Source organism: Pterocles gutturalis, unplaced genomic scaffold (genome assembly GCF_000699245.1).
Source record: "Pterocles gutturalis isolate BGI_N339 unplaced genomic scaffold, ASM69924v1 scaffold691, whole genome shotgun sequence".
NCBI classification, from domain to species: Eukaryota; Metazoa; Chordata; class Aves; order Pterocliformes; family Pteroclidae; genus Pterocles; species Pterocles gutturalis.
In genome coordinates this window covers 2,010-67,961 of record NW_010097445.1, presented here as the reverse complement: position 1 = coordinate 67,961, position 65,952 = coordinate 2,010, and the positions used below count along the sequence as shown (strand labels likewise).

Genomic DNA, 65,952 nt, shown 5'->3' with positions numbered 1-65,952 from the left:
TCTCTAACATTCTGTGATTCTGTGCCTTACTAGGTCACCCTTGTTGCCTGCTTTTCATCTTGTCCTGGGCAGAGCTTTCTCATCTGTTCTTGCATTGCATTCCTCTCATCCCAAAACAGGGAAAGATTGTCCACCGTATGACAGCAAATCCCACAGCTGTTGAATTCTGTAAACACAGCATAAGCTGGTTGGACAATTATAAAGTGACAAACAGCATATAGGGCTAAAAGAATCATAGAATCATAGAATGGTTTAGGTTGGAAAGGACCTTAAAGATCATCAAGTTCCAACCCCCCTACCATGGGCAGGGACACCTCCCACTAGCCCAGGTTGCTCAAAGCCTCATCCAGCCTGGCCTTGAACACCTCCAGGGATGGGGCATCCACAGCTTCCCTGGGCAACCTGTTCCAGTGCCTCAAAGGTGTGAATCTACTTTGTGGGCCCCCAGCAGTCTGTCTGGGAGATATTTCTGTTTGGATATCTGATGTGTTGGGAGATAACCTACATTCTGATCAGTCACACTCACTCCTGGTGCGCATCAAACAGCTGAGCTGAACCAAAGCAACCACTTTGTGTGAGGGCCCTGGTGACAGCCAGCTGCACATATAGTGGGGGAAAAGCCCTTGTGAAATGCAGTTCTTCGCACTGAATTTCTAGTAACCTAAACCATATTTAGAGAGATATTCTAAATTCCCAGGGGCTTTCACTGTTGAGCTGAATCTTTTAACAGTTCTCCTTTGCTTGGAGTAAATGACCTATTTATGTTTTGGTTTGCATTTTATAAAACCTGAAATATGTGTTTCAGTTTTAAACAACTTTCAAAAATATCTTGAATAGTGTTCCCTGTTCATTCAAAGCTGTAAAACCTATTGATTCCATATTTTCTGTCATCATCATTCATTCTAGTGAAATTCTTCCAAAGAACTTAACCCCATGTGTTTGATCTGGTTCAGTTCATATGAAGCAAGATTCACCCTCATCTGACTTAACTTATATGTACTGAGACCACTGCTGCTGACATCCAAAACGGACATACGAAGTATTTTCAAACAGTGGCATTACTCACCTTTGATCTCTTATGATCTTTAGAGGAACAATTGCAGAGAAACAGATGTTGTAGTAGTTCCCAGTGGTCATGTTTCTGTGTATACTGAAGTTTCTGGCTAGCTATTGGCAAAAGTTTTAGGAGTCAGGATTGGGGAAAATGGCTGCATGCTGTAAACTAGGAGAAGAGAGCACCACCACCTCAACAGAGGGAAACTATAGAAGCCGCCCATTCTTGAGAGTATGAAGGTGCCTGCATCTTAGACTGTCCAGTTCCCCATTTGGGCTTATGCCAGCTCACTCTTCGTTGCCAAGCACTGATATAGTGCTGTGTGTGGGTACCAGCTCTTCAACTCAGCAGAATTTTGGTATTCTTTTTAAAGCTACATCTCTGACAGTGACTAGCTATTAAGATCACTGGTTTGTTTTTTCTTTTAATCACTAGATGCTAGCAGTGACCAGACAACTTTTTGTCATGTATAACTTTGTTACATTCCTACTGGATATGTTCCCCTATAATGAACTCATCGGTTTTTAAAGAGAGAACCTAGTAGTTCGGATTATAAATTGAACACAGTTCTAAAGATGTGAATATAGCAATGCTGTGTAAGGAAAACAAGATATTTATTATTCAGAGTGACTGGAAGCATCCATTTGTTTAGCTGGGTGAGATGAGTGGTGGGATATTTCAGCTGTCTGGAAGAATTGCCCAACATAAACTAAAACGAGGTCACTGCTTAATGTTCTTCTTTGGGTTTCTCTTTCAGCTAGAGAGACTTAAGAGAGAATGCACGTCCAAAAAGACTTCTGCTAAACAAATAAAAGACAGCAGGGTCCCTGTTAATGAGGTTAAAGTAACAACTACGGTAACCACAAAAGGAAGGAATACTGGTCCCATCAAAGTGAAACCTGGAGAGAAGAGTCGGAAAAATCTTCAGCTGTTGAGAGACATGCAGACCATCCAGACTTCACTACAGAAAGATGATATCAGCTGGGACTACTGACTGTTCTGCAGGAGATCTTCTTGAACCATCCCAGATAAACTTCCTCACATTCTGGATATAAAGCAGATGCCTTTCTTGCTATGTGAAAGAGACTACTGTATGCTAAGTGCACTTTTGAAATATGGGCCCTTAATTCTCCATCCCTGGGTTTGACTGTATGTGTTATTATCTAGCTTAAAACACATTCCATTTTTAAGGTACCCAGCCACTGAATCTAACCATAGGCCTCCATCGGTTCCTTTCGTGTTATGGTCCCAGCAGTACCTCCATTTTCTTTCAGCACACCAAGCACCGCAGATTTATGTGGGTTGGGTTGTGTGAAATGCCAGTGTGATTTCAGGCTATTGTTGAACTGTGCATTGGGAGGCTTCTCAAGATGCATCTTGTTGAAAATGATGCTGCAGCCCTGACTGTTTAAGGGCTTTTGCCACTTCTGTGTGCAGCTGCCATTACTCAAACTCTTCAGTGTCTAAGGGAGAACAGGTAAACCCCTTTAAAGGTGGTTGTGTGGCTCTCCTCAAAAAGCTTTCCTAGTTCTTGTTCTGCTACATTGCATCAGTCAGCATTAATGGCAGTGGATATTCTGAGTGCTCAAAAAAAGGAGCAAAATAACTTTATCAAATTATTTGTCTTAATGATTGATTGAATTATTTTTGAGTCTGAAGAGTGGAATTTTTCTACAGAATTCTGCTTTATGAAAAAGCTATAGGATCAGGGATAATATGCTGTCTCCTAGTCCACAGCTTTGGGTGGTAATGGAGCGAGATAAACCACGAGTGTTTTAAACTGCAAGTGCCTCAATCATGCCGTTCGGTCCTGGCGTCTTGCTTTTAACTTGAATATGCGCTTTGATGAGCTATCTGCTTTGGTAGTGGGTGCAGTTCATTTTGCACTGTGACTTGTACAGCTGAGTAAATGTTATTTATTATGTTAATAATGTAAATAATTTCCTATTAATGGAATGTATAGAACACCCAGATTACCCATTTATACAGTTGAAAAATAATAAAGCCAGCTTGCCTGTGAATGAATGGTGGGAAAGCTGCACTTCCTCTAAACTACCTGGGTGTTTGCAGCACTGTGCCCCACCCAGTGTGCTTTCTGCGGTGATGCGATATCTCCCTGGTCAGGGAGATGAACATGAGCTGCCAGAAAACTGTAGGTAAGGTGAGGCTCAGAGTTGTCCACCCTTGCCTGCAGCTTGACAGGCAGGGAGCTCTGTAGGGTCAACTCAGGCAGGAGGGATTTGAGTTTTAATTATCTGTAGGTGATCCATCCTGCTTGCCTCCTTGCATCCAAGGAACAGAAGGTTTTAGCTGTGAGGGGAGAAGTTAGAAGCTGTTAACCATTCCTGAAGCTATCCCCCTTAACATAATTTTTCTTGGAGACATGGGCTCCAGGTTGCTGGAGTAACTGCTTGGAGATCAGTTCATCCTGGCGGTTCTGAAAAATCAGTAGCTAAAACGACACTCAAGTGATTTTGCTTGGGAAGGACCTCGTGATCAGCTCGCTCAAAGATGGGTTAACTTCAGCAGCACCTCAGGCTGTCCTCGTGCAGCTCCTTACTGATGGAGGGCTCAGGAGTATTTTGGGCTCCATATGCACTGCATACAGTGCACGAGGTACCCAGGTTGGAATTAGGCCTACTAGGGGTGAGAGCATCAAGGAGCAGGCATGGAGTTGATCCCAAATCATCCCAGTGAATTTGGGCTTCACATGACTTACATAGAAAAAATGTGAATCTTCCTTTTACACAGAAGTTACTGTGCTAATGCACTGCAAAGTGCAGAAATTGTGGGGTTTTTTTTAATTGTGAAAATATTTTTGTAATACTGAGCACTGTATCAGTATTAGTACTGGTCTGTATAGGATAAGAGAAACTTGTCCAAAGATGAATTTCGTTCTCCTGTCATTCTAAATTTCAGCATTTGAACATAAGCATCTTGCAAGACCGTCTGCAGAAGAATGAGAGAGATTTGGATTCAACATAATAAAACAGCACTGAAAATTTAGTAACACTTACATGTCCTACCCGTCCTTTGGAGAACCACATAGTTGAAAATAAGAGCACAGGAACTTCACCCATTTATCAACTTTTATTAGTGTTGAGGAAACCAAACAGCTTTCATCAAAAAACAAACAAAATATACACACATAGTCAATCTGCTAATAGAGAATAATACTATGAACCATCTTATACAGTGATTGTACGTAAGAGCAGATCCACCCTTTGACCTTAAAGCAAATCCAAGTCCTTCAGAAGGTCCTTTGTGTGGATTCTTTGCACTATTGACCCATAACAGCTCAGGCTGCCCTATAACAAGTGCAGTGATGCTATATGGGCTGTTCCTCATTCCAGCAGAAGGTGGCTGTGGATTTCTCTGTAAGTACTGAGACAATGATTGCAGCAGAGCAGGCAGAAATGGAGACTGCAGGGGAAATTATTGTTACTGCCTGGGAAGGAATGTGGCTTTTGAAAGGCAGTTTCTTCTGTGTAAATGGGTCTACTCTTGTACCAGCACAGAAAATACTTCTCTGTTATGGATGAGAGGCAGAGTGAAGAAGCATGCTGATGGGTGCATCAAACAGGTGACCACAGTATGGGATTCTGTCATAAAAGATCAACACTGGAACACAGACCACGCAGTGCTGCTCTTCCTTAGCACGGTGATGAGAAGCAGCCTGGAGTTAAGATCCTTGTACATACATAACTTGCTCTAAGCCCTATCTATCTTGTATAATCCCATACTTACCTATTTGGAAGAGATGCAGTCATGGTTTCACGAACTGTGGTTTTTTATCTCCACTTCTACAGTAAATCTTTGTATTAAAACTGAATTTGGTGTTAAGTTTAGTCAGGTGACACTAATTCATGAAGTATCTTATGAGGAGAAAGACCTAAACACAGGGCTCAGAAACTGGCGAAGCTGTTTAGTCTACCAGAATAACCTGAAGTAGCAGTTGCAATGCAGGCAGAAAGGCTTCTTTGGTTGATATACAGTTGCTTCCATTAGTTAATAGAAACTGAAATACCTTAAGTACTCCACTATGATCCTGCACAGAAGCATTAAAATCACTACACATACCCAAGCAAAATGAAATGACAGATCCCCGCAGTTCACACATGCCCCTTGGTATTCCACTACCTTTCCCCTGATGAGTACGAGGCACTGGAGGACAGAGGAGCCGCAGAAAGCCCAGGGGAGCCATGTTCTGCTTCCCCCCTCGGAAATAAAGGTGCTTAAATTGCATCCTGGCACACCCAATGTAAACCATAAGCCAGACTCTAAAGTTGCAGAGATGGGAGTAAACTTCGTCTTATGAAGGTAAGTCACATCACTGTAGGTTGCTCCTCTACCACTGTGTTTTATGGGTAGAAGCTGCCCTTTCTTTAAATAAGGCATTATTTACATGGCTTCCTATGACCTAGATCAAAGTGAAGGGAAAAGCCAGAACAGTGATATGTTTCAGATTTTATCGCTGCTTGGCTCTAAGTATGTTGGCAAATGCTCTCATTAACAGTGCTCTGCAGACAGTAGTAGTGGAGGGTTCAGGACTTCACAGCTGTATTCTAGGCTCCAATACAATGTCAGATTCGGTTCTCTTTTAGCAACACGGAGATTTTTCAAACTTCCAAGTAGACTTTTTCCTCCACATCACTCTAGTGCACAGTCTCTCTTTAAAGCCAAGTGATTTCCAGCACATAAGTGAAAAAAGAAAGAGATCTAGGTTTCTTTTAGGTGGCAAGTGCAATTAGCTTGTGTTATAATTAGCCACCAAGGTGGTTAATTGCATAGGGGGCCTTGTTTGTTTGTTTGTTTTTGCTTAAGCTTCCTCTAGTGCTACAGTACTAATAAATTACCCTGGAGAGAAATAAATAAATAGGTTGGCATCTCCCAGACACCATGCTGGAAATCCAGAGGGTTTCAGAAAAGCTGCCCCCATGGTCCTGGGAAGGTACTCAGCAAAAAAAGTCCATATTATACAACTGTCTGTACAGGAGCGACGCACTGTGCGGGAGAGCCAGCTCTCTCAGAGGATGAAGTGGAACGGTTGGTGATTTCTCTTTGCAATTCCTCCACTTTCTTCTGCAGCTCGGCCCGCTTGGCAAGAAGCTCCTTGTAGCGATTGTGGACAGGTTCCTGCAAGAAAACATGCAGCTGAGTGCTGGGAGGTGAGCATGGAAGCAGAAGCCTGAACCACAAAACGCTGTCACTGAGCCGGCACACAGCTGTGAGGGAAGGAGCGGTGGCAGGTGGGTTGTGTCATTGTCTCCAGCCCAGGAGTAAGGAAGTAATTGCTCTGGCTTTGGGATACTTGTTTTTATCCAACATGCATAGTGCAATGGTAGCTAAACAAAACTTTGTGCATATTTTGAAAAATGATGATTACAAAACTAATCTGACATTTCTGGGGGACACTAGCCTTGGCATCTCAGCCTGACCCTAATTTCAGGGCTTTGGGAAAAAAAAAGTACAGATTTATCTAAATATTTTCACATAGTTTTGACTGTTAAACAGTTAGTACTGGAAGGCATTTGTTGCCTTCCTGTATCCAACGCCCCAGATTTGCAACACTCTTAACTGCAGTGGGACACTGAAGCAAGCTCGGAATTTTTGTTCCTTCCTACTAAGAAGTGATTTCAGCGTTTAGAGCTGTGTTCAGACCACTTGTCTCGGGTGCCTGCCCTGCACATGCCAGTTTCCCTGCTGTCAGGGTTCAAGAGTCACAGGGCTGCAGTCAGACCCCTGTGCCTCAGGCAGCTGAAGCAAGCAGCAGGTTCCTCTTGCCAGTAATCTAAAAACAGCCCCAAAACTCAGATCTGGAATCTCACATTCAAAGTAGTCTTAGGTTTTTAGGCTCTTTAAGCAGAGTGGATTCAGATTATTTTGCCCATATTCTAAGAAAGAAATTTTCCCAACTGCTGAGTATTGTCAGCTCCTGCAGATTTCACGAGTCAGTGACCTCCAGCTGAGCACCCGCAGCAGCCAGCTGTGGGTGCTGCTCTTCCATTTGCTTGCATTTGAATGTAGGCTTTTGTTTTTAGATTTAAGCAGTGACAGTGTAAGTTTATACATTATCTCTTCTGCTTCAAAGGTCTTGAACTCCAAAATGACAGTATGGTACTAGCAGAGAGGGAAATAAAAGCAGGATCCTTGGAAGAGCCGTACCTGCGGTTTCATCCTGGGGTTCCAGCGGATGTAGTAGCCAACCCACAGCTCGAGGTGGCGCATGCTGGCCACGGGATACAGGACGTGGTTGGAGTAGCTCACGTACAAGGGGTTAGTAAAGTCTTCCAGTTGGCTATTGATGTAAGACCAAAGCGACACCGTCTTTTTTGGAAGGCTCTGTAAGGGAAGGGGGTGGAAGAGGCTTTATTTCCCATACAAATCCCAGCATTTATCTACAAAGTATTTATAACAGCATGTACATATGCCTGTCATTAATACAGAGCTGGTTGACTTTTTGTAGCTTAAAAAAAAAAAGTTCTTTTGATGTGGTTATTGTAATCAAAGCACATGGACGCAGGCAGGCACCACACACCCTGGCACAGAAACATCCCCTCTCACCCACCCAGCTGCCAGCACAGACCAGGAATCGCCAGCGGCACAGCAAGGGGACACTGGCACGGGAACTCTCAATGCTTTGGTTAAACTTCACCTCTTTAAAGTGCTCCTGGAGGACTTGCTGGAGTATTTAATTGCAAAGAAAAAAAGAAAACATTTGACTTAAGCCCTGATCTAGTGCAATAATTAGGCCTGTGAATAGTCCCAGTGAAACCAAGGTTGAAGTGTTTTCCAGATTAAGTACTTTGCTAAGCTGAGGTCTTTAAAAAAAACCCCAAACCCACATGCAAACAGCATGCAGGTTTTCTTTTCTGGAAATTACAATTATTCAGTCAGTGTGGACTCTAGAGAAACAGAGGCCCTGATTTCCTTACAGTACAATGCTATCACTTCTGTACTACAGTAATTTTTAAAATTATTATTATTTTTATTTTTAAACTGATGTGCTGTCAAATACAATCACAGCGGGTCCACACAGCACTGTCCTCAATGTATCTCTGTGATGTTAGGCTGCAACCTTTTGGTGAAAAAATGCTTCATCTTCAGGTAGGTGAGACAGAATGAGTGTCACTGCTTTTCCTTCTGATTCCAGACTGGGTCTGAATAGGGCAGTGTTCGAATGGTCTGAATGTACCCGTCTATACACTCCTCCCTTGGCAAACAAACCTCGACCAGACTGCTGGGCAGAGCTGGCTGATGGCAGGACCTAGAGGCATGTCCTTCCTAATACCAGCAGCCCTGTCCTCTCCCAGGAAACACAAGCACAGCAAGAACACACACTGAGACCAGTTACTTGCTGTAACCTGTGTGTGCAGAATGACAATGCACACCTGGTAGTTAAAATCAAAGTAACAGGACTGCTGCAAGGAAAAGGGAGGGCAAAAAGGTACCAGGTTCCACAGAGAAGGTTATATTAAACTAGAGTTAAAAGTAAAATTGCATTTCCAACTACTCGGGAGACACCAGGAGCTATTCAGCCACCAGTGAGTAGCTGAAAGCCACGCTGAAAGCAGTGGGACTGTCCAGAGGGAAACTGGCATTGCTCTGAAATGTAAAGCCTCCAACAGACAGCAGTTCCAAGCTGTTAAGAAGGGGGCCTGGCATTAACCAGAGCTGCACCTACCACTGTCTGAGTGCTGAAACAATGTCTCTAGCAATACCTGGCCAGCTAAAGCAATTGCACTACCTTGGAGAGAAGCTGTCTTACCTCCTTCACTCTCTGCTGCTCGCTGCTGCATAGGAAGGTCCCAAACAAGCAGCTGTACAGGTGATCCAGGATGGTTATCAGGAAGTACTCATTGAACTCAAATGCTGTAGGAAACTTCAGAGAGAACAAGAAAATTAGGCTGGGATTTAAGAACAGGAATCGCAAATAAACTTTCTCCCACTTTGTGGTCTTGGTAAGGAGCTGGCCTCTTCTTTATTTCTAAACCAGGATTTGTCTCTGTTCTTTACCTGGCAGAATATTCAGGATCATATTTGCTCCTTCGAGGAGCAAGATTTTCTCTCCTGGAAAACTGCTTTATGTGTGCAGAGAGGAATTTTGAGCAAAAGCCAGAGAGAGGTCTGAAGGGTTTGACTGCTGTGTTTATACACACTCAGTGCCGCTTCAAGCGGAAGCTTGCCCTGCTCTGCCTGCCCCTAATGACAGACCATGCAACGAGACTGGGAACAAAAGGCTGAAGCATATGTGAAATAATGCATAAAAAAATGGAAATTTCCCAAAGCCAAATGAAAATAACCTGTGTGCTCCTGACGTACGGTGCAGAAACAACCAGACCCAAGACAGGGAGAACTGAAGCTCCACAAAGGCTCAGTAAAAACACATGCGATAAACTGCAAAGACATGCTGGGGTGATGGAGAAGAGAGCAGGAGGCCTTCCTCCCTTGCAAACCACCCTTCTCTTCCCAGGCTGCCCTGGCTGCAACATCCTGACCTCACCAGCTGCAGGTCAGGACGCCTCCTTGTAGGAGCAATCCAAGCAAAGCATGATGAAAGTTGCTTTTCATTATGGTAAAGCCTCCCTCTTTTTCTGCTTGGAAGGAATAGTGGCATCCTTCTCTTCCATTTCACCTGTTTTAATCCATGATGAGCCCAATTTTTTCAATGAACTGCCTGACCATGGCTGATATTTGCCACATGACACGTTTTGTGCCACAGCAGACACAAAAAACCTTCCAGGTGACACATACCTGGGGGATCCCCAAGCACAGGAGTTCTCTCCTGAACTGTGCCTCTGCCATGCCTGGTCTGAAATGAGGAACTGAGCTACTGGCTCTGTACATCACCTGTGAATCCTTCTCTGGAGACATTCAAGGCCCGCCTGGATGCGTTCCTGTGTGACCTGAGATAGGTGTTCCTGCTCCTGCAGGGGGATTGGACTAGATGATCTTTCGGGGTCAGTTCCAATCTCTAACATTCTGTGATTCTGTGATCAGGAGCAATATGTTTGCCTTCAGAAGTTAAAATGGAGCAAACGCATGTCTCTCTGCAGGTTTGGTTATGGGATTAGCTTGCGCAGAGGCAATCGTGATCTGTGTGCACCCACCACACTCAACTGAGCTTAGCAGCTCCAGTCATTTCTGCTTCTGCAGACACAGTGGGCTACTGAGGATGCTGGTTCCTGCCCGTGATAAATGTGAGGCAGCCATCTCCTATTTCAGGGTGAGACAAGCTGCTTCACACAAGCTCACGTTTATTACAGCAGCACGTAGGTAAGCAGCACCCACTAACTAGGGAGTCTGATGCAAGGTGACATTGTGGCCTTCCTGTGCACTTGTGCATTCAGGCTCTTTGCTAAACAGACTCCCAAGAAACTTGTGGCCAGAGTCAAAACAAGAGTAGAAGCCCAGGAAGGTGAGCCTGTGCAGGTCCAGGCTCCAGTGGCCAGACACTGCGCCATGTCTCAGTACAGTGGCTTCATGGACACCTGTGCCACCCAGCAACTTACCTGTCTTGTCATTTGCCAGACACAGTCAATGAACTGGAGGAAGACAGGAGAGCGATCCGCGTCTGCATGATTCTTATCTCCATGGCCAACTCTCTGAAACAGAGCAGGACAAAGAACATGAGTCACATGGGGCTTCTTGGGGAAGCTGCTGGGGTCTCCTCAGTCACTCAAGCCTTTACCAAGAGCTATAAGATGGTTCATATGAATCCTGATTTTGCTTTGTCCACATCAGTGGGTAAAGGAGTAAAGGACAGCTACTCCCTTTGTCTTTGAAGTGAAATTTTTTTATGGGGATATTTTCACATTAAATTAAAACAAGAGCTGTTTGAGTAGAAGCTCCAGATGCTATGCTGGCACTGATTTCAGTTAACAGCTAAAGTTCATAAGGAAAAAAATGAGAATGCTTTTTGCTTAAGTTGCAGCTGTTGTCCTGGCTACTTCAGTAGTACAGCGTGCTAGATCTAAACACTACCTACAGGCACGGCATGTGGTGATAACCGTCACACAACACCTCGCAGCTTCCAAGCGCTGTACAAACACTAACCCAGCCCATCTCCTGCCACCTCAAGAGAGGCGGTGATGAAAGTATTCCCAGAAGGAGGCCTCTAACCCTGACCGTGCTGTGTGGCCAAGACTTGTGAGGCCTGATTCCTTATAACTAGTATAGTACGTTAGTGGTTATATATTACCCAGGAGCCCTAAGTACGGTACAAAGACAGAAAAAGAACATGTAAGTAACAGAGATCCCTACTTCTGTAATACTGTTCTCCCCTCACCAAAGGAAATCAATATCCCTGTCTTCTTTGGATAGACAGGGAAGCTAAAAACACTCACTGTTCAAACACCAGATAACAGTTTTGCTGCAGCAGAACCTCACTTGCTTACTGCCTCAGTTTCCCCACCTTCCTCAGAGCATTTGACTTTGCAACCCACCATCGCATGTGCTGTAAATAGACCTTGTTCTAGCTCTTGCCAAAACTAAACAACCACAAGAGAACAGCTACGAGCAAAACACAATGGGAGCAAAGACTGAAAGGATACTACTGAAAGGTGCTCTCAGTTCCCATCAGTGCAAACCGTAACAAACTGCTGTACTACAGAAGTCCACAAAGCTGCCTCTCTGCCAGCTCTAGGGACACAACCACAAGCTACTCTTGTCTAGTCTCAAACTGCTGATCTTTTACGTAAACAATTAAAAGCCTCCCCAAAAATAAAATGTGCCTGAAGAAAATGTGGGGTCAAGGCCATAACCAAATTCCCCAGCCTCTTCAATACGAAGGTACTTTTTAGGTGTCAGTGTCCAAGCAGCCTCAGAAAATGGACTGAACTGGAAAGAAAGACAAAACATACCCCAGTGGTCTCTATCAATTCGCAGCAGAAATGCCTATCCTGAACCCAAAGCACACTGTTAGTTTAAGCCTAAGCATGGGAATGCATCAGTCAGACACCCGAGAGACTTAATACCACCTGTTCCTCGTATCTAACCAATACTGTCTCCAAGGAGGTTAACAGATGACTGGAGTTATATGCAGAAAACAATAGCAGCAGCATTCACCTTTCTTCTGTGAGTTCAGCTGGGAGACTTCTCAGAGCAAAGGCTAAACTCCTTTGAAATCCTTCAAGGTGGACAATAACTTTCTGTCCAGTGCCTTCCAAGGGCTAGTGACTCACCAGCTGAAATCTGTGGCCGAAGCTCAGCCACTCCTTCTCCACTAGCACTTCAAAGCCCCTGATAGTTCGGTAGTAGCCGTCTAACATGAGCAGAGAGAGAGAGGTGAGCTGGGCTGTTCGGTCCCAGCCATCACTGCAGTGTACAACCACAGACGTCTTCCCCGATTCCACCTTGTCGGCGATCCGAAGGGCTCCAGCAAGAATGAGCTGGGACAAGGAAAAAAAAAAAAAAAAAGTTACAAATTCTCTTTGGAACAGAAACTACAAATGAAAAATGGCTAGTGACAGCACAGGACAAACCAAGGGCTCCCTCTGCCTCAGGGAGAATGGTTGATCAGTTTCAACTACTTTGTAACTAGGACAGCAAATTGGCGGACACATTTTTTGTTCCAGCAAGATGACAGCACATCTAAACTGTAGCAGAGGCACAACTCTAGAAGAGGTCCTGCATTAAGCTCAGTCCTTGGACAGACCAGGATGTAAACGCAGGAGCATTCTGTGTCTGAACATCAACAGAAAATGGCCATCACCTTGCAACTGCCCCTCTCTGCATTAACAACCAGAGAACATAAATTGGACATTTTCATGAAAGAGTGAGCTTAATTTAAAAACCAACACTGGTAGAAGCTGAAGCATTTTGCCTCATTACAATTCTGCTTGGATTCCTGAAAAGCTGCTGGGGCATGAACTCCCAACATCTACTGGTCTGGACCAGGCAGTAATACCAGGATGTCAAGGATCCCTGAGTCAAAAGCTTCAAAATTCTGGGACTCCTATGCTCTAACCAGGTCTTTCACAGTTATACATTACCCAGGAACACACTTCACCTCCAAAACACTATTTTTTTAAAGTGTTTAAACCCCCTCTCTTGTCCCTCTTCCCATCTCCTCAAAATTCCCCATTCCAACTGTGGTTTTAGTTGTTTTTAAAATGAAAACTAATTGTAAGTCCTTTAATTTCTTATGAACTGGAAATCCAGCACTGGACTTAGCTCTGGATACATTTCCCAGTGAACAGACTGGTACAGACTTGTGGTTACTCAGCAACATACAGTGGGTGCAGACATGCATACCTTGATATGCTCTAGCCAGTGAGTTGACTCTAAATTAGACAGCCAGTGAGTCTCCTCGATATTGGGATACACAATTTCTTTTAGTTTTCTCAGTGATTCTCTCATAACATGAATATTGTGAATGTCCAGAAACACTAATTCTGCGTTCTGATAGGCATCCTCACTCTCATAGCCTCCTCCTTTAGCCTGAAGAACAAATTCCACATAAAAATCATTAAGCAAAAACATATTTTATATTTTATCCCAATTGTTTGTCCTGAGCAAATATCAGCTGACAAAATACCACAGTGATTGTGCTATCTATAGCAGGCAGAAAACATTGGATTTATCTTACAATCGGGAACAAATATGTACACGAACACACTTTGTGCTCTTTCCTGCTATAGTAATGAATGCTATAATTTTTACCAAAGAATACCACATTACAAGCCTTCTTTTTCTCTGTAATTATCATTTATCCCCTATTCAAGCTGCTAGCTCATTAGATTCACTATTCTGTCATTTACAAATTTACCATACTATTATAGAGGAGTATATCCCACACACTAATTGCCTTTCCTAAGAAGTGGGAAAGACAGATTAAAAAAATAAAGAAAAAGAAACCAGCTTTAGTGGAACAAAGCAGTTTTACCATTCAAACAGGGCTTAGAGTGATGGCAAGAGACACAATAGCAGGAAGAACACAGCAACATTCCTAGACATTAAAGATCCACAGCTTATATTTTGAAATTAAAGATCATGATGCCTGATTTTCAGAAGTGCTGAGTAACCTCTGCTCCCATCAGGGGTTAAGAGGGACAGAGTTCTGGTGCTGTTAAAGGAAGCAGTCTTTCAACCATGTGAAGTAAAAAATGGTCATACACAAGATCCAGAGTGCTAAGAGTTTGACCTCAGCACTACCTTGATTTTTTCTCTTCCAATCTCATTTCAAGTTGTGGATTAATCCAAATGGACCTTTTGTAGTCACACTGATACCTACTGATATCAGTGCAGGTGTAAAAGTCTGTCTAGGGAATCAGATCATTGCATATGAATCTCTTAATGGTAGAAAAGGAAAAATTTGAAATGGTGGTGGGAAATGTGCTCTAAATGACTATGTTCCCAGCTCTTGACACAGGAAAAAGCACCTGACCTTATTGGCTACAGCATTCACACTAGGCCTTGCATCAAAGATGAAGATTTTATGAGACTGAGCGTTAGAATCCATGATGGCTTGAAGGTACTTTTCATCTTCCTTGCTTCGTTTGCCACTCACTCCCACCATTGGCTGGCTACAGCGGGTGATCGTTGCTTGGCTTTCTGGGTGAATCCATGACAATACCTTTGGAAACAAATGAGAAAGAATTGAATGAAAGATGGGACTCATTAAACCAATGAAGTGTTTTACCTGTAATGGCTTGTGCTGGGATCCTGCCATGTATTAGCTGGTTCCAGAAGGCTGGATTCTATTAAATCATGACTGAATGAAAGAAATATCTCTTCTGTCATTACTCATTCCTTCTCGTAGCATTCCCAAAGTTTGAACAAACAAGAGGTGACTGAATAGGTTTAAGCCTGACTTTTAAACATGATGCAAACTGTTTTCTCACTATTGTGTGAGTCACAAACACACTTTCTTGCTCTGCAGTCATTGGGCTATGTCTTACTCTATGTTACACCATGTAGAAATTCAGCACTTTAGGAACAGATTTGATTTTCTATAGGCTTGACAGTAAAACAGTCAGTTAGTACGGAAATTATCATAACAATGTGGTTTTTTTCTTAACTTCATTTCAAGAGTATCACTAACTATTCATCCATCCTGAAAGTCAGAGTAAGCGAGACAATTGTAAACAAGCAAATAGGGCTGATTTGCGTTGCCCAGGAACTGAACTGAGATTTGGTCTGGGTTGCGCTAAATTATCTTATCTTCTCATTTTTGGTTTAGTCTACATCTCTTTCACAACAGTAGTTCCAGCAGATAATGTTGCTTTCTAACTCCTCAAACATGTCGCTGTCACTTTTATTATCCATTGACCATTTACTTGCTCCCTGGAATCCACTCAGCATGATCTTGGTATTATTTATGGCCCAAAGGTATGTAACAACACCACATCAAAGTGGCTTCTTTTGTCACACTCACTGGTATGCGTCCTCTTGATCTGAAAGATGCTACTCTCTTTAATTCTTCATCGGGAATGTTTACGGGCACAGCTAGAATGGCAGGGTATGTATCACACAGCTCATAGCGCTCATTAATCTTGGTCAACCTCCAGCTTTCATTGGGAATTCCCTGAAGAGGAAACAACAGCAGGTTAGCAAATGAGTTGCTCTGAGACCTCAGCACAGTCAAATCCCCAGACCTGAAATTCAAGGCAACTTCTCTTAATGAAGGACATTTAGGGCTGGAGCCTGGGACTGCATGATCTTGGTAACTTACATTTCATGCCTCTTCCCAGAGAGGCAGATGTTTTTCTCATATCACTTGAAGGACAGGAAAACTAGAAGACTGAAGGCAGGCTCACCTACGGCAAAGGAACTGTGGAGGTTACAGATCTGCCAACACGGGTGGTTCTCCTGAGAACCTCCAGGTCCCATCATGGTGCTTACAGGAGAGCCAGGAGCAGGACAGAACAGATGAACAACAGTCCTCACTCCTCTCAGCACTTAGCTCAAAGGTGGTGAGTAGAAACCAGGGACAGAAAGTGGAGTTGCCAGACAGGATGAAGGGGAAGACAGAGAGAAGAACAGGCAGTAAAACACCTTAAAAAAAAACAAGGTTTTGGGCCTTGTTCAGTATCTGTGGCACAGCTGTGCAATCCCCTAAAAACACCAGAAACCTAATAATTGTATGTCTCTGGCTGTGTGACTGCATGTGACTTGGGCAGTGATGTGTAACTCCCATGTTCCTCTCAGACGAAGCTCTCTGGTTGCACTAGCCGGACTTGGCCTGGGAGAGCAGGGAATCCACGCACGCACATCACCGAGCTCAGCATGCCCTGATGGGGAAGCAACTCAAAAGAAGCACAATGGGGACGATCCTGACAACCTGCAGACTTAATTTGGCTAACACTGGGAATTAACAGATCAAAACGGTGTGGCTGCTACTGCGTGTCTGCAAGGAGAGATTTAGACAGACACATGCTACAGGGGTGAGCACTGACACAAAGCATCTCTGGGGAGAAGACAGATCTACCGCAGTTCCTCTATGCAGTGAACGTGGCTAGACTTAAGCACAGGGTTTGATGTAGAGGAACATCAGTTCTTAAAACAATACACGCTTTTATTCTAATAAACAGTACTTCATTTTAAGGGGGGTGGTAGGACACTGATTACCACTGTCACTGCTCCCCCAGGAAATAAATGAAAATCTAACACAAGTCAGGTGAGCTGCAGTAATTATGGTTGATCCACACAGACTGCAGCCAGTTCCCCCTCAGAGTGGTAACACTGTCAAAACAGGTCATGGTTAGAAATCTGAGGAGAAAACAGACCTTCTGTCTAATACCAGTCACACCCTGCTTCTGAACCACCCCTTGGCCAGGGCCCTCCCTGGGAAGGAAACATTACTACAAGGAAGCAGCAGAGCTACCAGGACCACAAATACCCCAAAATCCTAAAGGAAAGTTATTTTTGATACTGCCTGAAGCCAAAGAAGTGTCAGAAACAGGCATCAAACAGTGTGTATGCAGAGTCCAAGCTTACTGATGAGTAAAACATGCTCAAAGGTCTGCCTGCTGTAGACAGCAAGGACAGAATCTCCTGGGTCCACCAGCTCTGCTGTCAACCAGGGAACAGCAAGACTTGCTCTTAGCTGTCCATCAGCTGTGATCAAACTGGTTACTATCTGGGAGTGAGCTAACGGCAAATTACTAAATTGTTCTCAGTCCTGTCCCAGTACCTGACTGTATGGCAGTGCATCCATCAGCACCGCTTGGAGAATTTCACCTCCCCCAAACCTGAACTAAAACTACACTGTTGGCACACTCTTGGCAAGGAAAATGGGATTTGATAAGCAGTTACGTAGAAGAAAAGCTCCTTTTTGTTCTACCCTGCAACTGTACCAGTGTTCACTGAGAAGATCAAGCAGTCGCTGGCACTATGAAGCACCCTCTTCACCGTGCCGGGCAGAACTGCTCCAGCACACACCGCTCGATCCAGAATCAACAGCTCCAAAGCTCTAAGTCTTTCAGCTGTCACCGTGACAAATTTCAATTAAATCTTTCCTCTGCAATAGCCCAGACCAGGAAAATCCATGACAATCCCTCAAAGAAAGAAAAGATACTGCACATCAGTGCTCAAAATTACTTTGAATCACAAGGAACGGCTGTGTTCCCCTGGCACAGGAGCCTTGAATCACAGCACCACCCAAGGGGGCTTTGGATTCAGATCATGACTTTCTGTAGCAGAAATACACAAAGCAGGCTAGAAGAGGAGCTGAATATGTATCTTCCCAGGACATTTGCCATAATGCAGTGGAGCTTGTGCACTTACTCATGCTGCTTCGGATCTGCACTTTCTCCAGCTGGAATCAATAGGAAAAGCTAAACACAATATAAAGCACGTTGGTATTTCCTCATATAAGATGCATTTCACTGCTTCCTGGAAAGTTGTAAGCACCCAAAAGCCTACTACTAAACCAACTCAAAGCGTTACAGACGTAACTCAAGAAGCCTCTGCAGGCTCAGGACCAGCTGTGGGAGCCGCCTGCCCGTGCACCTGCGGGAGGAACCCAGGGACACCTCGCTAACAGCGGGTGCGATGGTCCAGGAGCTGCTAGGGAACGTGCCTGCTGGGTGTCCCTGTTAGTGACCAGAGCCTGCTGCCCTGACTGCTGCACAAGGTCTGTCTTCTCCAGGTGAACTAACACTGCTAGGAGACCCTGATTTCTGGGGAACTCATGTTCAGTTGCTGCCAGAGGGCAAAGTGAGGAGGGCAACACGGCCACATCTACAGTTGTAAATTAAATGTGCCCATGACTATTCTCATCAAAACCAGCTAGCACAGTACACCTCACATCCATACTATTAAACTCGTTTATCCTCTAAACAGAGCAGTTTGTCCAATTACCTACTGGTGATCCCCGGCTTGTGCCAACCTCTGAACTGTGCCCAGGTTTGGCAGCAGGCAAGCTGGCCTTGCAGCCCTCCCTCCGCTCTGCCCCACAGGGGCCCAACTGCCTCCTCAGGTCCCAGCTCTGATGTGGCCCAGCTGCACATCAACAGCTTTGTCTGCCAAGGACACTGCAAAATCATGCGAAAGAGCTGTGTGAAAATCTATAAAAAGTCAAGAAATGTAAAATTGCAGATAGAGGAAGAAGGGGGTTAGAACTCAATGATCTTTAAGGTCCTTTCCAACCCTAACCATTCTATGATTCTATGACTGTTGAGATGGGGATTGCTGGTAGCTCAAGGTTTCAAGGTAAAATATTATGAAATGGTAAAAATACAAAAGTAAAAACTGTGAGTCTAGTACGCAGTCACTGGGTGAGGGCTAACAGCTAGGTCACCTGTGTGCTGATGTTGACATTACCGGTGGCAGATGTTGATCATTCTCCTCTCACCATCCTGGCCAGGAAAAGCTCTTCAGATGCCTTCCCTGAGGTGGTGAGTACTAATGCTCAGCCTAGTAGCTGGTTAGGTCCCTGCTTTTTTTGTGTGTTAGCCAGTAATTACCTGTTTTGTACTTTCAACCTGCATACACCCTGCTGGCAGAGTGTCTTCGTGCGTGGCTAAAGATGCTCAAACACGCTCACTCAAAAGAGGGACAGTAACAGCCTGGACTGAAGCTATGCCTGGAACTTGTGATGAAGGTGCCCCAGTGCTTGGGAACACTCCTTACAACTGTATAATAAAGACACATCCTTTGTGTCATCTCCATACACAAACCAGATTTGGTTTCCCTCTGGATTCACGCCTTACTTAATAACTTGGGCTCAGTTATCACTTAACCTACACATGTTGTAGAACATGGAGTTTCTTCGTCTGCAGGGAAAAACTGTGGAAGACACACCAGCGTGGCACTGAAACCATCACCTTGCAAAGCATGTGTTTAAGCTTAAGCACACAAGGATCTTTCATTGACAGGAAAAAATAAATTTCCCTGCTGGAATTACACACAGTGACATCTCTCTACAGGATCCAGTACACTGATTCTGAGCTTAGCCAGGCAGCTACACCCTGAGCTGCAATGGGAAAGGCAGGCAGGGTCCTGTGGTACCCACCAGCAGTGCTTCTCTCAAACTTGTTTTGAGCCAGGAGATACCAAGAGGCTGAGCACATAAGCTCAGGCACATCCCTACACCCACACACGATACAGCTGCCAGAGCCACACTGGTCCCTCTGCCGTGTACTCAGCCCAGGTTGTGTCCACTTAGCACAAGAGAGCTGTGATCAGTTCTGCAGTAGTGTCCACTTAGCACAAGAGAGCTGTGATTGGTTCTGCAGCAGAGACATAAGCAGGACCTCAGTTAAACCACGGGACATTTAACAGTTCAATTCTCATTCTACTACCCTAAATTACACCAAACAATCCTCTGTAGGATGCTGTTCTCATGCTCTACCTTTCCCACTCTGTTTGCGTACTAACACTGGGCACTTCTTTTATACTCAAAACAGATCAGCTCCTCTTCAGAATTATTAATTTCTGCATGTTTTCTCCGAAAGCAGCAACCACAGCCCTATATTGTGGTTCCCTGGTACATACGATGAGAGCACAGGATTAGACAAGTATGACTTCTGTTTAAACATCACACATTTCCAGCTTCACAACCCCTTGTAATATTTTCCAAATGCTCCCCACCTTGTTAAGGAAAATGAAAGCTTTAAGTTACTCCAAAGGCATCTCAAGGCCTTTTGGTTTCAACTGACTCTTACTCACTTTGTAATTCTGTTTTATACTCTGCCAGCCTGTGTGTAATAAAAATCAGGGAGCAATTTCAGTTTTAAGTTTCATTTGCCACATGTGATTCCATTTACCGACTAAATCCCAAACCTCTCTAAGTTCCTTTTGTTCTCTACAGGTTGTTTATTACTCCCCGTAGTTTTACACAATCACAGATTTTTAATAAGTTACATATTTCCATCTTTCCCAAGAACACTTCCAGAGAAGTCAGGGGTTTACTGAATCTCTTTCCTAATTGCTACAATCTCTTCTTATATCAACACAGTTATATTAATCTGAAAAAAAATATAATAAATAAGTCATACCACAGGGCAATCTTGCCATGCCTACCAGTCTAGACATGTATCCTACTCTAAATGTCTTTTCTGGATGCCTGGTAGTTGGCTTCTACTTTTGCTCTGCTCCCCTCTCTCTGTGTCCCTGCTCCCACATGGAAACGACTGAGCTGGCCCAAGACACACCAAGTTAACACCCGGCCGTACCGCTGGGCTGCTTATGCCCTAGGCCAGCTCTTCTCTAATAGTTTTTAAACCAATTCCAAAAAGTCCTGCAGGTAGTGCATATGTCCTGCTTTTCTATTTCTGATCACAATTCATACAGTCAGAGCCAGGCAATGCCATTATCTGAGTTGATGATGCCAGTTTTGTTTCACTGGTAACAAAACCCTGCTGCCATTTCAGGACATAATCCTGATTTACTGTAGTTTTGTTATTGCTTAACAGAACTTGGTTGGATTAAGAAAAAAGGCTAAGACATGCACATGGATAAATTGAGCATCCACAGTTATAAATGCTGAAATTAAATAAACAGACTGAAATGCCTGAAAGTTTTGGAGGGGACATAACGCTTCACACTGCAGGACTTAAATCAACTCTAACAAAAGGGATGAAATCCTTCTCCTGGCCAGATCACATCATAAACATCTTCTGTAGTACGGTTTGCCTCTTCTTCAGCAGCTGGTGTTGGTCACTTCTGGAGATAAGCTACTGGACTAGATGGATTGTGTGATCTGGGATGGGAATGATTGTGGCCCATCATGGGTAACATTCAAATGTCTGCAAAAAGTCCTGGTTTGGATTCCTTTTTGCAGTTACCAATGTAAACAAATGACTGAGAGCTTCAGCATATGGACATCAGTTTGATTTCTTGACATAAAAGCAGTCAGGCTAAGTCTTTCCTGTCTGCTCAAAAATGATACAAAAGCAGGTCATTAACAAAAGAAGTACATGCTGCAGCAATGTCTCAATCATGACATGCTTTACACACAACAGTGTTACCTTGTGCAACCAGAAACAAAGACACTACAGCCCAGAGTGCTGTTTAATTTACAGAAAGGCCTTGAGCTGCAAATCACATGCATGTAAATATATGTATCCGTTCACTGTGTAACCAAGCTCCTGCCAAATTTAAGGTACAGACAATCACAATATAAGAACTAATATGGATGGGAAAACTCGTATTCTGAAAACAGACATGCCAGGATTAAGAAATTGGAATAATTTGCCTTGAAATTCTCAAGGGTCACCCCTCCTTCTTTCCAGGTATTGTAAGAATGCCTTTTGTATTTCATCTGTTTTAACTGAAGCTTGGCTAAGTGAATGCTGTGCTTTCAATGGAGATTATTTTGATAGCACAGGTATTCTTTAGTTTTTACTCCAAAGTTCTCAGTCCTGTAAAGAAGCATCTTTCCCACACACCTTGGGCTGCAGATCCTTCTTTACAAACAGATCTTTCCTAAAATAACTACCAAGAAAGAGGTAAATTTTAAACAAAGCAATAATCACTGCATTATCTAGTCTTATTAGTCAAAGTCAACCCTAGATACAATGTGTGCCGTTGATTACAAATGATTGGAGTTTGCCTCTACTAGGATTTTAGATTGTGGTATCTCATCGCAAAACATACACTTTTTTGCAATGAAGACAGTGGAGGTAAGATACATCTCACTTTCAATTAGCAGCCTAGAAGCCAGCGATCTATCTTAGGCAGCTATTTTAGGAGGGAACAAATCACCCCCAGCAGTGAAGCGCTCTCTCCCCATCTGTTAATGACAGGCCTAGACAACCAATTTAGAAGACATGCCCAGCTTTTAGAAGACTAAAGCCAGGAGAATGAATCCCCCTTCCTTAGGTTTTGGATGTCAGGAATCAGATGAACAACTAGGCTAGGACAGACATGTTGTTTTGGTTTGCTTTACACGAAAGACTCAAATAAACCCTTAAATTACATGTCTGTAAATTTCTCAATTTTACAAAGGAAAATTGGTTTTATCCTGGCAGATCTGAATGAGACCAAAGTTTACTGTGTCCAGTGCAAAGCTGTCACCAAATTGTGCTCTTTCCTCAACTTGAGTATTTCATGACAAGAGTGATTTCATTACAAAAACCAAAATTCCTCCATCTTTTCCACCAGGGAGGACCACTAGGATTTTTATCGCAGTATTCCTAACTGGCAGCCTACCACTTCATGACCTACCTAACACCTTTGACCAGTCTACTCTGGACACAGTACAACTGTCTGTTCCAAGCTATGGTTAATCACAACAATCTCTAGGTTTATCCCTACACTGATTCCCCAATAAAACAAAGGCATTCTACATTTAAGTTTTTCCTTCCAAGTTCCTGTTTGAGAAATCTTACAGAAAACTGGAAAGAATTAAAACTGATACAAGCAAGAGCGGAGGTGTTAAACTCAACAATGGGATGTCTGTGCCTGCAAAACACATCCTCCATTCCTCACTGCCAGCAGGGGCTGATGACTAAGCCAGAGCAATAGTTTTTGTCTACCAAAGCCTAAAGTCAGCTCTCTGCAGCCTGAGTAATCTCCATCAGCGGATAGATCTCTAAAGATGTACTACTGTCATCAGTCTCTGCAGTGTGGAGAACAATGTCCTAACCCAGCCCGCACGACATTTGTCAGCAGGATCATTCTCTGCTCCACGCAACCTGTAATTGTATTACTGCACAGAGCCTCACTTCTGAAAAGTAGAGAGGATGAGGAAGAACATAGCACAATACCCACCTGCCTTCTGTACTCCCAAGTGGGGTCATACACCTTCCATCCGTTTTCTGGGAAAACCTCTTTGTACTCAAATGCAAAAAGTGGCTGAAAGAAAGAAGATTTACCATTAAGAGCAGCCTCAGAGCTCATTTCCAGGATGTTTGATATCTCAAATAATGACTCATGACTGGTCCTTTTTTTCCCATTGCACCACTTTGCTTTTAGGCCTTTGTGAGAAAGATCAACATGCTCACTGTAGCAGGTAATTAGTACAACAATGTACCTTCCTCTATACCCCTGATCTTGCTTGACTATTACCTAGTATTTCATGGACAAAAGGAGTCTATTATTAAAGAGAAAGAAAAGACTAGTTGGGCAAGAACGTTTTTACATATTAAGAACTAGATCCTTCCAACCTCTATTTGAAGCAACAATTGCAGTGTTATAACACAACAGAACAGACGAACTGCATTCCAGAACTGGGAGCAGTGCAGTCACCATTAGCTGTAAGCGTCCGATGGAAGTCACTGTGCTTTGAATATCTTCCCTCTGTTATGAGGATGGGAGTATCCATAAATTATTTTCCATGCATGAAGGAATCCAGCCTCACAGTAGTAGACTCTTCCTGTTTCTATACAATCTAAAATCCTACAGAATTAATTCTAAGACAGATTTAAAAAAAACAGCATTTCTCCTCCTTCAGCAAAATGCACCCCATGTCAATATTACACCAGATAGACAGGACTGAACAAAACAGCTAACAGCCACTCTGTGTCTTTTGGTAACAACCGAAAAGAAAATACTTACCAGATTGTTTGAAACTGGGAAAGCATATTTCATTAGGTTCTCAAATATGGATCGTCTAGTTCTCCCTTCAGGCTTATGAGCAAATCGCAAGTTTCGAATATCCTAGGGAAAAAAGAAGGAAATCAAATTGCAGATTTCCAAACCACTTCAACATCCAAAGAAACTCCAAAAGCCACCACTCAAAATAGGGTCACATCCCGATGCTCTTTCTAGTACTTATTTAGTATCGTACTTTGATCACTGTTGTATTGCAAGTCTGGGCTTGGTTCAGAAGTTGTCTGCAGACTTCAACAGTCTGCCACAACTGCAGAGCCTGATCGCAGCATCTTGCCTTCACATGAAGCCCTCTACCTGCTGAAAGTCTCTGGGAGGGCCTCACTCAGGGACAAGCTATTGCTGATCAGCACGACTTTGTGAAACAGACCTCCCAGTCTTGCTGGGCTCTCGGGCTGAGCTGTGCCAGAAGACAGATGGAAGGGACAGCCTCACAAAGTACCTCCATAGAGCTACTGCACGTAGGGAGACCAAGTCCAGCCAGTTTGATACAAAGCAACTAATGTCATCTCCCTTTAAAGCTTCCATCTCTCAGAGCACTCAAGAGGATGTCTCGAACCGGAGAACTCCTCCACTTCGCACAGCAGCACCACTTCCACAGAGTAGTAACCCAGGACCTCCTTTCCATACCCATCTACAAAATCAAATTCAGAAACTAAATAAAGCATCTCTAAGATGTCAAGATTTTCCAGCCAAGCCTACAACTCAAGCACTTGTAGTAAACATTTTGAAAGCCACCAGCAGGAAATGAGCTATCAAGTTCAAGCATATGAAGATGGTACAGCAAGTCAGAATGAGATAAACAGCTGAAGACTGAGCTGTCTCACAAGACTGAGATTAGGTAATTGGTCTCAGAGAACATTTCAGGATGTATAAGCTGTATCTGTACTACTCCGTTATCGCCTTAAACTGCTCCGCATATCCTGGGCCAAGTAGACTGGCATATATATATATACATGCTGTATAGGGCCAAGACACTTATCGTATAGTTTGTGCCTGGGTTTCCCACCCAAGGAAACAATGTAGTTCACTCCAAACTTGTCCATGTGCGCAAATTTGCACGTAGGCAAAATAGCCGAGGTCTAGGAATCAAGATCAAAACAGGGAACAAATTAGCTTGCCAGCACGAGCACCGCTATGCTAGCCAGGGAGGATCATGACTGCCATAGGACGAGGGAGCAGCTGAATGACATGGTTTAGGTTATATCAACTGCTCTTGACTCAGCATGCCCACCATTTGAGAGTCTGCTTAGCTTCCTGGTGCCTCAAAATCACATTTCCAATGATTCCAAGGGCTCTTGAGAGGCACATGTGAAATATCTACTGTCTTGAAATAAATGAAAGAACAGCCTTCAGGAGGACTGAAGGCTATTTGCCAGTCCCTCACCACAAAGCACAGCCGCAGGTAGACCAAAGCTAACAATTTAGGGGGAAACACGTTGCTTTCTTGCTCTTGAAATGCAAGTGAGTGAAAGGCATCCTGCACTCCACAATGACTGAAGTATTCCTGGGATAGCCTGGTGGGCAACCTTGAGAACTGCATTAGTGGGATGCAGGACTAGGTTTCCCCTGTGAAGAAAAGACATTACCTAGCACAAGGCCTGAATAGAGGTTTGGATCACGTGTCGAGTGAGTGGAGCTGGAGAATCCTGAAAATTACTTTAAAAATCAGGTGGGTTTTGAAGTGTGTGAAGTCATACTGATTAAAACGTTTTGCAGAACTTCCAACAGTACTACCAAGAAAACCTTTTAAAATATATGTTCCCCTTCCCCTATTGTAAAACACAGATAAGTTTACCTTGCATACAATCTCCAGACCATATGAATTCTCACCGCGACTGGAAGCACCTCCAATTTTCTCCACTCTGTTGATTACACCTAAAGATGCATCTAGGACAAAAGGAGGGTCCTGTAGACAGTTGAAATTTGTGAGTTTAAAAAGGGGAGGGGGAAAATCCCCAGCTCCTGCTCCCTTATGCCTATATTCCCAAACACATAGTTATGATTCACACAGAATTACTCTCAAAGAACACCTAGGTCTAAAGACTGAGTAGCCAACAAAAGCAGATGGTTTCAAAAGCTTACCCGTTCCATGCTTTTAAAATACAGTCTATAATTGGTAACAGTAAGAGTTCCTCTGATTGCTCCAGTGAAGGGACAGATGTAAGTAACATCCTTCGCTTAAAAAAAGAAAAAAAAAAAAGTTAAACTCATGGTTAATTTATGGAAGTAAAATGACAACAACAATATTTGGGGGTTCTACTTTTCAGATAACAAAATGAAAACAAGCTTAATCTGGGGCTTTAGTCTAGAGCTAACATGCAAGTCTCAGTTCTGTGGAGCAGGTAAAAGTTTGGGTATAAATTGAACTCCAGGCAAGTACCATCACTTAGAATCTTACATTTGCACAAAACTACTAGTCTTGTAAAAAAAGCAGTATTCGGCTGCAAACTGCTTACTCTTACTGAACAATGCCTTGTCAGTATCTGAGAACACCATGCACAAAAAAAAAAAAAAAAAAAAAAAAAAGATGATTCCTGCTTGGATGCGTGTAGCTGACAGCAATCTGCATAAAAGCTAAGGATCGCCACTAAGCTGGTTTGTGGCACCAAGGACAGGAGAAGGCAGTTCTCCTGCATGTGGCTTTTAGGATGCTTGGGTCCTTCTGCACACCCTTGCATGCAGAGTCAGCCCTGGGATGAAGGCCCTCCTGCTAAAAGCCAGCAGAGCTACAGAGATTTCCAGCAGCCAGGAATCTGTATACCACCCAACTGCTGGTGATTTTAAGTCTGAAGTCAGTGATCAAGTTACTCTGCAACAATTCAATTATTTTTGAGCCTGAGTGACGGTGACTCAAAACAGTCCCCTTCTTAAAAGGCCTCAAACGTTTCTCACTTGCTCCAGCAAAAGGCAAGAGGTGCTGCTGGTTTTCCACAGCAAACGCCTACCCTAACTGCCCTTCTGTTTTACATCAATTAAAAATGCCAACATTTAAGTTATTCCCTCCCCGCCGTCCAGCAGTGACCCATCACATCTGCTGCCCCTGAAGCAGCTGGCTGGCTGTGCCGTTGGCAATGGTTTAAATCATCACCAACAATTAATGACACCCCTCAAACACAGAGATCCCTTCCGAAGGGGACCCACCAACTAGAGCTGTCAGATCCATGAAAGAGCCCCCTGGACCATCTTAATAATCTCAAACCTCCAAACTGTATGGGATCCACTTTGCAAGGGCTGTGTGAAACCAGGACACCTCGCCTCCCAGACAGGTGACAGTCACCACACACAGGAGGTGTGACGCTACTGGGGTGTCAGGATGGGGACCAGAATTTTTTCTACTTTTATTCCATGAGATTTAGCCTGGAGGGAGGGAGGAAGAGATTGACTTACTCCAGGACACTGGCAACTGACATAACTAAATCACCCTGATGTCAGCTCTGCTTATGCATTGTCTTCATTGACTCTCAACGTCTGGATATGGAGAAGGATCCTTAAAAAATGAGGAGTGACTAATTCAGAACAAAACATGTAGCACAGAATTTTTGGGCAAAAATAAATAAAATTTTTTAAAAATATGTACACTAGCAATCTCATTATTTATCTATTTATTTTAGTTTCCATGCATTTGTTGAAAGAACAATTAAACACAAAATGCTTCTAGCCAGTTCTAATTAAACCAAGTGTTTCATTATTGGCCAATTATTAATCACTTCTTTTCAAAGACTGGTTTGACAGAAGTTTGAAAGCAGACTCATGAAGCATAATAAAGGTGAGGGCAGCCTGCCTGGTTTTTCCACAGGAGTTCCCATTATTCAAAATGTAATTTCAAAATTAAAAAAAAAAATAAAACAAAATTTACTAATAAGAGAAGTGTGCATTTACATCTGAAAAGGAACAGGATTTCTGGGTAAAGAAAACAAGTGCTAGAAAAATGTTTTCCAGGTAAGGAATCCCAGGCATGATCTCAAACACTGTCCTTGCCAGCTTGTAAGCCACATAACCTTTCACATTTACATTTTACTAGCTGAGTTTCCTAAGGAAACAATTTTACTTAATTACACTGCACATGTACACGTGTACCTACGCAGATGGCTTGTCTGACCTTAACCTTACCACGGCTGTATGATTTCAGCAGTCCCTATCTGATAAATAGGGATCTCCAAGGCATTAAGATCCTTCACTGTTTGTGAGAATGGATGCCAGGTATGAGAGAGGTTGTACTAATGCTACCACCAAGGGAAAGTCTAATAAGCTCAGCCTTTGGTAGATATAAGAGAATCCATGTGGGAGAAAGATCCTGGAAACCAGGATTTATTAATTCCCCTCCTTATGGAATTCCTGCCTTTTATAGGGCCAATTTTACCCTAGATTACTGGGTTGGCTGAAATAATTTTTCTTCCCCTCCTTGTAAAATACACAGAGAATTACATTTGCCTTTCTTGACACTTTTAACAGGAAATAATTATTGCTGATGAATAATAAAGATTTCCTCTTTGCTACCTCTAACTTCTTGCTGGACCAGGCAGCTGCAGTCTGGTGTGCTCCAAATGCCTCCCAGTTTTACAGACTTATGTGGCTCATCACATCATTTGCCAACAGACAAAATACTGATAACGCTGATTTCTTAAACCATTCCTCAGGAACCCTTCAAAATAAACTCCTGCTGTCAGAGCTAACTGTGCCTGTGGAGTGAGTTAGATGTCAGTCTGCAGTGTACGGTTGGAGTATGAGTTCAGAGTCCTTAGAAAGGAGTAGAGAAAAGGACTGAGCATTGAGATGGGATTTTTTTTTTTCAGATTTGTTTTTGATGGTTGTTGGTGTTGGGTGGGGTTTTTTGGTACAGTGTTGGACTTTTTTTAGGACTGAAGTTGCTTTCTTCCATATCATTTTAAGAGGAAGGCAACATGATGAACTAGCAAATGCAAAATCTTTCACAGAAAATTAACCAAGAGGCTTACTCAAATTCTCAGAATAAAGTGCATCAGCAAACCTGATGCATGTCAGAAAGTCTGGATGAAAAAAAAAACCAGAAAAAAGACCCACCCTCATATCACAGCAAGTTCTCTGTAACAGCACTGTATCCTCTCCTGTAGCTTGTGATAGAAATTCGACACACAATTGTTTTGTGTCAACTTGCAAAGTTACCCCGCAGTGAGCACAACTTGAAACAGTTGATCCATGTCCTCACAGGAGGCAGCAAATGCAAAGCTGTACAACCTGTCTCGGTGCTCATGCTAAGATAGGGTGAATTGCCTTCTATTTGCTAAGGAAGAGACATATAGTTACCTTGGCTCATGTGATGTTCTAGACTTTGATTAATGAAGCAACCCGATCATGGTTCTCAAAAGATCAGCAATTTGCTGTTGTTGGTCAATGAACACCAAGATATTTTGCTCTATGGATATTATATTTAGTCAGCAAACAATAAGGAATTTCCTCTTCACATACCCATGTCTTTAATGGTTTCTCCTGGTAGCAAAGGTGGCTCTTCCATTTCAGCCAATTTATTAGTCTCCCTCAGGACCTAGGCAAAAGACAGAGGTAGAAACAGAAATTAATTATGTTTTCATAAACCAAAAAGTTTACACTTACCTGCAACACGTTAACAATATCAAGGACAACAAATATTCAAAGATCTTGAGGTAGAAAGGTCAACACAAAGCATGTGAGATATCTTGGTGCAGTCCTCGATCACACCGCTGGGCCATGGAGAAGTGTTGAAAGCAAGGACGGCTGCAATGGAGAGGCTGCACAACGCAGGCTGCGTGCTTTGGAGCACACTTCCCAGGCAGCTGCCTGGCATGCCCCAACCTTCTCCTCTCCAGCCCATCATCACAAGTCAAACTCTCTCACAGTTACATACGGAACCAAAGGGATCAGTTCCTTTCCCAGTTGAAGTGATTAACTATTACCAGGATGCTATCAAGTAGGTCAATTTCTAGTTTACACTGAGGAAAGTTAAAAAGGACACCTTGTCACACCACTGTCTTCAGGGAGGGTCTGACAACAGCCACGATCCCAGTTTGGCTCAGTAGTAGTGGCTTGTTACAAAGGTTATATTTTGATAGGCATGCATAGGAGGTACAGCTTTGATTCTTTTTTTTTTTTTTTTTTTTTTTTGGCTGCCAAATGACCCCTCCTCCACTTTCCCTTGGGTTGAAGTCATACCACAGGGCATCACTTTTTTACAGGTATGATTGCATTTACACAAGGGGTTTCACAAGAACAGCTGCTATCACAACAGATGGACATTTTAGGAAAGCATGGCTCTAACTATGAAAGCATAACCTGAGGTCTAAACCCATGGTAAGAACGAGGGGAGAACAGCATATATAAGTGACCAAGATCAAGGCTAAGTCTATGTGGCCAAACGCAGATGGATTTAACCATACTGCCCATGCCTCGAACCTGCCAAACGACCACCACCGCAGCAATACACCAATTGTTAACCTAGTAACACAGACAGAGAGCAGGCAGGTTAGTCCACACTCTGCCTCATGCTGTAGCAACCACAAGACTTTGGCTTTAAAGTTGGCATGCATCCAACCTGGTGGAGATAGGCAGAGAGAGCTCATGTCTTCTCACAACTGAATGTGCAGACTCGCCCAAAATGCTTTATCTTAACGTGAGGAAAGAGAAATAATTGTTTTAATTTGGTATCACGAAATCCCTGCAAAGAAAATAAAAAGACTTGGCCTAAAGTAGCACTATAGAACCTGACACATCTGTGGTCAACTTTCATGTAGGATCAAGCCAGAGGGAGAGCCTGAGGGAAGAAAAATTCTCTCAACTATGCAAAAAAATTAAAACCCAAAGAAACCTCATGCCACAAGAAAAGCACGTTCCAGCATTTTCACACAACAGATTGATGTACAGATGAAAAGATTAATAAGATCAAAGCCTTCTTAAGAAAAAAGATGTAAATTTCAAAAAATGCATTCAAAAGACTCTTTAAAAAAATATAACAAAAGCAAGCACAGTCCTGACTTCCTAACGGGAACCTCACAGCTGCACCCACTTAGGCCAGCTCTTACCACGGAGGCTGCCAGAGCAGCCAGACTGGGGTCTACCGGATGGGCACAGGGAGGTCACCATCGACAGAGCTCACACTGGCAGCACTCAACCTGCAGGAAAGCTTCTCCTCCCCCACATCAGCAGTACCAGGAAAAACAAGGTTTCGCTGGTATAACTAGCAGAAGTCTATGCTGAGGACTTCTTGTCAGCACAGCTGTGTTGGCCAAAGATCACACATCCCATCAAAGCCTTGACGGATGGCCTCCCCGACAAAAGCCTGTGATGTAGACTCACTCTCAACTCCTATGTCAGTTTTTGCGCTTGAGTAACAGCCTTGAAATTAGCAGGATAACATCCGGATTAAGACAAATGAGATGGGAGGCTTCTGGTTGATCAGTCCATAAGTAGTGGTCATCTTTGTGGCTCCCTTATCTTGGAATGACATTAGTAAAATTACACTCTGCGTTCAGGACACAATCACACCTGGTTTGAGAAGGTCTGTACCCCCAACGGGCAGCAGCTGCTGCTAGGATCACTTCGGCCAACAGCTGGACTCGCTGCTCTTTTGCAGATGTCAGTGGGAGCACATCCAGCGGTAAACATTTGGAGGACTGGGTTCTATCTTAAGCCAAAACAAATATGAGGTAAGATACATAGAAAGCATTCAGTATGATGAACAGCTGGTGTGATCACCAGGTGGGCACCGCTCCGGTGGGATTTAAACACTGTACTGCAGGATGAGGAGAGGAGAAGGGAAGAGGCAAGCCATACAAAAGAGAAAGACCTCCATGTCAACACCACTCTGCTAAAGGCTAGGTTGAAAGCTTTTTTGGTTTAAAAACTGGCTCTTCTAAGTCTAATAAAATCCATCTGCTCATTCGCACGCTTTGAAACGTTGAGTCCCCAGGGTCAGAGGAAAGGATCAGCGATCCAAACCTGCGCTCACTTCAACACAGGGCAGTGGATGGATGGCCTCCTGGAAGCACAGCACTTCAAGGTCAACAGCTTCTGCCCCCTTGCCTCCCCCCCTCCCCTTTATTTTTTCTTTTTTTTTTCTTTTTCTTTTTTTTTTTTTTTTTTTTTTTTTGTACAGAGTTGAGGACTAAACTGACATTTTCCCCATCCCCCAACTGACCTCAGCCACACGACCTACCTCAGGTAAGACAGCACCGACTGCCTTCGGTATGATTTCAAAGTCAGCACAAGCACATCACCCCCGGATAACAGTCATCCTTCCCAAGAGGCTGAGACAGACATGGTCAGAAAGCCCAGGACAAAGACATCCCTGGTGTGCCGGTCTTTGCAGCATCTGCCCAGCTCTAGACCTTGAATGAGCCTCCTAGCTGGAACGCGAATACTTGAAACCTGTCTGGGCAGGAACCGAGGAATGAATGGTAGGCGTTTTCCTGAAATAAGCCTCCATCCACAACTCCTTAAAATTGATTCAGGGAAATGCAATCTGTGTGCAGCTGACGATGCAGGCAGTGCTGAAGGACAGGGGATAGCAGGAAGGAGGAAAAGTGGGCAGACAAGGAAAGAGGAGTTTTGGAAACAGATCAAGGGGGAAGAACAGGATGGGACAATGAACATGGAGCTCTGAGAAGACACTAACACCATAGATGGACCCTCTGCGCCCTATATGACTACGGAGGTGACATGAAGAGCCGCCTCCACCTTACTGACATCCTCCCCTGCCCCTCAAATACAAAAATGGTTCATTAAACTGTGAGAAAAATCTTTTTTTTTTGTACATTAGCCTATTTTCAAGACTCTAAAAATAATATTTCTGGGACCAGATTTAGCCCTCTGCAAATCTTGCAAAACGAAATTAAGAGCTCCAGTGAGGCCAGGAAGCAGGTAGGGGAACCAGGGACACAACTGTGGCAGCCCGGCTGCAGGAGAGGGACGGCTGGCTACTGATGCATTAACTCTATTGAGGCAGGTACCATACACATCTGTAACTGAAATGGTTTGCCTCTGTGTGCCTCAGGTGCTTAAATTGTTCACTGGAAACAAAACCAAAGAGTGTCTTGAGATCTGCAATGAAGGTCACAGCCAGAGCTGGGCAGGAACAGCATTACTTCCAAATAGGAGCACAGGGATGTAGAGACACACACTGGCTGTATCTGTCACAACCACCGCTAAGATGGCTTCTGTAAGAAACAACTACAACCACCAAAAATCAGCAGACTACTTTGCCTTGCCTCTGAGCCAGACAAAAACGTTATGCTTGGTAACTGAATCTCCAGGAGAATGAAGAGTTCAGTTACCCACCAGAATAAACCTTACCTCTGTCTTCTTTTACCAAGTAACATCATCTTCCCATTCCGCCCATCAGCAGCTCTCCCTCTAGACAGAACAGCTCTCCAGGATACTGAGCATAGGGGTACCTTAGCACCTAAACACAAATCCTACCTCAGCTCAGAGGGGGTGTGAGGACTTCGTGCCACCACCTACCTTTGTTCTCTGCTCAAGCAGTGACTTGGCAGAACAAACCCACACTCGCTACATTTAACAACTGCTTCTCTTGCTCCAGGATCCTACCTTGTGTTAGCTCCAGCCCACTTACCCATGGCTGAAGGTGCAGAGCTCTCTCATGTCCTCCCACCTGTAGCGCCCAAGGCAGGGAAACCCTGATGCTGTATTGTTGACACAACCCCCACATCTCACCAACAAAATGATCATCTCCTCTGCTTGTAGAGGTTTAGGTTCTAACAAAAAGGTAAGACTGCTCCCTGCCTCCTTCCTTACCTCTTCATACTGTGATTCAGGGTACTGCAGTTCTGCCAAGCCTCTCCAACCACACGTTCACATTGCCTCTCAACACAGCTCCAAAAATCCCTCTCCTGACTGATGTCTCTGCACGACTCACGCGTGAGGCTCATCCTGAGGAGCCTGCACTGTAACTCTAACTAAATGGTCTCAGAGGTCTGTGCATCACTGAACACTGCTCTAGAAGTACCTGAGAGGGTGCATGAAACTGTATTCAGGGTTTTGCCTGTGAACAAAACAACTGATATGTTTCATATTGCCCAAGAGGCGTTTGCCTACCAGCAGAGCTGCACAGCCTGGATGACAACACACGTCCTGGGCTGGCTGAGGCCAAGCCAGGATTGCCTCCTCCTGTCCCATCTGCCAGTGCTGTCATTGCTCCTGTATCTAGTTCAGTCAAGACTCCTGGGTTAGCCTAATGGCTTTTCTAATGGTTGTTTTTCCATAACCTGGATCATTTTGCCAGGACTAGTTTGGGGTGTAAACCACACAAGCAGCTCAAGGGGTGTAAACCCAGGGTGAGGGAGGGAGAGCAGCAGGGCTGGCTAAGGACAGTAACTTTGTCCCTGCGCACTGGCATCTGCAGTACAAGCCCCCAGATAACAAAGATGCATGAAGAGGGCACCTGAGGTCCTTCCCATCCATTTTCCAGTTATTCTCCTCTACTCTTTCTCCTGAATATTGGAGTCCTGAAACCCACAGACAAAATTTGACTTCATGCAACTTAAAGGTAGACTACAGGTTTGGGTTACCGAATTGACGTGTAACAGTTTTCCCAAGTCTACATAGATTCTTCTATCCTGAATCATAATCAGAATGAACAAAAAAAAACCTGTTCTGGTTTAGACAACATCAAAATGTACCCTTTTTGTGATTTTTTCCCCCCCCTCTGAGTTAATCTCTCCTTGGTAACCTCCTACACACTCCAAACTATTTTGTACATTTTGAACAGATTTGTTATGCATAAAGCCACAGCGCTGGTGCAACATGTCTGACCCGATACCATGACCACGTTGCTCCTGCACTATTCTTTTCCCCAAAACCACGTCTGCCCCATCTATTCAAAAGACAAGTTCTCCAGGCTCAGAGCTGCTTTTGTTACAGCTACAAACAATCCTGCTCTGTGTTTCCTACAGCAGGAAGCTGGTCTCTTAACTGGTCCCTTGACATAAACATATATAACCTGTCTGTACAGACAAACACCATACACACACACAATCCCTTTGCATCTGCAGCCCCTGAGCTCACAGGTTTGGCATGTCTACCTCACGAACAATCACTGGTCAGCAGCAACAGGCAGGACATACGCTGCGGGGACAAGAATGTGCAGGATGTACCTGTGTGTGTGTGCAAGAATATACACATACAATTAGCAGATATTTTAAAAAGTAGCTTTTCAAATTATGGGTGAAATAGGGATTTGAAACTCAACAGCCAAGTAAAAGGCTTTATCTCCTACGGGATAATTTGTCTAATACTTCACATTTTAATGGACTACCTAGGAATATTCTGCTTGTAGTTAACGTATCTAAACATTACTCCCCCCCTTCTTTTTCAAATATCTTTTTCTCAAGGGCTGGCACACAATTAAATGCCCTTCTGAATCAGCACTCTTGCCACTCTACAGGCAGGGAAGTCAGCAAACTGCAGGAATATCGATTCCATCTAAAACTGGAGCTCTACATCTGAGCTAGTCACTCTAGGCACTCGGTACAGTCAGTGGAACGCAGGAGACCCAGGAGATTCGCCTTTAGGATGAGTGCCTTTCTTCCACCAAAGGCTGAGAACTAGGGTACCTAACTCCACTGCAGATCTGGTAGATCAAATCCCATCTCTGGTGCTTCACTGTGGCCAGTGTAGCAATATCCAATCTCCTGGACATGCTGATACAACTGAGGAGTCACAACCTGTACTTCGCAGAGAGGTCCAAACTTATTCTGCACAAAGAGGCAGCAGAAGATGAGCCACACCAGATTCAAAAAATTACCTGAACATCATTAAAACAGGCATGACTCCAAAGCTCGTAGGATCAGTCTTATTAGCTGAGTTACCAGTGACAGTTTTCGGGTCAGAGCTGGCTCCTTTCTGCTGTCTCTGAGAACCACAAGGGAAGTCACCCTTTCTACAAAGGCTTAGCCATAGGGTTTTTTTTACATACTTGATTTTTTAAAAAATGTATTTTCTTTGTAAATCAAGAGCAAAACATATACACTTACGTAACCAATGTTTTTCTCCTTTCAAGTGCCTTTTGGTGGTCTCAGACCACGTTCACCTACTCCTTCCCCTGAACTGTCCATCCCGTTCATCTTTCATGGCTGGTGCCATAAAAGTCAATCAAAAAAGGACAGTGCCACTATGGCAGGTGTAGCGAGATCCATCATTATCACAATGATGGTGTAAAAACTTCTGAAACAAAAGAGATACAAAAGCTCTTTCCATTCACCTCAGAGAAAAAAAAAAACCACAGAGGCTTAATTCTGTGCAGCTGAGGTTGACAGAAGCTGCAGAACTGACAGGTCTATGTGCAGAATCAAGAGCTGTATGCTTATTTAGGATCAGTTTTCATAGGTGCATTGGTTTCTTCTCTAAATGAAACATTAACATAAAAAGGGCAACATACAACATAAAACATACAACATAAAACCAGACAGGTTTTTCTAGCGTTTTGCTGATAAGATGCTTCTGTCTTCTAAATGCCTAAATTAGAAGGACCACAAAACAGTAGCCATGCTTACTTGACAAATCCTCCTGTAGACTGCAAACTGTACTACTTCGGAGAGATTTTCAGCTGCCATTCATGGCTATTTCAAGTGTACTTTGAGAAGTATCCTACTGGAAATGCAATAAAACATAAATCGAGCAAGTAAATTGACTTTGTTGATTATTTTTGAATCATTAAGTATACCTCAGCAGAATGGCTACAGGAAAGAACAGCAGTGTCTTTGCATGACTGAGGCACAGGGACTTTCTTGCAGGTTATGACTAGATGGGTTGAAAAATTATGTTAGAGACATGCAGACCAGCAAGATATTAATTGCAGGGAAATGCTTTGTGTCTTAGTCCTTTGGGTTATTAGAAGTTCAAAGGGAAAAAGACAAAACACCATGCATAATTTCAGAATACTATGCAGAGAACCAAATACACGGTCTAAAGACCACATCAAGCCCATTCAGCTCCTAAGATAGCACTCAGCAAAAGAAAGCTTCCTGGCTTGGTTAAAAAACAACACAAAAGACATTTAAGTTATCAATAAAATGTTCTGACTACAGACCATCTACTACACTACTCTAAAGACAATAGTCACATACAATGTACAACACTGCAACTGCCTTTTAATGATGCTTTCCAGGCACAACGAAAAAACAAATCATAAATTGTCATCTCTACCTACCATATATATTTTGAGAAGTATAAAAAGGCTTGAGAAATCACTTGCTTACTTACCAATGTCTTGAAACAATCTTTACAAAGAAGCTGAAGATTAGTGTCTTTAAAAAAAAATAATACAGCTACCAGGGTAATATGAAGGGACTCCTCTGCAGGAGGAAGTGGCCACCATGCAGTGTTTCCCCAGGGTTTTCTGCTTTGTTTTTTCCACAATGTACATCTCCACTCAGACCCAAGTGTCCAGTGATGAAGAACAGCCTCTCTGGGCTGGTGAGTCTCCTGGCCCTTGCTGCACAAGTACAAGGCAAGGCTTAAAGCTCAAAGGAGCACATTGTTGAGGGCCACTCGTTCAACCACTGCTGGCTTGTCTCTTCAAGTTTGTATGGCTTGGTGCCTCAAGACAATCACCCATTAGGCTCCAAGAGAAAGTCGTCATTGACTCAACACAGCAACGCTCCCTGGCACAGAAGGTTGCAGATATTATCTATTCAGACAAGTCCAACATTTTTTAATACAGAACCTTCTTCAGTGCCAAGGGTTCCCCATACATCCCAAATGACAACGGCTCTGTTCTCCACTGGTTGCTCAAACACTTTGGATAGTGCATCAGCTTGACTCTATCCTTTCTCTATTTTTACTGTATTTTGTTTAGCAAGCAACTTATAGTGGAAAATACATTAAAATTTTCAAGGAAAGTATTGAACTAGTTCAGTGCAGTTCATATCATCAGGCTTAAAAGTAACAGAAAAACACTGTAACCAAGGAGAGAGTTATAAATTCTACCTACTAAATAGGTCACAGAAAACTGTCTCTGTTACCAAGAATTTCACTTCGGAGTTCAGTGACATGCAAGATAGCGATTCAAGATACAAGTTATATATCTACAATGAGTAAGCAATCATACAGAGGGGAATGAAGATGTTTCATTCAGTGCAAAAACATCTACAGAAAATGAAATCTTGGCAGGTACTGCATGCAGTCACAAATCCACGTGCTCCTTTTAAATACCTTACTTGTTCATTCCTGCCTGATTTGTGCTTCAATCTACAAAACTATAACTATAGCGGGGGAAAAAAGAGGGAAAAAAAGCCACCTCTTACCCAGTTTTACTCAGCAAAAGGTGAATCCTTGCACTGTACAGCTAGGAGAAATGCGGCAGTCGATTAGGAAGAGCTGAAAATATTTTTCAGGAACATAGGAAGGCCATTTGCTTATTCTGTTTAGTTTTCCATTCCTAATAGATGGCAATCATAAATCCTTCCAGAGATTTCTTTCACTGCACATTACCTCATATTCAAACATTCAGGTACCTCTATATAAGAAAAATTAGCAACACTTGCTGTCTTTGCTCTCTTCCAACTAGATGAGCACTTAGGGAGTATTATTTCCATGTAAAGGAGACAGAAAACTGACTGCATCTGGCTTTTTCCCCATCTAATTTGCATGAAATCAATATTTTGAAACTCAGGGGCTGGCTACTCTGTGCTTTTGTTTCCTTGAAAGGGGGAGGAGAGGTGCAGGGAAGGGTCCAAGATTTTCCATCTCTTACGACAGTTTAAAAAGATTGTAATTCTCATGAAATATAGAGCGTTTAGAGTCATGGAAACTGGAGTCCTAGAAAAACATGGCAACAGCAGGGGCTAAATTCCAGTCACTCACGGGGCTGTCCTGGAATGACCACACTTATGGACAAGAGCATCATTCATTCTCCAGAACCAGTCCTTTGTGCCTCTGTTTATCGACAGTTTAATGCTCCAAAGAAGAAAGGAAGACCGTTTCCCACAGACACACACACGCAACTCGTATGGCCAAAATCAGAATTTTGAGATAGTTAAAATATTTTTCTCCATCAGATTTCCCTGCTTCTCCCCTGCCGCTCTTTAAATCCTTCTACTTGATACCTTTGATAATGTAAAGCATTGCCTGCTCTTGGATTTGGCCCCGATTTCACCCCTGTGCGCAAAGGGACCTGTGGAAATACTACATGCAGATCAGGTAAGGACTACTTCTGCATGCACAGCTTCTATTCCTGTACACCCACAAAAACGCGAGGTGCACCTCCATGTGAGAATATAACTGAGCCCACAGTAACGACGCAGAAAAATGCATATGGTCAAGTCTTCACACAGTGGCAGTAAAAAGATGAACTGTTTATTTAATTTCACTGTTGTATCACCAGTTCAGATCTAGGCAAGTCTTTTGTGATCACACGTCAATTATCTTCACCATCTGGTGGCTTGTGCGATATAGCCTGTAATTTAATAGCAGTCACACTACAGTGCATTGGGAAGGAAAGCTCGCACCACAGAAGACATCTTTGCCTCTGCTATGAACTGGTCTTCTTACAGGCGACTGACTCGCAAAGTCATGCAAAGACTCAAGAGCCAGCCCAAAACAGGAATACTTACCCCCATATATCATTAAGCGAGGGATGGAGCAGGCCAAAGAGTCTTCAACTGCCCTGGAGGTGCTCAGGCTGAGGTTTTTTTCATGAGTCAGTGCTTCCAAGCTAGCATCATTCACTAACTGAAGAGTTGCTTAAAAGCAAAACTAAAAAACATTGCTTAAATGAGTGCTTAAAGTTTAAAAAGCGATGCCGCTCTCTAAGCCCAGCTCTTGTTGAACATGTGTTACACATAACCAAAGCCTGACACACTTCCTGCATTGGCAGGGAGATAGCAATGGGAAAGCTCACTGAGGCTAGTTTTAGTGATTTACAGCAAAGGATGGGGAGCCGGGGGGGAATCACATCTTTCTTCAATATGTTTTTCTACTAACAATATTTATGTTCTACCTAAAACTAGTCTAAGCCACTTTGCACAAAAGCTAGAATAAAGTAACACAAAGGTGGCAAAGTCAGTGACTGGTAGTTCAGTTAATCCTGCCCAACAGCACCTGAGGGGACGGGATTGACTTTAATTTTAGAGGTCAACACCTGGAGAAATTACCCTGAGCTCTCTTCATAGTCAGAAGAGAAACTCAGTAAGTTTTCAAATGAGACAGAACTACACCTTTACTGGAGCACAGCTAAACCCGGGATCCACGCTGAGAAATCAGTTGCTGCCCCTCAAATACTGTTCACAACATCCTGCAGCAAGGACTTCCATAGGTCAGCTATGTGATCTTCTCACCTAGTGTGCACATTTCCTTAAAGCTGAGATAAATGAGATCATAAACGACCTATTTCTTCTCATGAACAACAAAGGAATTGCAGTTGGCTAGCTTGAATACAGACTTGTTCAAGCAGATTTCATCCAGAAAACCTAAGGAGACAGTGATGGCGTCCATTTACTGTCAGGGAAGGAGAAGACTCTTTCATATACCTTTTGTCATGTATCAGTTATGTATCCTAGAAAATAAACCACAGGGGCTTGTCTACGGTCTCCAACCATACACACAATGGATAACAAATTAAGGTTACACAAGCAACTCTGTTACCTTCCTTTTATAACCTTCAAGTCCTGGGCATACTACAATAATGTTCTTGCATCTCCTATATAAACCTATTGCAAATCCACTGATTCCTTGTATATTAAAGGAGAAAACTATTATGGAAGGAGCAAACAATCATGGAGGATGAGACACATGCTTGTACAATATTTTGCTGGACCTCAGAGGAATATCAATTGTGGATCTTACTGTTGCCATTAAAGGGGAGAATGGCTTAGTGGTCACAAACAGCAACACCAAGAACAAAGATTTGAATCACTTTTTCTGAATGCTGCACAACTGAGCAGGTGACATATGGGTCATATGGGTCATATGGGTCGTGACTATGTGGAAGAGACCCATGCTGGAGCAGTTGTCAGAGAACTGTGACCCCGTGTGGGAAGAACTCACGTTGGAGCAGTTTGTGAAGGGCTCTCCTGTGAGAGGGACCCCACGCTGGAGCAGGGAAAGACTGTGAGGAGCCCTCCCCTGAGGAGGAAGAAGCGGCAGAGACAACATGGACTGACTGCAACCCCCATTCCCTGCCCCCCTGCACCGCTGGGGAGGGGGGAGAAGGTAGAGAAACCGGGAACAAAGCCTTTGGGCCTGGGAAGAAGGGGTGGGGGAGAGGTGCCTTTTTAAGATGTAGTTCTCTTTCTCATTATCTTGCCCTGGTTTTTTGATTGTTAACAAATTAAATTGTTTTTTTATTTTCCCAAGTCGTGTTGGTTTCTTGCCTGTGACCATAAGCGGTGAGTGAACCCTCCCCGTCCTGGCCTCAGCCCACGAGGTTTTTAGCAAGAGGCTGTGTGGTGGCCTTTAAACCAGGACAGCTGTATACAATCCAAAACCAAACACAAAGGACCTTAACAGATTTTCAAGCAGAAGTACTGTTCTTAAAGGAACTGGCAGGAGGCTCTACTGACCATACCCATTGCTTCCCAACTGCAGATGGAAAGGATCCAACCCTTTTATGACAGCTACTCCAAAGTTCTGAAAGTGGTAAACTTCAGGCATCATCCTATAAATCAACAGCTAACCCAAAACGAAGTCCCCACTGATAAAAGCTAGAGCATTAGCAAGAAGACTTAAGTACCATAAACTGCACAGATGTATCTGTCCATAGGCACAGGAGAAAATACCACCTGTACAACTTAGGAGCAAGTACCTCACCGTACTTCAATAATCACCAAGTTCCCAGATCTGTAAGAGATATTTATGCACCTCAATCCCTTTGGCAATGTTGGGTCTAAGGTGTTTTAAAAATCTCATCCCAAAAGTACAAAGTATCTATGAATTTCCAGGTCGTTTTCACTTCCAGCTACTTCTATTCGATGCTGTTCTTGCCTGATCTATAACTTATGTTAAAACACATGGCACCCTATTTACTAAAAATTCCCTCAAAAATGTGCATTCCTTAAATCAATTCTCAACAGCTTCAGATCTGAGATCAGGAAGGGGGTGGAGGGGAGAACCTAATAGTGCTTTGTTGTTTTTCTGTTGGGGTTTGGGGTTTTTTTTATTCTTTTTTTCCTATGAAGCTAACTAAAGCAGCCAAAAGTTATTTAGAGTTAGTTTATGAAGTGAAAATTCTATAAATTGTAGGAGAAAGGCAATTTAATCTTAGTTCCAGATATTGAAATGCTCAATATACATTTAAATAAAGCCTTCATAAAGGTTATTATTAAGTACTTTGGAGAAAGACTTAGGAAAAATATTGCACATGCATTCAGTAGGAATCCCCAGTGGTTGTCTCATTTAACTCATTACATACACACGCACACACACAGAGTGCTAATTGCACTCCAAAAGAAAACTGCAGGCACAGACTGCAAGAAATGATGTGGGTCCTTCCTCTGGTTCCCTCCTCCCGACGGACGCCTACTATTCTAAAAATTCCCCACAGAAAAAGAGAGTGCTAATTGTAGCTATCACAAAGTGTTTTTCCATCATCACAGAAATTTAATTCATAAATTTGAATCAATGCACACGCAGAGGCAGGGGCCAAGTAGAGGCAGGAGTGATGATGGATCCATGTAGCAATTCCTTCTAGCAGGGAAAATTTAAATACACATCAAGAGCATAATCCTATAATTGGCAGATCCACTTCAAAATTTGAAAAGCTTATTTTCAGCCTCTTAAAGCTAACTGATGGAAAATCTTCCTGCAAGAACAGCATGTAGCCTAGGCACTTGTCTCCCATGTCACAGAGTTACCACAAAATCCATTAGTTCCCACTTCGTGGCTTATTCTCTTAAATTTTTCTGGGAACATGGTGGGACTTCTTTTTGTCCTCAGAAGCAATAAGGTGCTTAGCTCAAATCTCAGTACCTGTTAAGACTTGGGAGTTCATGCTGTCTTGTGCCATTCAAAACTTCACAAGATTCTCAGGCATGTAAGGAAAGGGGTAGAACACAGAACACTCTCACGTCACTGTATCAGTTAATGGTACGAGCTCATCCGCAATATCAAAGGCAAGGCCACATCTCAGAAAGATCAAAGAAAATAAAAAGAACAATCAGGACCTTGAAAAATCTCTCACAGAACCGACTTTAAAAAAACCCTACAAACTTGCAGACCACGACAGAGATGTTAATTTGGAGCAAACTGGACAAAGAATTATAAGCCCAGAGAGAGGATGTCTGTTCTCCTCAACTCAAGACCTGAAAGAAATCGATGTTAGCTGATGAGCACTCACAATCAATCTTCCATTTAGGGGCTAGCATTAGGCTCCAAGAGCAAGCCTGGGGAGCAAACAGGAATGAGCTAGCACTGACGGTGACTGATTTCAGGACAGGCTGTGGGACTGCAGTTGCACTGGCAATACCAACACAAGAGGCTGTCCACAGGTCAGATCTCCATCCCTCCTCCCAGGCTTGTTCTCCAGCATCAAACATCCAATGAAGAGAGAAATGATTAATGCATTAATTCTTCTGGAGAGCTATAGTCAACCTGTACTAGTGGAAACTGCCCCTTTCTCCCTGTGCCCTAATACAAGTGGGACCATGGGAATGCGTTTTCTTTAGGCCTGCTTACCACCAACAAGCAGTTACTCAAGTGTAAAGGCAAGAAACCGCTTTATGCCTACACACAACTGCATTGCAGCCACTCACACCACCTCCTGCAAGAGCAAGGTTTAGGTGAAGCACGGCAGGCAGATGCTCAATTCAGGCCTGATGTAGGGTAAAAGCAAACAATAATTTTCCAGCAGAGACACGTGCTCACACCTGGCCTGCAGTGCCTTTATTCTAAGCAATTCTCTGCTTTACCATCTCTCCTGAATATTCTAAAATGAAACAGAAGCAGCACTTGTTCCAACCATGACAGAACTTCAGTTTGCTTAGAAATAAGAAAAATGAAGGGGAGGGCGAGCTGTGAAGAAATCACTCTGCAAATTACAGGAACTGTGGTACAGCAAGGAAGGGTGGGCTTTCAATGGCCTCCAATAAACAATACATATGCATCTTCTGTCTGAAAAAGGAATCATGCAGCTAAGTGAACATACCTCTGCAGACAGTATTTCTGACTGAGGTACAGAGGCCCTGTTGGACAGGGAACCAGACAAATCCAGGAGAGCAGGAATCCCTGCCTGGACAGCAGGGACAGTTCACACAGACACGGTGACAAAAGGAGGGAGAGAGACCCAAGATGCAATCAGGGTTACAACAAGAACATGTTGAGCCAACTTAACCACTGGGAAGGAAAGACAATCTCAGTTCTAGAAAATAAATGTTGCTTTGTTCTCTATTTACAAACGTAATTCTCAAGTGATGAAAAATTGCGAAAAGGCAGTCGAGTCGTGCATCAAAACTGGAAAAAGAAACCAACTTATGCAAACTTCAGTAAAAAAATAAGGAAATAAAATAAGTTTGCGTAAAATTTATTTTTCTGTAATATTATACAAAGTTATATTTGTAGCAGTATTTGCAATCTTATCCATATTTGTATCAATTAATTAACTTAGCCTCAGCCTACAACCTGTGTTTTCTATGTGCTGGAGTAACTGAATGCCCCAGCTTCACGGAGGAAAAACTTCAGATCTATTACACACCTCTTTACCCAAACACCTTCTGAAGATTACTTTTTGTATCCATAGATAAAACATATAAACTATCATTAGATTATACATACACTATTGATTAATTTTCAAATTTTAGCTTAATATTGGCTAATAAGCTGCCTTTAGAAAGAAACATTCATGTTCTTGCCACTAACGAACAGGTGGGCCTTCTGTTATTAATTACGGGCTACAGAGACAACACTTAGGAGACAAAAAAATTATCATAGTTGTCAAAAGAATTAGTGTTGCATTTAGAGGTTTTTATGCAATTTTTCTGTGCTTAGATTTTACAAAGATGCTCAACCACAGCTGAGAAATGCTAAAAGTCATTACTAGAATGTACCAATATCAACAGCTTTATACTTGGGGACATTTTTTTAAAGCAAGGGTATATCAGCAAACCCCTTGGTTTTGTAAGAGGAATGTACAAATAGCTTTCAAAACTCCCGTGACACTGAACTAGAACTTTGGATTTATAATTAACAAATCTAATAACAGACTTAAAAGAGCCTTGATTGGACCTTTTTATGTCAGAGCAATTTATTGTGACAGAAGATTATTTTACCAGTTTGGAGATAGCAATCTTTCTCTGAAAGAAGATACTTCCAAGAACTCAAGTGTTTACAAACAAGCAGGAGTTTTCAACAGAGAACATCTTATATATACACAGCAGGAAAAAAAAAGATATACAACTGGCAGGTTGAGGATTTCACTTACAAAGCACTTAAAAGAAAATGGAGTTCCTTTGAAAATTCATCTCCCAGTGTGGGTTGCAGAGTCAGCTTTTTGAAGATTAAACAACTTTATAAGGAAGGAAATAATATGGTAGAGATTAAACTTCAATTTCTGTTTCACCTGTTTGACTTTGGGCACTTCCATGCTTTGGCTACGTACAATTTGGCATTAACATGAAAGCTAAAAAGATTTTACCATATCCAAAGTCACAGGAGTGAGAAATGTCCTCTGAAGAAAGCCACTATATATATATTTTTTTTTCTTTTTTCTTTTTTAAGACAAAACATACCCTTAAGTCTGGAGAGAAGTTGTCTGCCGACGTGGAGAGCGAGTCAGACGATATAGCAGAAGCAGATTTGGTGTGAGCAGAATGGTCCGAGTGAGAAGTGGAAGCGCTAGAAAGAAAAACATCACAGTGTATCAAACCCATGCTCAAGGATGCTCAAAAGCCAACAAGTATGGCCACTCGCATTTTGCACTATTTCCATCCTTTCCATTCGCAGTTATTCAGCCCTCAGCAGTGGTTTAAGAGAACCTGTTTTACTCTGTTGCCACAGATTACCAAAGCGTACACAATTCATTAACAATTCTCTGCTCAGATGGAGCCAACATTATCACAATTGCAAACTTAATCAAATCCTAAATCACAGAAACTAAGGGCTTCCCTTTCAGGCTTTCAGATGGGAGATATTAGAGCACTGCAAGAGGACGAAAACAGACAGACTCCTGAATGCGTGCCAGCACAACTCCAACCGCAGCTTTACAGCAATGGAAGAAATTCAGAATAAAAACTCCTTCCATCACACACAACTTTCCTCCTTCAGTTATAAGTACAACCCTCAGGAGAATTAAAAAGACTCTCCCAGCATACCTCTCTGGCGATACAAAGTGTGATTTGCTAAATAACAACACAAAACAGTGATTTCCTTCTTCTATAGTTTTCTTAGCATAGCTGTAAGCAATCAAAATAAGCTTCTTTTATAGCATTTTTATGCTGCAACCTCTCCTAGAACCACAATTGCTTAAAATTAGCATTTGATCATAATGCTCTTAAAACTCCAGATGACTGTAAAGAAAGATCCTCCGTTGTATGTTACTCCCTGAAGCCACAATACAGCAGCAAACGCCACCTGTGCCAATTAATTCCCACACTGCTACCAACGCCAGAAAGGTACTACCTGGGTGCAAAGACACTCTTGAGGATCAGATATAGGGCTTGCAAGCCTAGCCTTGGCCGAAACAGAATACCAGCAGGAGGATTACTGTTACTAGCTGTATTAATTAGACATGTGACAACCTAGAAAGAGTTATATCTGAGCTTCTAAAGGGCCTGGAGATCTGTTAATTGTCTGAAAACTATTTTGCTGCTGGTAAACTGCCACCAAAAGGCCAAAATGTTCCATTTTTATTTCTATTCTTTGCAGTTTGGCAACGTATTACACAGGCAGCATTAAAAACATGAAGGACTACAGCAAAATTGGGCTCTTGCTGGGTGTCAGCCTTTCTCCCCAAGGATTAAAGAGTACTGGCAATTCTTTCATCCTATGAAGTAGAGACTTAGAAATGGAACCCTTGGGAACAGTAAAAAATTATTTAAAATAAGTGATACTGGTGTGCCAATTGAATAGCACAACTCCACTGAATGCATTTGTTGTACACGGTTCAACAGCTAATCACTCAGCTTTTCAACTTCCTCAAGTCTCGCAGTGTTGCCAGGTAAAGTCACATAATTTCGGATGGACAGTGGTACCTGTGCACACAACGCTGCTCACACTGCAACAGCCCCAGAGTCTCTGTCACAGACGGAGAAAATAATCTTACACTAAAATAACAAGAACTGAATTTGCAAAGCGTCCCATTCCTATGGATCAATGGGCCTCACACATACACTGGATTTGTATACAGTTTCACATTAAGTGTACTCTGCTGCTGAAGGGGCTGCTCATGTTCCCCTCTCCTCCTCCTCCTCTGAACCTGGGCTGCACACTGCTGCCATCTCCACTGCGCTGGACGAGCATCATGGGATGCACGGTTCAATTTGCTGATCTGCTGGGACAATAAACTATTAATAAACAGGAAGAGAGTCTTCTGTTGGATAATAGGGCTGATTGGATTCATTACATGGCCGTATAAATCACCAGATGCAGGGCACGGAGAGGGAGGGAATCTGTATCTGGAGATGATGAGAAAGGCTGAGAGCACTTCTGCGCACAGCAGCCTGCAGGCATGCTAAATTAGGCTTAGCACTAAACCACATTTTTACATTACTTTACTTAAACGAGCTCAGACCCCTGGATGTGTTCCCTTGAAACTCCTTTCAGTCTGTTTTCTGCATGGTCAGCCTTCATCTCCCAAGTGTTCCCCCTCGTGTTTGCAACTGTTGAATTAATATGATTTTTTTAAAGGGGGGGGGTAAGGAAATAATCACACTTAATTTAATCATTCCACAAAGCAGCACCAGTTTACTGTACAGCAAGCCATAAGGGAATGGTCCTTAAATTTATCAACAAAGAGCAAGCAAATGCTGTAGATGCCTTTGTCCCCGGGGAACAACTCTGACTCCTGTCCCTGTGTCCCCACCGTGCCTTCTCCAGAGCCAGCTCCAGCCGGGGGAGCCAGAGGCTCAGAGTAAGCCTCCAGAAGCCAAGTCTCCCAGCTCCCTCCCCTTTCAGGGCCCAGGATTTTCTGTATTTAAACACATTTTAAAGATCAGCAACTCTGATAAATTTACAAGTCATTTAGCACAGGTGTAACTAACTAAGCAAGGAGCACACCAGCAGCTAACCTGGCCTGCGTACGGAGCAACCACCACTGAGCACAGTATCCTATTAGCAGAAGCATTTGTATCAAGAATTTCACATCCCTTAGTCACAGAAAAGGGAGCTAGAAAGGCTGGAAAGGTTTAATGGAGTGTGCTAGTCTCTCTGCCCTCAAGCTAGGACAAGCCACACCCAAACAGCTCCCGAGACCTGGCTGTCTAACCCGCTCCTAAGAGCTCCCAGGGAGGGAGAGTGCTAACAAAAGGGTCAACATTTCACCAGTTTTTCTGCTTATACAACTTGTCTGCCCTCATACATTCCCAGTGTCTATCTAATACACAAGCAGCGACTATCTAATCACTGTAGACCAAAGATTTTTATTAAATTGTTAATTAATTTCACTTCAGCAGGCTAACTGGCAAACTCTTCTATGCAGGGGGAAAAAAAAAAAAAAAAAAGAGGAAAACCATAATGCACAGCATGTCTGAGCTGTGAAGTGTTTTGTGTTTATTGATCACACTTGGCTTCAAGTGGGTTTTAATGAAGGAAAGCATTTGCATTTTAGAGGTGGATTTTCAAAAGCTCCCCGCACCAGCATCCTTCTGCTCCCACAGAAGCCACCGGTGAAGCCTCCCCTCCAGCGACAGCAGCGTGAGCTTTTGGGAAGCACCGCCTGCACATACAGCAAACAATACCGCTTGGATTACGCAGCTCTGCACAGTATGCATAGGTTGCATATGTTTGGCTCGCTGCCTCTCTTCTCCTCATCCATCATTTACAGGGAGCTGAGATGGAATGAAGGAGCAGACAACCGAAACGCCGCTGGCTTGCAGCTCCCTTCTCTTATCATCGTCAGGCAGTTGTGTGGCTCCAGCTCCACTGCTTTGCAAACTAATTAACCTGATGGTCCCTGCACGCACATGAGAAGTTTATTAGCTTCAGTGGCTTAGTCAGTCTTGCGCTCTCCTCTGCTGCCAGTGCAAAAGGAAAGATCCTCAAACCACACAGTTTCATATGCCTTTAAAATTGGGTGGCGAAAGGGGAAGAGCAAACCAGGACATAGGGTCAACACAACAAACCCAGAGTGAGGAGACCAGAGCTCCCTCCATGCTTTGCCACCAGCCCTTCTGCATCATGCTGGGCAAATCACTTCCTCCTGCTTCTGTCACGGCTTCTGCATGTTATCGCAGCTTTTGCCAGGGCAAAGTTAAAGATGTCTCGTACAATACTTCTAGCAGCATAACAGGGTCCTTCTGATGTCAGGACACAGGGATGTTCTCACAGGGACACAGTCCCAACATCTGTGTTCCACCCGTGAGACAACGCAGAGCAAACCTGAGTGATGGCAAGGGCACGACGGTCAGACCTACCTGCTGGGTTTGGGGGCACCTGGCAAACATCTGCAAACACAGGCAGGTTTGGCCAGATTTCGGCAAGGGTTAAAAAATCACTGGAGCTGTGACAACCACTGCCAGCTGAAGGTCAATACAACTTATATGTGCAAAATAACAATATTATCTCTGAATCTCACTAAGGTTCTAGGAAACAACACACAGGTTCATGAAATACTTTGAGCTCTTCCTACAGGACAGAAAGCGAGAGCAGATGTTCCTGTGAGGAACCTGTGAAGGCCAAGGACCTCTTGGAGCATTTCTCTTCCTGTGCTTGAGGCCCAGGCAGCTCCGCACCATCCTTGCTGATGGATGTCTGCGTTAAGTGCCAAAAGGGACCCCTACAATAGTTCAAAAGCACCTTCAGGGAAAGCACCTTACTCCTGCTACTCCCATCCCCATTTACTCCTATCCTTCCTCCCTCCCCAAGCAGAAGCAGGAAACAGGTTTAGGATGCAATTAACACTGATGTACATCTTTCATCTTAGCAATTATTTTTATTATTTAAATGTGTTTTGTATGGCCAGATTTTGAATGATAAATGAGTCTAAATGAGGGCTGCTGGCACAATGGTATCGTACAGTACCTGCACGCAGCAGTAACCCCTTGGCTACATGGAATATATATACGCAACTAATAAGAGCATTACAATGGAAACCAAGCACAATGACTCAACTCCTGATAAAGTGTTCATTGTTATTATTAGGACTATCCCACAACATGCCAGATGGTTTTCAAACATAATTCTGACTCAGACAGATGCCCTCTGGTGATTCTTGTTCAGGCAACTGAAAGGTATTACCGCATCCGCAGCAGAATTGAAGGTATGCCAGAGCACTTAGCTTAAACTGTCAACAAAGATGTAAAGAAGCTGCAAACAGAAGTGTCAGAGACACGTAAACTTATCCTGTTAAACTATGAAGGTGTAGGAGAAATATTTTGGGGGAAAGCAGTGATGAAGTCTTAATCCACTTCAAAAAATGTCATTAAATGGCATCTGCCAAAGCCAGCCGAGGCAATCTCCACCCTCAGACCCTGGCAGTCTAAAGATTGGCATAAGAACACCAAGGAAAAGAAATAAAAAACTTGCAGTTGCCATTTGCTTTGCCAGTTGTTACAGAAAGAATCTGAAGTTATTGCTTTCCTAGAGCAGACAAACAACAGTTTTCCTTGGAAGGAGAAAGCACAAGTGCAGCTTCTGAAGACAGCAATTTGACCTCCTGAGGGTCTGAGCATGACACAGTGAATTCAGGGCAGGTAGAAGATAAGTACAGAGATGCAGAGATAGTGCCCAAATCAAACTGTGAAGCCTGGCAGCTTTCACCTGATGCGGACAAATGCACCATTTATGCAGGACTGAGTTCTCCTTCCTATATCCTTACCCCCACTGTAGGGAATTTAATAGAACATTCTTTGTACTCTCCCACCCCTGCCCTCCACAGGAAGAAAAACTCCTAAGGACAACCACAGCATACAACCTCTTCTCTTGGGCCACGTGATCCAAGAAGAAAGTCACAACAACCAATTCCACTTACCACATAAAACTTCACAACAGCTTCTGGCAAAACTCAAGGGAAAGGTCATGACATCACAACATGGGATGATCCAGTTAAACCATCCCAGCCTGTAATTGCCGAGAATGGTCATTTCTGAGCAAGCTCGTAGGAACATAAAAAAATATACACATATACACCCTCCCAAATATCAGAAATGATCCTATGCAGAAAGGGACTGGATATGATGAGGGTGGTGAGGCACTGGCACAGGTTGCCCAGAGAAGCTGTGGATGCCCCATCCCTGGAGGTGTTCAAGACCAGGCTGGATGAGCAACCTGGTCTAGTGCAAGATGTCGCTGCCCATGGCAGGGGGGTTGGACTAGATTGTCTTTAAAGGTCCCTTCCAACACAAACCATTCTATGATTCTATGGGTAGCAACTCACCAAGAAACTACGGTTAATTTTTGAAGACACTTGTTCAGACTTTGAAAACTAAGGAAGAGACCTTTGTCTTGTTTCAGAATAAGATACTGGCTCAAAAAAACCAAACCAAAAGAAAAAAACCCAGAGACAACTAAAAGGAAAAAAAAAAAAAAACAAAACAACAAGTTCCAATTACTAAAGTTCCTCTCCTAAATCCATGAATGGGAACCTACGTGTAAGTTTAACATTCACAACTCTGCAAAAAACTGATGGGACAGGAGACACACACAACTCTGGAAAATATGCCTTTTTTTTTTTTTTTTTTACAGCATATGCATAGGCTTGAGGACACGTATTTTTTTGTACCAATGTTTTAAAATACTAAGCTGGCTCAATTGTATAAATAGCACAACCAAAATGCAGTCAGTGATTACAGCACCTTCTTTATGAATATTCCTTCTCTGCCAGTACAACAACTAGCTGCTTCATTGCTTGCAGAGGTGTGCCAATTACTCAGACACTAATTGGCATGAGCTGCTCACACCATTTCTTCTGTATCAAACTGAATGTTTTGTTTCAATAGTCACTGAACTGACATGGAAAACAGGTGATAAAATGCACCACTGGGCAATACAGTTTCAGCCGCAGAGGTCACAAATGAGAAAAACACTACAGAGGGCAAATTTCCATTTCCTCTCTTCCTGTTTTTGCAAAAGTTTCTCATTATGTACATTCCTAATAATTAATCACAGTGAAAACTGCAAATTAATGATGACTAGCGGCAAATACAATTTAATTTGGAAGCTTCAGATGTCAAGAGAGCAGGATCCATTTGGTTCAAATTTACAGCAGTGCCATGAATAGGAGCACATCCAGCACTTGGGCATTTGTCTTAAAAGTGTACTGATGGAGGTACTGAGAACTCCCTGCTCACTCCCCAAACTCAAGCCAACAACTCTCCCTCCTCAATACTTTCAACACTCCTGTTTCTTTCAGAGAAGGAAAAAGAAATACTGAAAAACCTTTTGGGTCACATCAGAGCAGAGGGAGACAAACTGTTGCTTGTTCCCCATGAATATGACTTTGTCCTAGCTAGTACTGGCTGAACTGGCCTGGGAAATCCAGCTGCTGCCCACATCAGGCTCTCCCATTTCCAGCAGCTCTCTGTGGATCTGTGCTAAGGCTAAGTGGTCCCCACAGTCCTTATCTCTGTGTGTACATATATATATATATATACACATATACATACACCCCTAAGAGTACTCAGAAGTCCCTCATACACCCCTTTTTCGGCAAGCACTTGAAAGCACGGCTGGCATCTGACCGAACCAGGGCTCTGCACTGGCTTCCACTCCGCCACAGGGCCATAACAGGCTCTGATGCTGTAAATTAAGTTGTAGCATCTTAACACCATATCTCCCAGGACACGAATCCCACAGTGCTTGGCATTGTACATGCCCATGACAACAGGCAAACCCTCTCCCAAAGAGCTTACATGGATGGACAAAGGAGTGGCGTCTCCAGTGACGAGTGATTCAAACTTAATTCTTCACAGCAAAAGAAAATCAAAACAGGCTTTTACTACTCAGCCAACAAGTACCAAAAGGAACTACCTATAGCATACATGAGATGCACCCTTACCCCCTCCAAACACCCAGTACCCTCTTTTTAGGCACATGCAGAACAGACCATTGCTACGTTTCAGAAGTATGTGGAACTCACAATTTTTCTAAACGTGTAAAGATCCCACTTTAACCTCTGCTTGACCTGTAACAATCTCAGAGGGGTAAAAAAAGCCATAAACAAATATGCTTTTGAAGGAAAGAAAAGCACCAAATGCCAGCTTCCTCTGGCATTCAGAGGAGGCAGACAGTTATATAATATAATAATGTACCCTCTCCATTCAAAAGGGCTGGCAATGTCAGAGCTTAACAACATCCTAAAAAGAAGCCATTTCAGCAAACAAATCATTGTGCATGTGTGTGACAGACTAAAATAGCCCCCCACGCCACTTGCCTGAATGAAAATGGTTCACTTCTGTTGCCAAGCAAAGCCAGGTCTCAGTCCGACTTCAATGTTCCAAGGCAGGAAAATGTCATTTTTCAAAAGTCGATCCTTTTAAGTAGCATCCTGAGCTGAATATATAGTACATGTTTTCCCATGAGCCATAAAGAGAATGTCCTATATTTTGACCGTGAACAAGCTTTTCTAGGAATGCAAATTTTTCTCTCAATAGTTACACAATGGACTACAGTGTCACAGGCACTGTTCATGCTCCATTAGTCATTCTTTTATTATTTTTTTTAAAGAGAGGTTCACAAAAGACCTACAGTGTGTGTAGAGCACTTGCTAAACAATAGGCTGATTGTTTAAAATATATGCAAGATTCCGAGAATACAAAGCCAACACCCAAAGACAAACCAATATGCAGCACGTAATTAATAACAGCGAGCAGCCCACAGTATCATGCTTTCATGAGTCAAACAACCCAGAAGGTAAAAAATAGGAAGAACAGCAGCTATCAGAGGCCTGAACTGATATCTGATCAGCACGTGGAAGATAACAACAAAACAATCTGTATTCATGAGTGGAAGAAAAGGGGAGTCAGGTTTCTGTCAAGCTCCAGGCTGGTATGGGATGGTACTCAGCTACAAGGAAGAAAACAAAAAAATTATTTTTCAAGAAGTTGTTAGAGAACTGATATTTTACCTCTGTTTCACAAACTAAACTTCAGCCCATATTTACAGAGTCCAAAATTAGTTACTACATCCTGAAAGCAGGCTGATAATCCGGTACTTTGGTCTGATTCCAGTTCCTAATGGAAATGTTTGGCTTGCAAAATCCACCGCTAGCACAAGAACCTTCTCTTGCAGCACTAGCAGTAGGGCTGTGAGTGGTGGGTAAGGCAAGTGACCCACCTCCTCCAGGTGAGACATGGTGGCAAGACAGCCCAGGCATTCTGGCTCTGCCCTGCTGCTTGGGAGAGAGGTTTGACAGACTTCCCAGAGATGGTGCACACGGCTGGGTCTGTGCTCCAAAGCTTTTGGGTTTCCAATCTCCAGGACAGACCCTTAGCATTGAAAATAAATTAAGACTATAAGGTAAAGAGGGGTTCAAAATGCAACCCTGCTCACCATCAACACTAACAGGGTCGCCTGTGTTGTGGTTTGTGTCGAGGGTTTTGTTTGCTAGCAGGCAAGGGGCTACTGTGATGGCTCCTGTAACTGCTAGAAGTTCCCCCTGCTCCAAGTCAGAGCCGCCTCTGGCCAAGGCTGAGCCAGTCAGCACCTCTGAAATCACATACTGAAGAGCAGGCACAGCGCAGGGAGCAGCGGTGTGGTCCCAGGCAGGGCCTGGCCTGGACAGTCCATCCAGCTGCCTGCCTGCTGCCTGCCCAGCCTCCACCAGGGCCCTGCCAACCCAGCACAGCCCCTGCCCGAGAGCCAGGAGATTCTCAGGAGCCAGAGAAAGAACCTGCAGCAGAGAGGGGAGCGGGATGTGAGAGAGACAACTGCGCGGACCCAAAGGTCAGTGGAGAGAAAGGAGAGAGAGGAGGTGCTGGAGCAGGGATTTTTTCTGCAGTCCGTGGTAAAGACTCATGGTGACACAGGTTGTCCCCATGTAGCCCATGGAGAGCAGAGCTCGCCGGCAGCTTACTGAGATGTAGCCATGGAGGACCCCATGCTGGAAAAAGTAACTGTGCCCGAAGGACGCTGTGAATTTATGGAAGAGACCCACATCAGAGCAGTTAGTGGAGAACTGTGGCCTATGGGAAGGACTCATGTTGCAGTAGCTTGTGAAGGACCCTCCCATGAGAGGGACCCCAGTCTGGAGCAGGTAAGACTGTGAGGAGCCCTCCCCTGAGGAGGAAGGAGCAGCAGAGACAACACACAATGGACTGACCACAGCCCCCATTTCCTGCCCCCTGTGCCACCAGAGGGGAGAAGGCAGAGAAACCAGGAACAAAGCCTTTGGACCTGGGAAGAAGGGAGGGGTGAGGGAGAGGTGCCTTTTTAAGATGTAGTTCTCTTTCTCATTACTTTGCTCTGGTTTTGATTGTTAACAAATTAAAATAATTTTGAGTTTTCCCAAGTCAAGTCTGTTTCTTGCCTGTGACCGTAAGTGGTGAGTGAACCCTCCCTGTCCTTGCCTCAGCCCGCGAGGTTTTTACCTTTTGTTCTTCCGATTCTCCTCCCCATCCCACTGGAGAGGAGGGAGTGAGAAGCTGTATGTGGTGCTGCCAGGTAGCCTTTAAACCAGGACAGCCTGCTAGAACAGCACTCCACCCACTCATCTCTGTGCCTTCCTGCACATTAGGTTATTGCTATGCTTTTTGGGATCATTTGGGGTTGTTCTGAAGGAGCTAGAGCCTTTGTTTTCAAATATATGATGCTGTGGAGGGCAGGACCAAACTAAAAGTGAAGAAGATCCCCTTGAGAGAACAGTATTTCTAGGTCAAAAAAAATGTGGCTGAGGGAGAGAAGTTCCAGCACCTCAGGCTTCAGATGGCTGAAAATGCACTGCACAGTGACAGAGAGAAAGCCATGAGGGAGATCACTGATTGATGAGACAACTGGCAAGTGATCTCTCAGGTTGTGACAAATCAGCACATGTCCTGACTTGCAGCTTTCTCCCTGAAACCGCCCAGGCAGCAGCCTGGGCAGACCACAGCCAAGGGGTTCTCCATGCAGCATGGCTGTCTCTGGCAAAAAGGCAACTCAAGAATCCAAATCCAAGTGTTTCCTGGTGCTAGAAGACCACCCATGTCTCTTAACCCTGCCTGCGGAAAAAGCTCATTCCAGGGCTCAGGACATTTTGTGGCAGAGAAGAAAGAGACCTGGGTAGCGCTGCTGTCTCCTGCACCAGAACAACCTCAGATTTACCACTGCACCCCACAGGAGAAAGAAGGCTGGCAACATCTGTCTCCACAGGTACTGTGAATGCAGACAAAAGTCATTATGGAAATTCTACACACAGTTCAAAACCACTCTTGCCATTTACCAGTATTTATATTTACCATATAAACTTCCACTCCCTTCCTTTAAAATATATTAAACCAGATAAAAATATACAAGTTAAAAATTATCAGGATTTTAACGCAAATTCAGACAGTCCCATGATAAACTGCAATAAAAACTCCAGAGTCTGAGAGCAAGAAGAAGCAGAAAAATTGAAACCAATACAGGATATCAAATCCTGTGTTTGCTTGTTAATTTTATTATTTTTTTAGAATAAATCTATTAACTTGATCAAAGAAAGGAATGGAAATAACACAGACATTAGTAGGTACTCACCTGATGACATAAAGGAGAAGTGTATAAAAAGACAAATATATCTTTTCTTTTGCTACTTGTATTCTGGCAGTGCCTTAATTTTCTATTTACATATTAAGAACCAGTTATGTTTAGTTTAACCAAATATATGTATAATACCCACAGTTCATGCGCTGTCTCAGTTTTTCTTTAGACTCCTACCTATTTCCCTATTTAAAAAACACCTTAGTTAGAACGTAACACATATTGTTAAATGTTCTGATTTTCTTTCAAACATACACCACACAACCCCCTCACCCCAATAAACCAAACACCCACAGGAATTAAAAATATCAGCAATTTACTCATCAATGACATTACTTGTTCCATCCTAGGAATAATCAAAAGAAGGAGGAAAGAATATATAAATACACTTGTATCACCTAGCAAAACTGACGTGGTATAAGCTTGATAAGCTTTCACAGACACTATGCAGCTCTGTGCTCTGCCAGACTCAGCTCAAAAAAAGGACTGGGAACAACTACATTCTGCCGGCAGCACAGCCTCTGTACAAAACTGGTCCCTAGCAGAGTCTCAAGGCTAAAATAAGTCAAGTGTTCAATAATTTGGGGCCTTTATTTCCAGAAACTCAAGCTAAGACAACACATAATGTTTTCAGAAACATTAAGCACCTATATCTTGCCACAGCTTCCAGAGAGCCCAGCGGCTCTGAAGATTGTGGTCCATCGGCCAAAATCCCCAGGTTCAAAACTCATACCTGGGTCCATGAATTAAGTTCCATTTATTGTCCAAATACAAAGCCCAGTTTCCAAAGTGCTCAGCAGCCATTGATTTCTATATGGCCCAGATTTGACAAAGGGCTCTGCACAATCATTCACCCCACTGGGCAGTTATAGGGTACATATTGAAAAGAAAGGTCTTTCAAATTCTTCCACCTTACAATGAAATGAGGAACACAGTTTTCAAGCTCATCTGAAGATTTTCTGTACATCAATTGTCATGCATCCGAAATGAGGGCTAATCTTCTAAGATCACCCACTGCCACTTCCTTCTGCCACTTCCACTTCCTCAAGTAGAAATCAGTGTTTGAGAAAAACAAAGTAACTCAAAGGGCAGTAGGATCAATGAGGTCTGGATGGTTCGGCTCCGGATGGTAGATATCACAGGTGTCTATGCTCCCACTCTGTCAATGGAAACCCAGGCAATGGAGTCTAGTCGACAACTCAGCTCTCCCAGAGTGAACAGCTATCTTTGTTCAGTTCAATTACTTGTGGAGTGTACTGACTCTGATGAGGGTAGGTAAGTTTTGGGTACCTACTTCACATGGACATACGGCATTCTGAACTAGATCTTGCCCTGGTTTCCAGAAGATGAGTGTCTTGTGGCAGAGAAGTCTGTATTTGCTTTTTGTTTTCAACTGAACGCAGCCTTTTGCAGCCACCAGAGAAAGCCCAGGGAAGAAAGAAATGCAAAAACAAGAGACAGAATATTTCTCTTGAGAAAAGCCTTGTCCAAGAGAATTCACACATATTTGTGACATCTTTCTCATCTAGGTATTCCCGTATGTTGAAAAAGGAACAAGGTTTTTCTATAATGGAAAAACTGTCATGGCCTTCCTTCCCATCTCCATCTTCATTTAAATGTAAAACTCGTCATAAGTTATTACTTTCACTCCTCTGTCAAACATGGTTAAAGTTCTCCAAGTGTTACAAAAACTGTTAGTGGACAAACTAGACAGGTATACACATGCACATGAAGAAACGGGGCTTAGGAAACCAGGCTATAAATCTCTGCTCTGTCCTCAGTTGCCAACAGATTTAGTTAATATTTAAAAAAGAGGAATAACATCGGTTAAGAAATAGCTCCTTCCTTTTTTTGTGGAACAACTCAAAACTCAATGCACTTTTTACCCCATCACAAGGATGGGGAGAGAGTTCTGTGCAGGTGGTAACATCTGAATTACTCACTGTGGACTCTCCTTAGTCACCAGGGAGAAACTGAGATGATTCACTCTTCCCATTGTCTACAAAAAGAAACCCAGAGACTAGCAGAGATCTGTATCAGTCCAGTGAGATGAGACAAATCTCATCCAGGGTGCCTGTATTTTTCTTTATGCAAGGTGGAAGCAGAAGGTGGAATCTAGAATCAGGATGTGTTTTAGGAAAAAAAAAAAAAAAAGATGGAAGACATCCCTTCGTGGTGCTGGAGGCAGCAGTGATCAGCACCCCAGCAGCTGGTAACAAGTGAAGGGCCAAGACTGCTTTGCTGGTGCAAATCCTGAGCACATCCACAAACAGTCCCACCACATTCTTCTTCTCACACCTTGGCATTTAATGACTTTTCTGGTAGCATGCTTCTTCACCTTTGAGGAAAAAGTCTTGGGAAGCACTCTCTCTTGAGGCGTGGGGGCTCATTAGCAGTGTAGAAGTGGGATGGCCATTCTTAGGCTGGAGGACACAGCCTGAATTTTCAAGAACTGCCTACTCCAGAAGTCAACTTGGGTAAAAATGCGAGCAAAAGATCCCACATTTTTAATTCTTTATCAGAGCTGTTCTACTTATAAATGAGATAATGATCAGTTTTGTTTTGCTAAAGGCATCCCATCTGCTGGTTAAACCAACCTCTACTCTGATGACTGATTTTGACAGTCATTCTTCAGCAGCTCACCTCTGGTACTTCAGGTTTCAGTGACCTGCCCCTGCCTTCAGCATCTGCTCTCCACAGCTTCCAGACAGCCCCTATAATCTTCCATATGTAACTAACTCGTTCACAGGCTCCAGCTCTTTCATAGGCACATTTAGCTGAGAGAGCTGATGAGGCAAGTCCTACTACCTATCTGTGCAATCTTTCTTTTTGAGAAGACCACCATCTTATAGCAGTGATATCACTGAAATCAACAATAGGTTTTATTAACACAGTAACAAAAATAGCACAAATGCTTTATTTTCACTCAAGGCAGGAAGTATGAATGACGCCGTGGTTCAGGAGCTCAGTAATTCAGATATTAGTGCTTTGTGTGTCAGGGAAAAAAATCCACCACTTTGCCCACAAAACACCAAGCAATTATCAAATGTATACTCACTCCCCCACTTAAATTTTGTTCAGAAAAATATAGTTGTGTTAACCTTTAGCCCTGTCATTCAGTACCGTCACTGCTCTTCATAGGCCATAAGCTTTGCAGTGAATTTTCAAGGCCTCAGGACCAAGGTTTGTTACTCTTGCTTTCCCTGAAATTTTCTTGGCCTGCCTGCAGTTTTGTTTTACTTGGTTTAGTTGTGCCTGCAATTTCTGTAATTGGCCAGGTGTCTGTACCTACTTTGTTTTATTTTTGTGTATGGTACAACCACAGTTTTGCAGTAACAAGCAGTTATAGCAGTTACAAGCAGTTATTAGAATGAGATGTTTACCACTAATGTAATGACTTTGTATAGAGAAATACAAAAGCCCAGTATGATAGCAGAGGCCTGGAGAAGTGGAGACAAAGGATGTGGCACAGAGGAGTACAGGCACAGGGTGAGAAGAGATGGGGCACAGGCTTCACCCTGGAGACTATAAACACCAATGGTCAGTTAAAGAAATGCAGACCTGGAGCTGGACAAAATTGGGTTTAGGGGTAACAAAGAGAATAAAGAAATAGTATCTAACACTATATTCCACAGATAGCAAAAATCAGATGTAATGTGGAATTGGAGACCAACAGAGATAGGTGTAAAGTTGTTCTACCAAACACACTAAAATGATCCCGGGTGGCTCCTGCAGTAAGGAAAGAAGAAACTGTCAACATGAACCTCATCCTTCTCCCAGCAAAGGACTCCAGATGCTGACAACTTGTTGTAACACCCATCACCACCAGAATAAAACCAGCAACCTTGGGACCCAGAGGAGTAGGGGAGGTGCGAGCATAAGACCAGGAATACAGGCAGAAATTAAGATCTGTACATACGACAGTTTTAACTGCATCATTACTATTTCTTTTCTTTTGTAATAATTGCATCCTGAGTAATAATGATTAGACTTTCAAAATTTCAGCTACACTAACAATAAATTCTTTGCTGTATAAAGATGTGTTGCCTTTTTGCCCATGAACAAGATTTTGAGTGTAATACTTTGTACCAGCACATAGTCTCTTTACATCACAGTAAATAAATCCAGGTAAAAATGTTGTTTTATTCTAAACAGGTGCTGCCCATCTTCCGAGAACAAAGGAAAAAGCCACATAAACTTGTGTTTTTCTAACTAGTTCAGCAGAAATATGATCACATACCCACACCTGACTCAGATCAAATTTGAACCATTGAGTGATCTAACATTAATGATTCTGGAGCCATGGCCAGAAGACTACAGAAAGGCCAGATCTGTAAAGTGGGAGCATTTGTGCAGAGCTAACAAAATGACTCGAACATCACCTTGAAGGGGTTATGAACTAGAAAACTGCTAACGCTTTCTCATCAAATACATCAGGGCTTAAAAAAGCAATGGAATACATGGAGCAGAGAGACAAGAGAGAAGGAAGGAAAAGACATACCTTGAAATCACTGGAAAATTACCTGGTGAGAACATTGTCTGGCAAAAGAAACTACAGATGGTAGGAAAAGGAAAAACAAATACTTGAAAAGTTCCACTGATTTTTTGTTATTGTCTTTCACTGATTTTTTCTTCAATTAGCTGCTGATTATTGGGGCTATAAAAAAAGCCAGATTTTTTAGCTAAAAATGAAGATGGGGTGATTACTGTGACAGTGTCTTTCCTGTATTCTCACTTCCCTAGTTTATCCCAAACACCTCTACAAACCAAGCACTTCATTACCCTCCTGTCACTCTGTTCTTCATGGTGGAATGGGCTTCCCATGGACAAATAACAAGACCACTTTTTTTCATGTCCCGTTTTACAACTACACCTTGGATATCATACTTTATCAGGGTGATCTCTGGAAGGTTTCCGATGCATTTCTAATGCATGCTTGCTGTTTTTTTTCTCAGCTAAGCTTTCTGGTAACGTAAGCCTTTTGGTGTATGGATCAGGTCTCTTTTTTACACTACCCGATACCCTCAGCACTTTTCAGTGCTTTTCAACCAGTAACAGTAAAGCACATCACCAGGATAAGATTCATGAAAAAGAGGCTGTGGACTACAGATTCTGCTGAGCCACTCAAAAGGCGTTATGACCTTTCCAAATGCAGTTGTTGCCTTTGTACGTAATCATTAAAAGAATTAGCAGAGGAAGGGAGATGATAAAATATCAGAAATAGATAACAAAATACGTTCGAGACAGGTGTTAACCTATAACTGAAGTCATAGCACGAATACAATCATGTAACAGACATGAATTGTGTAATTTGACACCATCAGGTCATCCTCAGTCTTAAAATTCACATTCTGTAATTGTGTCTCTGTTGTAAATAGCCAGTAGTTAAGGAACTATGTGTACAACTCAAAAATGTCTAGCAAATACACTGTTAGTCAATGTAACATTACCATCTCTCTTAAGAAAAGGCAGTGCTTGATGGGACCCAAGAGAGTCACGTTCTGAGCCTAGCTTTACTCCTCATCAGCTATCAGATCTTGCCTCATCTCTCCACAGCAGTTTTTCATCTCATCCTTAGACTTTCTTGCTCTTCGCCCAATCTCCCAGCAAGGAATCCCAACCCTCAACTGCACATCCAAGAGCTTAGTAAAATTACCCGCCAGGCATTAGTAAAAATAGAGTACTTGGTAAAAACAAATAGTTGGTCTCTGGTTCTTCAGTCTTCAACACAAAAATTGTTGCCTCCTTTATCTGTATAGAAGCTAGAACCATGGCAGCCCAAATTCCTGTGAAGCCTTTAAACAGCAATATCACATTCATTACAATATGAGAAACAGGTGACTGTCAATTTTATTTTATATTCTCAAATGGAAAACACACTTAAAAACCAAACACATACACTTGTATTGAATGGCCAGAGCACGGACAGAGAGATGTGTGTGCCTAACAGAGGAAAACATCTACGACTGAGGGTCTTACACTCCAAGAGAAGTAGGAATGGTTTCTGCTGAATGCAGGCGCTGAAATGTGCATGACAAAGATTGCTACTAAAAACAATTCCCAAGTTCTTCAAAGGTAAGTTTCTCTTCACTAGCACACTGCATAAATTAAAAGCTCTGAAGTCTTTTTGACTGAATGCTATTTTCATTATTTTCTGCCTCAGACTGTAATAGAAGATTCTCCTCACTTTGCAAACATATACACTGGCAAAACTGCTCTTTGTCTTCACAACATACAATACACCAAAAAAAACTATCGCAGAATGGGCTTCAGTTGCAATTAAGTCTTATAAATTATCACTCACATATTAAAATTAACGATAATGAGCCCATCTGGAGTTGCTAATTGGTTCTAGGCATAGTGTTAAGTTTCTCAGATGCAAAACCCAGTTCATTATCAACACTCAGCCAGCAACATCCTTGTCTGTAATGGTAACAACTCTTGAGAAATCCTGCTTCACACATATAAGAAACTAAATGCAAGAAGTGCTCTCAAAGCCCATGAGGAAAATGACAGCTACTCACATTTCACTGAACACCATAACTGGCAAAAAAATCTTCCCTTTTAAACTCTAATTTCAATGACTCATCACAAAACAACTCAATCAGCAAATCTCACACATCTGGTAGCAATGTGGTGCTAGCAAGATCTCCTCAGCCAACAGCTTACAGACCCAGCTCCTTCCAGGATCACTCTCACGCGGGGGGGGAAGAATTCCTTCAATGTAGCCTTAAATCAGACCAGGTATTGACAAGACCTTATTTGAGACAAAGGAGTGAGTTCATACCTCATGGAGCTATTGCTTCAACAGACCTTGCTGCACTGATTTACACAGAGTTTATGTGTTCAGAGTTATCCCTGCAAACATAAAGACAAGAAGCATGATTATTATCATATGCTTCAGTAAAAGTGCAGTGCGTAGGATCCACTCTCTCTGCAGACCTCTGCGGATGATAAACACCAGAGAGGTGGTAACAAGCAACCAGAAAGTGGTAACATGAAACATTGCTACAGTCATGCTAGCAGGAAACATCTGCCCTCAGCCCTATCTCCTTCTCTTATTTTATACTGAGGTTGAACTATCACTGACATCTCCTACAGCAGATTTTTTACAGTACAATCACCTCCACACGTCTTCATGGGCAATACAAATTCACCTTCAGTGGACCTAACAGAAAGCCTCTTAGGTATCTTATTGGACTGTTGTTCAGACTGGACTGTAATAGGCTTTCTCAGATAACATTTCAGAAAAATACAAAGAGACTTATGTTCATTCAGAAACTACGGCACATAATCACACAGACCGGATGAACAAAATGCCTAATTGCCCTTAATGAAAAGTAAATATCTGAAGTTTGACATAATCTTTTGCCTAAAGTCATGTGTTCTGTTAAAGTCATACATGGCTCTATCTGGCTTTCCTTTCACAAAAGGAAAGATTACGATAGAATTTTGCTGGCTGTTCTGAATTCTAAAGGTCAGAGGGTCCATATGCAACTTCACATTTAAAGAAACAAAACAAAACACCCACCCACAACTCTACCTACAAATTCATTTTAAGAGTGGTCTTTGAAGAAGTCTGATTAACTAGCACAGCTGAAACATGTTTATCACTCACACAGGATCCTCAGGCCATTTTACAGATATAAAAGCAGTCTGTAACACTCAGTAAAGCTTGCTGTTCTGGACATAACTGTACCATAGCTCATCAGACATTAGGATCAGCGTTTTACCTCACTCCTCTTTCCGTCTCATGGGTTGTTTCTGGCCTGACTCTGCAGATACGCCAGCACTCCTTGCTAGTTAAATACCGCTGCAGCTCTTTACGAGCAGTTGGCTCATGGTCATCTGTCTTCCAGCAGAACAGGATGCAAGGGGAAAGTCCACCCTAAATACTGACCTTTGGAAAGCCAGAGGGCTGCAGAACCCAGTGCTGTGCCTCCCAAAACAAGCACTGGGTGAGACAGCTTAGACTTGAAAAGCAGAACAGCTGTTTCAGCACAACTATGAGAGCAGCGGAGTGAATTAGCTGAGGCCTGCTCATTTGAAATGGACTCAGTCTTTCCACACAGAGCTGGGGATTTTTTACCACGTACAAACAGCTATACTGTGAGTCTCATAAAGAGTTTTTCAGTATTTTTTCTAGTTGGGACAGAAAGTAGATAACAGTTAGTTTAGTTATTGCCATATTTTACTCAGGGAGCACAGGTACTGCACATCACTAAGCTCTATTAAAATATTAGTGCAACTTTAACTGTCAAATGCCGTTACTGCCGTATCTCATGTGCGTTACTAAAATACAAATAAACATACTGATATATGTTATTTAAGGCACTTACTCATGTAAGCAACCTTACATATGAGTAAACTATCAAGCATGCCTTCTTGAGGAGCTAGATCTTCAGTATCTCCAGAAATACAAACTCACTTAACTTCAGCACTGGAGCTGAGAGAATCCAAAGAATGTGGTGCTGTATATATTTGATAGCATCAGCTTTCCACATCTTCTAAATCCTGCATAAAACATTCAGTCAACTACAACTCAGTAAAGCTTCACATTGCTAAGTAACTGTGAATCTGGGATGAGTGACCTTCTACTCATTTTTTGTTGCTATTTCTTTTAAATATAACTGATTATAAAAACTGATGACAGCACCCTCACAATTCACTGTGCTCCCCACATCATCCCCAAATCTAACTTTTTCTTTCAAACAAAATCACTGAGTGAAAATGTGTCACATCTCTAAAGTCATAGGTTAACAATTCAAAGTTGGTCTAGCTATTAGACCACAATAATGGATATGAAAATAAATGTTTCAATGCATACAAATAGTTCCATTAGCTTCAGAGGGATTGCTCTAATGCATAAAATCAAAGTGCAGTGCAGCTTTAATGAAAAAAAATTAAAAAAATAGATCTAAAGTCCAATACATAGGATTATTTATTTGTGCATAAGGTACAAATTATTTATTTGTGCATAAGTATCACTAGATTTGCAAGGGAAGCTGGTAATAAACATTCTGAAGGTCACCAGCCATCTCTCATTACAAAATCCTCGTTTTACTTTCTTTAATTTTCCCCTAATCTTAACCATTTCAAATGAAAAGTTTCACAGCATACAACAACTCAAAATGAGG

At 42.9% G+C, this 65,952-nt stretch overlaps 1 protein-coding gene across 1 annotated transcript; it reads right to left on the bottom strand.

Moving 5' to 3' along the window:
* Positions 1 to 5,664: 5,664 nt before the first annotated feature.
* Positions 5,665 to 45,846, bottom strand: MTMR2 (myotubularin related protein 2). The gene is made up of 14 exons (XM_010087116.1): positions 45,739 to 45,846; positions 29,501 to 29,576; positions 26,138 to 26,232; positions 25,851 to 25,961; positions 23,999 to 24,100; positions 23,213 to 23,296; positions 15,432 to 15,581; positions 14,442 to 14,630; positions 13,310 to 13,495; positions 12,238 to 12,444; positions 10,567 to 10,659; positions 8,823 to 8,936; positions 7,220 to 7,396; positions 5,665 to 6,190 (listed from the first exon to the last, which is right to left on the bottom strand). Exons 2-14 carry the CDS (start codon positions 29,544 to 29,546, stop codon positions 6,029 to 6,031), a joined length of 1,716 nt encoding a protein of 571 aa, XP_010085418.1. The 5' UTR covers positions 29,547 to 29,576; positions 45,739 to 45,846; the 3' UTR covers positions 5,665 to 6,028.
* Positions 45,847 to 65,952: the final 20,106 nt, after the last annotated feature.

Excerpts from the sequence above, each read along its gene's own strand:
- MTMR2 (XM_010087116.1), bottom strand. The coding sequence starts at position 29,546 with ATGGAAGAGCCACCTTTGCTACCAGGAGAAACCATTAAAGACATGG. Across the intron at positions 23,297-23,998 it reads TCCCAGTTTCAAACAATCTG|CCACTTTTTGCATTTGAGTA; the intron begins GTAAGTATTTTC and ends TCTTTCTTTCAG. Across the intron at positions 6,191-7,219 it reads ACCCCAGGATGAAACCGCAG|GAACCTGTCCACAATCGCTA; the intron begins GTACGGCTCTTC and ends GTTTTCTTGCAG.